This window comes from Protopterus annectens, chromosome 4.part0 (assembly GCF_019279795.1).
Source record: "Protopterus annectens isolate FY-2018-M chromosome 4.part0, PAN1.0, whole genome shotgun sequence".
NCBI classification, from domain to species: Eukaryota; Metazoa; Chordata; order Ceratodontiformes; family Protopteridae; genus Protopterus; species Protopterus annectens.
This window is the reverse complement of record NC_056733.1, coordinates 878,157,168-878,229,256: the sequence shown is the minus strand read 5'-3', so window position 1 is coordinate 878,229,256 and position 72,089 is coordinate 878,157,168.

Below are 72,089 nucleotides of genomic sequence, written 5' to 3'. Positions count from 1 at the left end.
TTTAAATATCAATGCATACATAGGTCAGTGGGTAAAACATTGCTTCACAGTAGGGCATAATGAGTCAGAGAGGAGTTTACCAGTGCTGACCTTTGTACAGGGTCAATGTCATTTTGGACTATCTGCTTGAGATATAAAAATAGGAAGTAGCTTAAGGAAAATCAGATGTACTGATGGATGCAAACTGAGTAATATAATTCAATAACATTGCTCCAAACTTTCCAAGATGGTCTACAGCAAATATATATAAGGTTAGTAAGTGTATTAGCATGAGACTTGACAAAAGGAACAAGAATTATTATTGCAAAGTAAATGGTGAAATCATAAAAAGACAGCATTATTAAGGATTTAAGGACAATAGCCCATAAAACTTTGGCCTGGGTATATCTAACAAAGTCAGAAAAGCCTTTTTTCCTGCCCATGTCATTCTTAAGGTCTATCTCGTCACTGCGTTGAGGTCATACCTGTCCACCGTTATGATTTAGGTGCAACGTGATTTTCACCCTCCTATTTATTCTTGCTCATCCTAGATTTGCTGATTTTCTTTATGAAGTTAGATATTTTTAAAGGTTCATAAATGCTAAACTAAGTAAGTAATCTATATTAATACAGAGAAGCACCATCATTAATTATGAGATCTGCTTTCTGGCTATCTTCTCTTCTTAGAAAAAGTTAATATTCATCTTTATGACCCTCGTGTTATTTATTTAAAGGTCAGTATAATGCTTTTTAATGCCCAGAGACTGAGAGGTATGAGTAAGATCGTTGTGTCATTTTATGCCTGATCTGACCCATCATTGAATATAATCCTACATACCATTCAGGTTCTTTGCGCAGGAATTCTGGGCAAACCCAAAAATAATGGTGGAACAATGGTCAAAATCAGGGACAGATTTTAAATATTGTTTTTATACATTTAGTTGCTAGAGTAAAATGTTTTGCATTAGCATGCATTTTCTGAAGTATATGAATTCTGAAATTCAGATGTCTGTAATTATTTAGTGAATGAATGAATTCTGAAATTCAAATGTCTGTAATTATTTACTGAATGAAGTCCTCAACAATTTGCCAGAAAACCACAAATTTTATGAAGAACAGATAAAAATATGAGGCAAAAATCTGGATGTCCTGTGAAATGGACATTTGGGGGCATGAAACCCTGCACTGTGTCCTTCAAATAAATCACTTGAGGCAACTTAGAAAGGTGGAATGATTCCTTACTTTAAAAAAGAAAATCATGGGGTTGGAATATATTTATTTTTGGTTGACAAGATTGGCTCACTTTCCCCCTTCCTGTACCCAATTGTCCCATTTGTTATTCCATCAGGGCAAGACCCACCCCCCAGGTCACTTGCTTCATTGTGGAGGTGAGAGTGTGGTGTTAGGGGAGTGGATCAGTCTACAGATCCTGCAAAATGTCCTGTCCTCACCCTCTCAGAAGCCTACAGACTCTTAAGTTCCTGACCAGCTGGCATAAGGGTTAAGGCTGCCCATACACAACGTACAAGGTTTCATCCTGACCTCCTGCCAGTGCCTGTTTGGAGTCTGCATGTTCTCCCTTTGTCTCTGTATGGTTCCTTCTATCTCCAAAAAACATGCTGAATGTTTTCATCTCAAAACTCACCCATGAATGGAACTGTGGGCAGCAGCACATACTCTATGTGGTGCCCTATAGGGGGAAGAGTTGTACAGACCAACAACTTTAGGCATCTACTGTGGTGTGCAGTATCCTCAAGATAAGAGAACATGGGTCACAGACTGTGTGCTATGGCAGGGCTAGCCACTTGACGGTGTAAAACATATCTCTAGGTGATTCCATCATGCTGACTAATGTCGCCAAATGGCCATGAATATTTGTCAGTGATAAGTGGGTTGATGACCCAGCCTACTCATCTTGTCAAACAAGGACTAAGAATTGCTACACTCAGTGTGGGTTCACTGACAGGACAAAGCTTGGAAGTGGATGACATGATGATATGGAGAAGGCTGGACATCCTATGTATCCAGGAGACAAGATGGAAGGACTGTGCAGTGAAGCCCCTTGGCTTGGGATCCAGAATCTACTACTCAAGAGAAGGAAGGCTAGAAATGGACGGAGAATTGTAGTGAAGGAGAGGCTTCAGAAGACAGTGAGGGATGTTATCAGAATTGGTGACAGACTCATAGCAATCAGCCTGCTGTGAAATGACGGGGCAGTATTCACAATCTCAGGTTATGCCCCACAGCAGGGCTGTGACAGTGAACAGAAGAGTGCATTCAGACAGCAGGAACTGGTGTTGAGAATGGGTCACCTGAATGCACATATCAGGACAGAAACAGGATATGAGGACTGCCTTGGGCCACATGGGTGGGGTAACAGGAATAAGGAAGAAGCCATTCTAAACTTTTGTCTGGCAAATGACTTGATAGTAGTCAACACATGGTTCACAAGGAGAGACAGTGACAAGGTCAAATGCAAGAGTGGCCATCATGCAACTCAAATAGACTTTCTCCTAGCAAAAAAAGGGCACTGGGGTAGAATCAGTGATTAGAAAGTCATCCCCAGTGAAACAATCAAGCCGCAGCATAAATTGTCATCATCATCATCAGCAGCAGCACCCCCTTTTTCCCATTTTTTTTTTTTTACACGGGGTCGGGTAATGTGTTAACTGTCTCTAACTCTCTCTATTCAGTGCCACACTTCTGCCTTCTTCAACACTCATGCCTGACTGTTGCAGATCTTCTTTCACACAACCCATCCACCTCTTTGCTGGACGTCCTTGCTTCCTCTTACCTTCTTCCTGTCTGTCCCAAATCTTCCTCACCAGATTGTCTTCCGCTTTTCTACACATGTGCCCAAACCACCATAACCTGTTCTCTTTGATCTTTTCTGTAATTGGAGCTACTTTGGCTTCTGCTCTTATGTCCTCATTTCTTCATCTGTCCCACAGTGTGCATCCTACCATCTTTCTCAGACACTTCATTTCCATCACCTCTAGCTTTTTCAACTGTTCTGTTTTTACTGTCCAGGTTTCTGTATCATGCAGTAGTACTGGTCGCACCACTGTCTTGTACACCTTAAGTTTCAGCTTTCTTTGGCATTCTTCTGTCATAGACTACACCTGATACTCTATGCCAGTTGGCTGCAGCCCCTCTGACACTAGCTTTGACCTCTTCATTCAGACTACCCTTCTCCTCAACTACCACTTCCAGATACTTAAAGCTGTTTATCTGTTCCACTATCCTCACTTCTATCTCTGTTCTCATCTTCTTCTGATTTCCCCAATTTGCTGCCATTACCACTGTCTTATCTTTGCTTAGTTTCATCCCATGTGCTTTCAGATTTTCATTCCATTCTCCTATCCTTTACTGAAGCTCTAGCTCAGAGTCTGCCTGTACTGCCATATCGTCTGCATACAGCAGCTTTGTTAATCCACCCCCTCCAACCTGTTTGCTAATGTAGTCCATCACCAGTATGAACAGCAGTGGGCTCAGAGCTGAACCCTGATGTACACCCACTCCCACTGGGAACCCCTCTGTGAGACAGAACACTGTTTGTACTTGAGTCACTGGGTCCTTGTACACAGCCTGCACTAATTCTACCAATGTTTCTGGGACTTCAAACCACCACAGTACTGCCCAAATCAGCTTTCTTGGGACCTTGTCATGTGCTTTCTCCAAGTCTAGGAATATCCAGTTGGACTCTCTCCTCATGTCTAGCTTCTTCTCAACTATCTGTCTCACTGCAAACATTGCGTCAGTTGTGCTGCATCCTGATCTGAATACAAACTGCTCATCTCCCATCTTACATTCTACTACTCTGTGTATCCGTTTATCAATCACCCTCTCCAGAACTTTCATGCAGTGTGGTAGGAGTTTGATCCCTCTGTACTGCCCACAGTTGTGGATGTCCCCTTTGTTCTTGTACACTGGCATGAGTATGCTTATTCTCCAGTCATCTGGGATACTCCTTTCTCTCCACACTGCTATTAGTACCCTCAGGAGCCATTTCTCCCCTATCTCATCCAGCATCTTTATCATATCTGCTGTTACCTTATCTGATCCTGCTGCTTTCCCTGCCTTCATCTTCCTTAGTGCTGTTCTTACTTCTTCTAGGGTGGGCTCCTCTTCTTCTCTCATCATAGGCTGTTTCTGGGGCAGTACAGCTTCTGGGGGGTTTTCTTCATTCAGAAACTGCTGGAAATACTTTTTCCATCTGTCTTTGATGTCCCCCTGGACTGGTGAGCAGGTTGTTGCTGGCATCCCTTATGAAGGGTGTCTGACTATCTTCTTTATCTTTCTGTCTTTGCCTTGCAACCTGATATAGTTTATTTGTGCCCCTTACTGAGTCACTTTCCAGAGATTGGTACAGTGCCTCCAATGCCCTATTCTTTGCTATCACAACTTTTTTCTTAGCTTCTTTGTTATCCAACCAGTAGTCCTTCCTAGCCTGGTCAGTCTTTTCTATCTCCCACTTCTTCCTGCACTCCTTTTTTCTTTTGATGACCTCCTGGACTTCTGCATTCCAACACCAGCTTTCCTTATGTACCTTATTTCCATACCTGGCTTGGCCACATATCTTTTCTGCAGTCCTAACACATCCTTTTTGTAGGCGCTGCCATTCTTCTTCAACTCCACCTATTTCCTCCTCTTCTTTAGGTGCTAGCACCCTGATTAATTCCTTGAACTGTTGGACTTTCTCTCCAGTCAACTTCCAGGTCTTCAGCCTCGTCACTGTTGACCTTAGAGCCTTCTCTGACCACTGCTTGCAGCTGATTGCGGCAACTAGGGGTTTAAGCTGTGGGCCGACTGTTTCACTGGGGATGACTTTGCAATCATGGATTCTATCCCAGTACCTTTTCCTTACTAGGAGGAAGTCTACCTGAGTTGCATGTTGGCCACTATTGTATGTGATCTTGTGACTGTCTCTCTTTTTGAACCATGTGTTGGCTACTATCAAGCCGTTTGCCAGACAGAAGTCTAGAATGGCTTCTCCTTCTTTATTCCTGTAACACCACCCATGTGGACCCAGGCAGTAATCATATCCTGTTCTGTCTGCCCCAGTATGTGCATTCAAGTCACCCATTATCAACACCAATTCAAGTTGTCCTGCTTTATCTAGTAGGTCCTGCAACTGCTGTCTGAATGCACTCTTTTCCTCACTATGACAACCCTGCTGTGGGTCATAGTCTGAGATTATCATTACACTGGAGCCTGACTGCCATGAGTCTGACATTAATTCTGATGATATCCCTTACTGCCTTCTGAAGCTTCTCTCTCACCACAATTCCTACACCATTTCTAGCCTGCCCTCCACCTGAGTTGTAGACTCTGGATCCCAAGCCAAGTGGCTTTGCTGCACTGCCCTTCCATCTTGTCTCTTGGATACATAGGATGTCCAGCCTCCTCTGTATCATCATGTCATCCACTTCCAAGCTGCGTCCTGTCAGTGAACCTGCATTAGGCATAGCAATTCTCAGTTCACGTTTGGCAGGTTGGTTGGTTTTATGTCCGGCTTTCACTCAACTGAGCTATCCCAGGTAACCCAGGCTGGGCAACTAGACACCGGCCAGCCAGTAGCTTATTGACCCAGGGCTGCTGGGCTTTATGGCAGGCACACACTGGCCAATAGGTGCACATATACCCCTCCCACAGTCAGCAAGAGTCCCTGGTGTTGGTCAGAGTAGGCCAGGTTCTCAACCTACTTATCACCGGTAACTACCCATGCCCAATTTTGGCGACATTAGTCAACATGACCAAATCACCTAGAGCCGTATTTTACACCGTTGAGTGGCTAGCCCTGCCATGGTGCACAGTCTGCGATCCATGCTCTTCTCTCTTGAGGATACTGCTCACCACATTATATGCCCAATCAGATGGTCTGTGCAACTCTTCCCCCTATAGGGCACCATGTAGAGTCCGTGCTGCTGCCCACAGCTCCATTCATTGGTGAGTTTCAGATGGAAACACTCAGCATGTTTTTCCGATATGGGAGAAGCCCCACAGAGATACAGGGAGAACATGCAAACTCCAAACAGGCATTGGTCGGAGGTCAGGATCGAACCTTGTACCTTCTGCATAGGAGGCGAAGACCTTAACCACTAAGCCATCTGGTTGCCAAAATCAGTTGCAAGCAGTGGTCAGAAAAGGCTCTAAGGTCAACAGAGACCGATCTGAAGACCTGTAAGTTGACTAGAGAGAATGTGCAACAGTTCAAGGAATTACTCAGGGCTCTAGCACCCCAAGAAAAGGAGGAAATAGGTGGAAACGAAGAAGAATGGCAGCACCTCCAAACTGCATGACTAAGGACTACAGAAGAGATATGTGGCTGAGCTATGTATAGAAATAAGGTGCATAAGGAAAGCTGGTAATGGAATGCAGAAATCCAGGATGTCATCAAAAGAAAGAAAGAGTGCAGGAAAAAGTGGGAGATAGAAAAGATGGACCAGGCTAGGAAGGAACACTGTTTGGCTAACAAACAGGCTAAGAAAGGAGCTCAAATAGCAAAGAACAAGGCATCACATGCATGCTGCCAGCTTCTGGAAAGTGACTCAGTAGGTGGCAGAAATACACTATATCAGGTTGCAAGACAAACAGAGAAAGATATAAAGAAGGTAGACAGACACCCTTCATAAGGGATGCCAGCAACAACCTGCTCACCAGCTCACAGGACAGCAAAGTCAGATGGAAGGAGTACTTCCAGTATCTTCTGAATGAAGAAAACCCCACAGAAGCTGTACTGCCCCAGACACCTCCTACAATGAGAGAAGAAGAGGAGCCCACCCTAGAAGTAAGAATAGCACTAAGGAAGATGAAGTCAGGGAAAGCAGCAGGCTCAGATGAGGTCACAGCAGATATGATAAAGATGCTGGGTGAGATAGGGTAAAATGGCTCCTGAGGGTAATCATAACAGTGTAGAGAGAAAGGTGTATCCCAGATGACTGGAGAATAAGCATACTCATGCCAGTGTACAAGAACAAAGGAGACATCCACAGCTGTGGGCAGTACAGAGGCATCAAACTCCTGTCACATTGTATGAAAGTTCTGGTGAGACTGATTGATAAACAGATATGCAGAGCAGAAGAAGGTAAGATGGGAGATGAGCAGTTCTCATTCAGATGAGGATGCAGCACAACCGATCCAATGTTTGCAGTGAGACAGATAGCTGAAAAGAAGCTAGAGATGAGGAAAGAGTCCAACTGTGCATTCCTAGAGCTGGAGAAAGCATATGACAAGGTCCCAAGAAAGCTGATTTGGGCAGTCCTGCAGTGGTTCAAAGTCCCAGAAACATTGATAGAATTAGTGCAGGCTATTTACAAGGATCCAGTGACTTCAATACAAACAGTGTTGTGTGTCAGAGAGCGGTTCCCAGTGGGAATGAATATGCATCAGGGTTCAACTCTGAGCCCACTGTTGCTCATATGGGTGATGGATTGCATTAGCAAATAGATCGGAGGGGACAGTTCAACAAAGCTGCTGTATGCAGACGATGTGGCATTACATGCAGACTCTGAGCAAGACCATCTGCAAAGGATAGGGGAATGGAATGCAAAACTAAAGGTACATGGGATGAAACTAAATACAAATAAGACAGTTGTAATGGCAACAAATTGGGAAAATCAGAAAAAGATGAAACTTGAGATAGAAGGGAAGAGGGTGGAACAGGTTAACAGCTTCAAGTATCTGGTATGGGTGGTTGAGGAGAAGGGAAGTGTGAATGATGTGGTCAAACCTAGAATTAGAGGGGCTGCAGCTACCTAGCATAGAGTGACAGGAGTAGTGTATGACAGAAGAATACCAAAGAAGCTAGCTGAAAAGTAAGATGTTCAAAACAGTGGTGTGACCAGTACTACTGTATGGTACAGAAACCTGGCAGTAAAGCCAGAGCAGATGAGGAAGCTAGAGGTGATGGAAATGACGTACCTGAGAAAGGTGGTAGGAAGAGCACTGTGGGCCCAGGCAAAGAAATGATGACATAAGAGCAGAGCCAAAGTAGCTCTAATTGTGCAAAAGATCAAAGAGAACAGGTTACTTCTGGCACATATGAAGAGAAGCAGAAGACAATCTGGTGAAGAAGATTTGGGCGAGACAGGCAGAAGGCAAGAAGAAATGAGGGGGTTCATCAAAAGGTGGATGGATTTTGTGAGAGAATATCTGCAACAGTCAGGAATGAGTATTGAAGAAGGCAGGAGTATGTCACTGAATTGAAAGAGATGGCGACAGTTAACATGACCCCAAGACCCCATGTAGAAAATGGGAAAAGGGGTTGATGATGATGTTCACTTCTACACATGCACATCCACCCAAGCACGTACCACACAGCTTGCAGTGAGGGCATGATAGGCTCTTCACGACCTGCGTATCGTTCATGCATCGAGTCAAGCTGCCTCCCCCAGGATGCATGTACCACATGATTTAACTCTACATGCCCAGAAATAATTTTCCAGTTATTAAAGATTATATTTAAAGTCCCTTTCAAATCATGGGCATAAGTAATAAATAGTGCCCTATCAATATCAATAATACTGCATATTTTCTTTGATTCCTTTTCATTAGTGCTGTTTAGTATAGCGTGGAACTTAACTGTATCTAAAACTATGAATTTCCCCTCTAATTCCACTAATGGAATCAGATAACCTTTATTTATAAAAAATTCCTTGACCACATTACACTTATCAAGGAAAATATCTTCCTCTGATGATAATCTAGAATTTTGATAAATTGCCTCTTTACTATATTCTTTTTAATATGTCTAGAATGAGCGCTTGCATAGTGTAAATATTGATTCACAAAAGTTTTTTTACAATAAATTTTAGATTTGAGACCTCCTTCTTGTTTGTATACCTTAATGTCAAATTAATTAATACTGGACTCTTCATATGTCCAGAGAATATCAAAAAATCATGGAATATTCTAAATCCCTCAAAAAAATCTATAAACTCATCTTTATCCCCTCACTAAAAACATAAATTATCTATGAATCTAGTATAAAACACAACATTGTTCCAAAAAAACTTGTGTGTACATGTGAGTGTTCTCCCAGTTACCAAACTCCAACACCAAATTAGCTTAATTGGGAGCCATAGAGGCTCATGTGGTTGGCTCTAAGTCAAGACTAGTGTATAAAAGGGCTACCTCTTTGAAATATTTGTTAAAAAGTAATACGTGTAGGGGGGGCAATGGGATTAAGAGAGCTGGTACTGTTCAGTGTGAGGTGTGTAAATTTCGTAGATAAATTATTGCTGATACATTTTTTCATGTTGCTAATAATGATAGAATGTTTGGTATTAAGGGAAGATATACATGTCTGTCCATGAGTTTGGTATATTTAGCATCTTGCATTTCATGTGAGACTTATGTTGGAAAGATGCTCTGTAATCTCACTGACAGAATATATGAGCATTTGTATGCAATTACAAAATTAGATCACAAAATGCTTTAGCAAGACATGCTGTTGAATGTAAAGATTTTAAGAGATTTTGCCTTTTAGTTATTGAGAGACCTGAGAAAGATTTAAGAGTTTGGGATTTTAATAACTTATTAGAAATTTGAGATTTATATTGGCAATATGTTGTAGGAGCAATGTTTATGCCAGGACATAATGATATTGCAGCTTTAAACTGTATTATAAGAAAAAGAGCTTCTCACATTTCTTAATTGGTGGAATTAAGTCATGTGATGTTTCATTCTGCATAAATTGAAGTGGTAACCAAATCACTGGCTGTGTTCCTTTTATTTTTATGTCTGTTATTTTGGCTTTTGTTTGACTCTGTTATGTACTAGCTGACAGTTTTTGGTTGAAAACACCTCTTTCCTGGAGAGGTTATACAGAGAGTAAAAACCTCCTAACCATCACCAGCCACCACAGAATAACTGGTTTTGTTTTTCTCTTGAAGACCAGATAACTAGATGCCAGCAGTGTGTGTGTGTGTGTGTGTGTGTGTGGGGGGGGGGGGGTGCACTGTTGTGGGTGGGTATATCTTGGTTTAGAGTTTCGTAATGCTGCCCCATAATGAAATCCTCCTAAATTTGGGTTCTCCTTATTTATGTAGGACATCTCACAATGAACTTGGGATGATGTTATATATGCTATGAAAATATGATCCAGTATTCAGTGTTCATTGGATGAGAGTATTTGTCCTTACATGACATCTACCATTCCAACAGGTCTCCAGATTATTTTAGTGTCATGGGTTGGGTGGTATTTCTTTTGGAGGTGGATTTAAGATGACTCACATAGAGAATGAGTTATTGAGGCAGAAATACAGGTTAGAACAGAAATCATACTCATTGTTCTGTACCCAGTAAGAGACAAGGAAAAAAAGATATATATCAACTGAGCACTCCATGAAATTGTCCAGCTATGATTTTGTCTTGCCTACCTAAATGTCTGGAAAGCTGTCCCACCCCCTCAATATGTAAGGCAGTTGTTTGACTTTCTTGCAGAAAAGGTTATTTTGTTTAAGCAGGCACTTCCCAGAGTAGCCTTCACTGATCATGGTAGTGATACAGATAAGGAATTTTTAACTTTTATTGGACTGCTTTTGATTGTCTAGGAAGCTAGATAAGTTATCATGGTATAATCTAGGATGACAGTTTCATCCTGCAGAACTGACATTCAAATCTTCAGTGTTTGTACAGGAATAGTTTTGTCCCAGTGTGTTGAAGTCTATTTTTTTAAATATAATTTTTATTACATTTCTCTTCTATTTAAATGCAAGAAAAGAATGACACAGGAAATATACATACAAGCTACTTGGAATATCAAGTTTCAGTCGTCCAAATACGATATATATAACATAAATCATCAATGTTAGGGTAACAATTACACAAAATTGTCTAATAATCAATCTGCTCAATGAGCTGTAAAACCGACATTTACATAAAGATAGTATACAACATATTGAAAATGTGACATTAAAACATTGCAACCAGATATTTTAGTCTACCTAAATAAACATTATGTCTTGTACTAACTATGTACAATATATACATTGATGTCACCTTAATGTTCATCTTATATGTGTTTGCCATGACCTGTATACTGTTATTGTGGGTATACACTTTTCTATACTAATTGTCTTTAGTTTCCCTTAATTATGTAAAGTAATATTGATGTTGAAGTCCCTTGTTCATAAATCAATTTTGTCCTAGGATTTCTAAAAGCATTTTTCAATGTTTCTGAAAGTAAGACAGTTTTTGTTGGCTTCTTGTAATTCATTTGCTGGCTAATAAGTACTTTATAGCCATTCTTTTAAATTCTTCCCATGTGATTTGACTTCTATCTAACCACTTTTGGGCTATATATGAGTTGATCATTGTGCACATTGTGACTATGATGTGTTTATTTTCGCAGGAGAAATTATTAGGGAATATATGTAAAATTGCCATTTCCCATGACAGGGTAGATTTGGTGTATCCCTTTTTTCTAACTTGGTTCTTAATGAATACCACAGCTTGTAAACATTTTTACAGCTCCAAAAAATATGAAGAGTGTCAGCAACACTGTTTTGGCATATGGTACAATGAGGGGAGTGGGAGGGATTAATTTTACTAAGAAAAAGTGGTGTGTGATACGCATTGTTATTGATCATAATTTGGGTATACATTTGTTTTTTAAGGGGAGTTCATTTCAAAGTAAGTTCAATAGCAGCAGATTTTTGTTCATCAGTTATCTTTATTTTTCTCTTCCCAAAATTTGGAATATGGACTTGCATCTTGATATCTAATTTTTGTTATTAATCTATATATATTTGATAACATTTTAGATCTCGACAGTAGCAGGTTAATAATTTGTTGATATAGGTGCATGTCTTGGTTGTCTATTTTGACATTCATATTAATTGTGTTGATCACGCATATTAATCGGTTGATTATGGTATTATAGCTTTTATTTACTTCAAGTTTTTGTCTAATATTGTCAACTGAGAAACTTTTGATCTGGTATAGGTCCCATACAGTGATATTTTTAGTTTTTGGATACTGATTCAGGTTTAATATAGTACTGTTTAATTTAATATTAGGATTAAGGTGTACTGGCTGCCCCAGTACCAAAGTATAGGAGGCTACCAGCTGTTGAAATATTACTGTGTTTTTTATTATTATGGGATGAACCTTAAAATGCTTTAAAGTCTTAGAATTTAGAAAGGGTACTGCTTTAGGGTTTAAATTGCATGAGCTTTGATGATTGTAATATATTTTAATCCATAGTGGATACCATGCTTTGTTGGATGGTTCAACAATTGCTATTTGTATAATTCAACTAGAGTTTAATATGTTGTAGTATGTTTGAAATTCAGGTAGGCCTAGGCCCCCTTTTTGTTTGGGTAATGTTAATTTAGTGTATTTTATTCTTATACTTTTGGATGCAAAATAAACTTTCCTAGTAATGTTTCAGGTTTGGAGAAGAAGTTTTTTGGTATATTTTGGTTAATAACACTAAAATGAAACAATAATCTTGGAAGAATATTCATTTTAACTATGGCCGCCTTAGCTAGTGGAGATAGATTGAGGTTTAACCATTCCTTAGTGTCTTCAGTGATGTTAGACCAGGTTTTAAGCAAGTTGTTTTTAGTCATATCAGCTTGGGGGTGAGTGAACATAATACCCAGACATTTGAGATTATATCTGATTTTAATTTCAGTTTCAGGGAAATAGAATTCATTATGTCCTAGCGTATTCAGAGGGAATATTACTGATTTATTAGGGTTAATTGCATAATTAGATATTTTTGAGAATTTTTCAACGGAGTTTAGTATTTTATTCAAATCAATATTAGGGAATTCAAAATAAATGTTAAGATTGTCAGCAAAAGCTGTATACTTTATTGGGACTTTGGAAATATTCATAATATGGTGGCAAGTTCTTTGTGATATTTTAAACAGCAGAGGTTCTATGTATATATTGAACAGGTAAGGTGATAGTGGGCATCCTTGCCTTGTACCGTTCACTATTTGAAAAGGATTTGATTGCTTTTTATCTACAGATAGAGTTGTTGTGGCATTTTTGTATAGAGCCCTAACCATGTTTATATAGTCCTCAGGAATACTAAATTTCTTGTGTAAATTTAATAAACAATCAAAATTTACTCTATCAAAAGCTTTGGTTGCATCTACTGACAGTTCTTAGCTAGGGCATTTATCATTCACTTTTAAACTAATGATTGAATCAATAGTAAGTGTGTTGTCATATATTTGTCTGTTGTTCATAAAGCCTAGTTGCGCAGAAGATATAATGTGAGCCAGTGTATTGAAATCTAGTGCACCAGATTTAGAGAACTCCATATATATTATATAAATATTTACATACACACACACACACACACACACACACACACACACACACACACACACACACACACACACACACACGTGTGCACACACACACACACACACACGCACACACACACACACACACACACGTACATGTATAAATATCAAGCATATGTATGTTTTAACATTTTAAATACATAAATGCATTGCAAAAACATACTTTGTAGATCCTATATTATATTATTAGTAAATTTTCAGATAATTTGTACCCCTTCATTTGTGTAAACTAAATATGCTGACTTCAAGTTTACACTAACTTTGGGTAAAGGGAATGTTTGGTTTTCATGGATTTAGTTCAGTGAGCAGTCAGAGTGCAGACCCACTTCTTCCTGAAAAAAATTATTTAATTTTGTTACCTGCAATGAATGAATGAATTTCAAACTGCTATTTGCTAGTTCTGTATGTTGTAAGCTGACTACACCATATAGGAGTGTATGTTTCATGGTTTGATCCTATTTTTGCTGGTTTCTCATAGTTCAATGCTGTATAGTATTGTAAACTGCTAAATAATATCTAAAATGGTTGGTAATTACTTAAGCAAGAATTCATTAATGTCTTATACTGGTTTCACTTACATCTTCAGCTCTGCAACATTTTCTTGTAGAAGTCATAGCTTACAAGATTAGTTTTTAATTGGTGTCTAATAGTAAAATGCAATCTAGCTAACTAGGTGCCATGTGTTTACCATTTAAAATTCCTTTCTCTTTTTTTTAAAACCTGCCATTCACACAAAAACATATAAATGCTGCTTGCATGACAGGCAGCTTTTCTACCATGCTAGTTCTTGGCACTTTATATAAAAGCTGCCATTCTGTTAAAAATATTTAGAACATTAAGTGCTTGCATTGTAAAGTACTGTTTATACTGCAGAGAAGGAGGTTTAACTAGAAACTAAAATTGTCTTCATGTTAAACAGGGTAGCAACGCCATATTAAATGTTACTTTTCTTCTATGTACTAAACACTTTATCAATAATAATAACAGCGTATTGGCTGTAAGAATTTGCAGTATACAATGGGCCAGCAGGGAGTGAAACACAAGGAAAAAAGTGATCCCGGGATCTTTAAAAACAAAAAAAAAAACGGGAGAACACTTAATGAAAAACAAGTGTCCCCAAAGATTCCTGAAAAGGACATGAGGATGGACACAAAATAAAATGTTCAGATTTACTGCAACACAAGCAGAGTTATGCATTCATGTAATGTGGAAGCACAAACAGAGTATAATAACAAAAATATTTATCTAATTTATTAGCTCAAAGATGAACTTTTCAATTCACTAACTCATTGCCAGTAACTCAAGTGAAGTTATACTCAGTATCTGCAAGAAGATTAGAAAAAAAATATTTACACATCCTAATTTGGGGACTCTGCCTCGATATCTCTGGTCTATAAATATTTATTTATTTATTTATTTGTATTTGTTTACTGAGAAATTCCGACTGGACACAGGTCCTTTTTCAGTGGAGGCCCGGGGAGAAAAGCTATGCAGAGTGAAGTGATAAATGGTGTATATAAGAATCAGTACTGTATATATTATAGGTGATCATGTCATGGAGAAAAAAAAGAATACAGGTGTACATTTGGTACCAGTAGGTAGCAGCTCTTGTTACACATCAAGAGACGGAGCAGAAACATAGCAAAACAATTGTATAACAGTAATACAGTTCAACAATTATTAAACAATATTAATATACAATAATAATACACAAGAATTGATAAATCCTGGAACGGATTACCTAGCAGAGTAATCTTTGGTTCAGTTTTATAAAGCTATAGGGGAGGCTCTATGTACACCAGGTTAAAGAGAGGAGGGTAGAAGGGGGAGGGGGTCAAGTCGGGTTTGGACAAGGACAAAGCCAGTGAGAATTTAGGTGTGATTTAAGTGCAGTCTTGAAAAGACTGCCGGATGGAAGGGTAGTTACGGAAGTGGGAAGGTTGTTCCAGAGTTTGGATATGGCGCAGAAAAATAGTGATTCACCAGCTGAGTTTTTGGCTTTGGCAACCTGGAGTAGATTTTTGTTGCAGGAGCGTAGTGGTCTGGAAGAGTGGTAGGGTTGGAGAATTGTGTGAAGAGATGGGATTCTAAGAGGGTGGTTTACTAGTTTATGAGCAAAGATGAGTTGAGTTAGGTGAAGGAGTTGTGGGAGCTCGAGCCGGTCAAGGTGTCTATGAGAGACACAGTGGTGGCTGCGGTAGGAGGCACCAGTGGCAAACTTTCTGTTTTATTGTAGCAGGTTTCAAGTTTATTTAGGTCAGACTGTCTAAGATTTGTAAGTATGGGTGATGCGTAGAGTAGGGTGGAAATTAGTTGGGATCTGGCGATGGAGATTCTTGCTGGTTTGGTGAGGTATTGGCAATTTCTATATAAGGCACCCAGTTTTTTTGTGAATCTTTTTTATAGTTAGTGTTATGTGGGTGTCAAATTTGAGATAATTGTCTATTTGTACACCAAGTAGCTTTGTGTGGACAGTTGGTGAAATGCTGGTATTGTCACTGGCTTGTAGAGTGAAGTGGGGGGTGTTTGGGGTAGATTTGGAGGGTTGGAAGATGAGGAGTTTGGTCTTGCTTGTATTGAGGAGAAGCTGGGCATTGTATAGCCAGCTTTCAACTGAGGAGAATGATTCTTGGGTGATCTGCTGGAGTTCTGTTAGAGTTGGGGCTGAGCAGATGAGGGTGGAATCATCTGCATACTGTATGAAGGAGGCATGTTTGGTGGCAATGTGTAGGTTGTTGGTGAAGAGGGGGAAAAGAAGGGGGCCATGGATGGAGCCTTGGGGAACCCCGAGAGTAACAGGGTGGTGAGGGTATAGATTGTTTTCCAAGACAACGGACTGCTGGCGGCCTTGTAGATAGCTATGGAACCAATTTGTGGCTGGTGTGGAGAAGGAGAGGTTGGAGAGAGCAGAGAGAAGTAGATTGTGTGACACAATGTCAAAGGCATTAGATAGATCCAGAAATACAGCAGAGGAGAGGAGGCATTGTTTTTGTGATGGAGGATAGTGTTAGTGAAGGGGAGGAGTGCAGTTGTTGCACTGTGGTGTGGTCTGAAACCATGCTGAGTACTGGAGAGGAGGTTATTGTTGAGGAGGAAGTTGGAGACCTGTGAGTTGATGCATTTTCGAGTATTTTTGAGAGGTTGGAGAGGATGGCCATGGGGCGGTAGTTGGAGAGGTCAGTGGAGGGGCCACCTTTGTAGAGGGGAATGATGTGGGATATTTTCCATAGCATGGGTACATAGGATTCAGATATGGGGCAGTTGATTAGCATGGAAATAGTATAAGCTATGACATCAGCTGCTATCTTTAGGTATTCAGTGGGCAGGTTGTCAGAAGCTAGTTTTGTGGGTTTTAGTTTTGTCAGGAGTCTTTTTATGTAGGAGGTGGGTACCATGGAGAAAGAGAAGACAGGGAGGGATGGATTTGGATTGGGTGTGGGGGGAGTTGGTGTAGGGAAGTGTTTTTTGGTTAGGGATGGTATGGATTCTGTGAAGTGATTGTTGAATGAATCGGCAATACTACTGGTGGAGACAGGGGTGGTTGGCTGGGGGTGCTTACCTTTCCTAAATGGAGAGTAGCATTAATTGTGGACCAGAATTTCTTGGGGTTGCTTTGGGAAGCATTTAGGGATGTCTGATCGAAAAGAGCTTTGTCTGCTTTTACTTGCTTTTTGACCTTGTTACATAGTTCAAGGAAGAGTTGCCTATCTGAGGGTTCCGTAGTTATGCACCAGTGTTCCCATGTTTTATCCCTAGCTTTCACTAGACCTCGGGTGGTGTTATATAGGCAGGAGGAGCTCTTACTTCTGATTCTGGTGTTTCTGAGGGGGGTATGGGAATTAAGGATGTTGAGGAAGGTGCTGTTAAAGAAACGGACTGCCTTGTCTAGGTTGACGTACCTTTGAGGTGACCAGTTTATTTTCTGGAGGGAAGAGGTGAAGTGGTTGGGGTTAAAGTTAGCTTATATACTCCCTCTAAGGTTGCACACACTGGGGAAAAGGTATACTTACAAATAAGAGTCTGTATATTCCAGTTTCTTGTACTTAAACATGACCATTCATCTGCAAACAGAGCCAGTTATAATCAAATTGGACCCTAGGCAGAGTAATGCACTGGGGTCCCCCAGCCATACCAATAGTCCATTACTTAACTGCCTCTCCAATTACCATAAATACATTGTTCAAACATTTCAATGTGCATACTATTTTCCTTTTTACCTTTACAATGATCACAGAGATTTGGATTTAATTTAAAACATTTACTTTAACTTTTGCAGCACAAACACTGATAGCCATTTGCTAAATAAAGCAAAACAGTCCCACACTGAAAACATATTCAGCATGAGAAACAATAAACTTCTCTTCCCTTGAAACTCACATTTATTAAAAATGCACCTGGCTACCAATTAAACTTCAAGAGACATGCTGATTTTAATACCCATATAGCACACAGTGGAACTCTAATCAGTAGTTATATGAAGGGTGCAGGAATTCAAAAGCAAAAGTGTAACACTGCTGAGGACAATCAACTGAATGCAAATTTCCCTTTCAGAGCCAGCTCAGGAGACACTGACTGGTGAAGTGACTTGGTCAGACTCATACTGTAGACAAATGAAGGCCAAGGGAATCAAACCCTGCAATACAGGAGGCAGCTCATTAACAGCTTGCAGCCTTAGTATGTGCTATGTGCCAGACAAACTTACAGCCCAACACAGAACATTTCACACTGGCAAGCCTGCAAAAAATAAGCTAAATTAAAAATGTATTCCTAGCTAAAATATGAGCACTAAACTTGTAAATTTCATGCTGTCTATTTTACTCACAGCCAAATAATTGATAAACTGTCAGCAAAAGAAGCAACCCAAGGGTCCTACTGAAACAACATGGCTCATATCATGACACTTCTGCTTGCTGCAATTCATTCCTTCCTTTTTTATAGTGTAACTACTCTGGGACATAGGAACCAAGTATTCATACACACACATACGCACACACACACACACACACACACACACACACACACACACACACACACGCACGCTCCTCAACTATTACCACCTTGCATGACTGTGTACACTCCTAGAGTTTGCTTGAAATCAGATGAATGAGAAAATATATAAATAACGACCTAAGAGTATACATATTCAGCTTGCCACTATGAGAAACATACAGTCCAACTGTTGTATACCCCCCATATCCTCTCAGCTTTTTAACTCAAGAATGAAAGACACAAAATCAGGAACAGATTTTAAATATTTCACTTATATACTTAAAAGTAGCTATATTAACAAGATTTACATTAGAAAGTATTTACTGAAGGACAGTAAGTCTGAAACTCATATGCCTGCCATTATTTAGTGACACAAGCCACAAAATATTGTCACAAAGCACAGATGTTACAAGGCACCTCTCAACTTCTTTGTTCAAGACTTCTAGAGAAGGCCAAAAATAATGATAGGGCAATTTTTACATTTTATCTTATTAATCTGTTAACCAGGTAAACCCACTGGACAAAGTGTCCCACTTCAGGGGTGACGCAGGAACACAGTCTGATTAAGAGTATTGGTCAAAATCCCAGAGTAAGCAAAGAAGATGGAAAGAAGGAAAGATTCAAGCCCCATACTTTTTTACAGGAAGCAGATTGTCAACAGCTCAGAGTCTCAGTACTGGAACACACTTAATTTACTTAGAAAGTTAACAGAACAACAGATGTTGCATGGACGTGTATTTTCTGAACCAGTATTATGCACTTCCAATGACTGCCATTTCTTACTGACTGTAATCTTCACTAATTTACATCAAAATGAAGTAGTTACTAAAGGTCTGTTAGTTAGTGCAAAGGATATTGAAGTCAATGGTACAGGGTTTGGTTTTCTCTACCTCCAGATCAAGTCACTTAACCAGGCAGAGCACCAGAAGACAAGTAGGTTTATAAAAATGACATAAGATATGAAGTAAAAGTTATGTATTTCACATTTTGTCTCTCTCTTTCTCTCTCTCTCACTCTCACTCTTTCAGACGCACACACACACACACACACACACACACACACACACACACACACACACACACACACATGTGCACGAGGTACAACTAAAAACATACAACTTATAGCATGATAAAACTGCTGCCAGAGGTCCTGAAACAGTCAAACTGCACCGCATTTGTGGCTAGAAAAGCTGGGTTAAACTGCAGCTACTTATATGCTCTTACTGGAGGGAATCTACTGTAGTGCTTTGAAATCTCCATTTCATATTTCCTGGGATACCCCTCCAACAGGCACACCAGCAGTGCTATGGTGTGTTTCCCAATAAAAAGTGCCACAGCTGCTATATTAACAAAGCAGCTATCCTGCAATCATTAGTAAACAAACAAAGAATCAAATGGGCAGACTAGAGTTTTGGTTACTAGTGATTTGTGAAGGGTTCTAACACACACACACACACACACACACACACACACACACACACACACACACACACACACACACACAGAAGTTTTGGTTACTAGTGATTTTTGACAGGTTTTAACAGACACACATACACACAAACACACACACACACACACACACACACACACACACACACACACACACACACACACACACACACGCACACACACGCACACACATGCGCACACACAAAAAACAGTTTGTTCTAACATCAGTCTTGAGAAATGACCCTTGAAATGATAGAATTTTCAGCCAAAGAATCAATTCTCTCCTGAATTCATGTCCCGAATGTCAAGAGACTGATTTATTGATTACCAGTAAACAGCAGGCTTTAAGTGAAGATTACAATCATAGTAGTTATTTTTACAAAACAAGCAAAAAATGGGATAAGATGGTTCACAGGTTATGCACAGACACTGCAGAATACAAATAATCCACACAACATGCTTTGTTAAGCAAAGATAACCACTAGAGTAGTCTAGAATAGCAAAGCTGACTTTTACCCACAAAAGGCAAAGAAGTCAGGAAGGTCAGCAAGAAAATCTAGTGTAATGTCTAATGTTGTAGCTTTCTCTGCCAATGTAAATCTTAATGATAGATGCCTCAGACTATACATTTGGAGCATACCTGCAGTCAATGTGTGTACATGTACCATCAGGAATCAGAAAAAAACAAGAAACAAATGAAATGTAGCAGCTCTCACCCTAGAATTATTCAAGCACAAGCTGAGCAAGGAATTATTGAGATTTTTATTTATATTTATTGTTTTTATCAGCAAGAAAATGTAATATAAATAGTAAACAACCAGGAAAGAGTAAAACAGAATTAAAAGGAAAACCAAGTAGAAATTTTGGCAATATATTATAATAGCAGTTTAAAGCTGAGTTGGCAGAGATGGAGATAATTACAGTACTCTATTTTCAAAGTTTAGACCCAGTTATTGAGAATATCTTGCTTGCAAATCTACTTCATAGAAAGAAACACTTGAGGAGTTGTCCAAGGAGTGAGAAAAATACAGAGATAAAGGAAAATGTAGCACATTTTAATGAGCTGACTTTTTCTTCTTCTTCTTTCGGCTTTTCCCGGTTAGGGGTCGCCACAGCGTATTATCTGTCTGCTCATGATTGGCAGTGGAGTTTTTACAGTGTCGAGTTGCCAGCCTGGCACCTAACCATCCACAGAAGGCACACACACATGCACATACTCACACCTAGGGCCAATTTAGAGTGTCCAATCCACCTACTGCATGTCTTTGGGATGTGGGAGGAAACCAGAGCACCCGGAGAAAACCCATGCAACCACAGGGAGGACATGCAGACTCCACACAGAAGGCACCCCAACCGAGAATCGAACTAGGGAACCTCTTGCTGGGAGGTGGCAACGCTAACTGCTGCACCACTGTGGCCAACTTTTTTTTTTTTTTTTAATGACAAAAGGAAAATAATTGCAGAAACAAAGTTTCAAAATAAAATGGGAAGTAAAATAACAGCAGGCAGTTTGTTTTAGATAAAGAAATAACATGATTATGTCTAACATGCTATAAGAAGATAAAATGATGTAACTTATTTTTCAAAACACAAACCTTTTGTCAGTTGAGAAGCCTGAGGCACATACAAAGAGCATATTTCCTGCAAGAAAGAGAATGGTCTCGCCCACAAAAGTCCTAATCTTACAGTTAAGAATTTTTTAACTAAGTGAATTTTAGTTGAGAAGAAAATTTGAAAAAAAAATCAAGATGCACAGAGAAGGATAATGTGGGGTTAAGCAAGAGAGTAAGGACTGTAAATGCAGGTACAGTATTAAACCATATCATATTTGGAGACAATGACCCTAATCATTATTTAAATTATTATAAACGTGTCTATATTACAAGACTGAAGATACATTCTTTTGAATGCGTCTTAGTCAAACTTAAAAAGCTGAAAATGCAAAATATCAAAGCGGCTGTTAAGCAAATTCTTTCCCTGGGAAAGTATTCACTTGGCCGCTTTGGTACTTTGTCATTTTCAGCACTTTAGTGCGGTCTTGGAGTTTGTATATTTAAGTAGGGGGGTATAGGGAGCGAAACCCCCCACTTAATGTAATGTTTGAAATTGATTTTTATTTTTTTTTTTGTTGGAACAGCAATTCTGACACTTTGACATTGTAAGCTTTCACTTACATAGGGTCAATTAATCACCAGTCACTTTTTTAAGCATTCAGTGATTTAATATGGACCCTTATAAACCAAGATGTGATGTAAAAGAAAAAATAATCGTCATTGTTTGGGAGAAATTAGTGTGCAGACGTTTGTGATACAGACATTTCAATAGCACATTGAGCCTTTAGGTAAGAATTTATTACTTCTTATATGAGTTTCACTTACAAATTCTACTCTGTAACATTTTCTTGTAGAAAATCGCATGTTTTTGTTAGCCAAATGTATACATTTTTTGCTTTGTGTACTGAAAGTTTTGGATAGAATAGCTCTAAAAAATACAAATATTCATGGGTACCTCAACCAAAAAATGTGTGATTTAATACAAATTTTAATCTTAAATTGACAGATAGAATTGGCAGCACTGATTGACGCTAGCTAGTATTCAAAAGAATGAACACGTAAAGAGGTATATAACTGCTGTGGTTACCCCAATGATCCCTATGTGAGTCATGTCAATACAGCCATTAGTGGGTAATCAATATGACCATCAGTGGGTAATCAGTATGGCTGTCAGTGGGTAATCATTGGTAGTAATCACACTGATAACCACTGTGGTTAACCGCAATGATTCCTATGTGAATAATACCAATATGGCTGTGAGTGGGTAAGCATATGTAGCATTAACACTGATAACCGCTGTGGTTACCTGTAGTGATCCCTATGTGAGTAATGTCAATACGGCCATCAGTGGGTAATCAATATGGCCATCAGTGGGTAATCATCGGTACTATTCGCATTGCTGAAAAATCCAAAAAGTCATGGAAGTGTAAAGTCTGTTACATTAACATGTGTTGTTGACGATTGCATCTTCAGGGTAAAGAACAAATGTATGTGTGGGATGGCCTAATATTGGAGTATTAAGAAAATGAGAAAATAAACAGAGTCCTAGAAAAGCACCTTGAGGAATGCTTGATTGTAATGGAGAGGTGAAGGATATATGTGAATTATTCAGATACAGTGAAAAAAATAAATGTTAAACCAACTTATTCACTTAGAGGAATGACCATATTTAGAGAGCTCAAATAAAATCCATAAATAAAAGATCACTAAAATCTTTGGAAGAACAAAATCACCTGTAGGTTAACTAGTACTCATGTTACATTGGCTATGATGCATTTAATCAATTTACCATTCAGTGAGCTGTGATCTGATTACCCATTCAATTAAATGAGCTTTAGAAGACAGCTTTTTTATATGGGAGCAACCTCCCCGCATACCCTAACAGGAATTTTGCCCACCCATCTTCTTGTTAGCTAACATAACTAACACTAACCTACAACCTTGATCTAAGCTATAAAAGTTGTCCAGTAGAGTGTATTTAATTAAACAGCCACATCAGATTGTAGCTATCTGCACAGTGAGTTTATTTAGCAAATAAATGCCTGTTACAATATGAAGACTGAATTATGATGGTACTGCCTCTATGAAGAAATCCACATTATCCATCACAGATAATGCCATATTTATTAAAGTGGCCCATTAAGTGAGAAGGCGCAGCAGATTCAAGAAGTTTAAAGAAGTCTAAAAGAATTGATATGGGATAATGTTTCTTACATAGAAACAATTTCCAGATTTAGGAGCAGGTGATGTAGTTGCTACTTACAAAGATAAAGTGCAAGATAAGAAGGAAAAATTAAATACTAAAAGAATCGTGGTTATCCTTGTATTCCAGTCCTCGAGCCTGTGTACCAGTATTTTTTGATTCTGATATAAAAGTTTACAAGTGTTTGTTAATGTGAGAAATAATATCAAAAGAAGATTTTATTGAGAACATTTTTGAAATATGTTTTATGCGTGGACAATGAAAGGAATCAGTACAGATAGCATAACATATACTGTAATACACTAAAACTTAAAATGTAATACTTTAACAAGCATTAGGGAAAACTGGGAACTCTTGCCTATCCCTTGTGCAGGGAAACATTGAATCTATCCTTCATTCAGAACAATCTGTTGCTTGAAGCAGCTTTCCTGCCAGGTTAGCAGAATACCAGCAGGCTCTCTGAGCAGGGATCTGTATTTAACATATAACATCTTAACAGATTAGTACTACATAGATCACACAAGCCTAGTGAAACTCATTTGTTGACTTGCTTACTTCAAATAACTGTGCTAACCCACTACATGTCTACACCCAAACAGTAAGGCAGAAGGAATGAAAGGCACCCCCTGTGAACAACCAACTGATGTGCACCTTTTTCTCCTTTAGCACTAACATAGAAATTAGTACTCAAATCAAAATAGAATTGGTGCTCCAAACAAGAATGGCATTAAAATTGTCAAGATGGCTGTAATGATGTGATGTATTGCCAGCTATGCCAGGAGAAGTAGGGCAGTGGATGTGTAACATATGCCAGCACATCTAGCTGGAATTTTGTAAAGAATTAGATGTCATTCATATATCAAACTGATTTGTACAGATGCTTGTGTTGAAAAATGTATTTGTAAAGTTGCTTGCGTTAAAAATGTATCAACAGTGTGCCCTTCGGGACAGAGGAAAAAATGTACATGTATTATTGTAACTGTTGAAATGCATATATTGTAACAGAGGATACTGGAAGAGACGAGGTTGATCTCAATCAACCTGACTTTGGAAAATAGTAAGAAATTAAATTACTTAATTTAGGCCATAAAGATAGTATCTTATAGTTCTCAATACAGCCAGAGACAAAATGTCTGTACTAGGAAGCTTCCTGCATTGTCATTGGGGTGAACTAATTGCTACTTTGGAAAGGTGGAGGTTTGAAATTGTTTTATGACCTCCAGGAGCTGCAGCAGGTCTTAGCAAGGCAGAGTGTGTGTGTGTGTGTGTGTGTGTGTGTGTGTGTGTGTGTGTGTGTGTGTGTGTGTGTGTGCTTGCATGTGTATTATTGACACCTGTGTGCTAAATCCTGACAGCTTCTAGCCAAGGGGGGATTGCATGGGAAACAGAAGTCAGATGACCAGATGTAAGTGATGTCATTCTGTAATTCATCACTAAAATAATATTTTAATACTAGCTGAGATGGAAGTCTCAGAGCATTCTGTTTTCGTAACCTGACAAACAAGGATCCCTCACCTACTTCACCTGGACTTCCTCTAGTAAGTGACCAGGGAATAATAATTCTTCAGATCATTATGAGCTGCTCATTATGGGTGGCACAGTGGTGCAGAACTTAACTTTGTTGCCTTACAGCAAGAGGTTGTCTGGTTTGATTCTTGGCTGGGGTGCCTTATGTGCAGAGTCTGTATGTCCTCCCTGCATTTGCATGGGTTTCCTCTGGGTACTCTGGTTTCCTTCCACATTCCAAAGACATGCATCGGGAGCATTTTTCCTTGGGCCTCCTCTGAAAATAAGCTCTGTTCTAGTTGGACTTTCCCAGTCAATAAATGTTAAATAAATAAAATAAAATAAATAAATCAGTTAGGAAAATATGGGGCGATTAGTTAAATATGTTTTTTCTGTAACTGTGTGAACCTGTCCACCTGTGGTATTTTTAATATTTTCTGTGATGAAACTCTTGTGTTTATTGTAAATACGTATTTAGTATTTTCATGTTATTTTATTATTTATTATTAAATATATATATTTAAACTTCTAATTGTGGCTGGTCATTTAGAAAATATTTTAAAGTTTTGAGAGGACATATATCTATTTAGTGACACTGTAGACATTTGTAACAGAGGATACTGGAAGAGCCTTACTGTGCTGGTCAAACTACCATTTATATTAATATTAATTTCACTTGGTATAACTGGGGACCCTTGCAAGAACCTTAGAGCAGCTGGCTTTGGGGTGTCTGGTGGCAGTTTAACTACCTTATAGCCTGGGCAGAAGGAGCCATAGCTAGTAAATCTGTGTCAGCCTTTCCCAGATGTGTGTGTGTGTGTGTGTGTGTGTGTGTGTGTGTGTGTGTGTGTGTGTGTGTGTGTGTGTGTGTGTGTGTGTGTGTGAAAGTCAACTCTCAAAGTGTGTGTGTGTCAGCTACTTGGAGTAGGTACACAAGGCATTGGTTTCACAGAGAGGATGCTAGAGGACTTGGCTTGGTCACTCAGCTGAAGACTCAACCTTACAGCTATGCCATGTGCCAGTGGGGAGTCTTATTGTGGAGGGAGATAGATAGAGAAACCTAGACCCTGGACTGAGTGTGTTCCCTGTGTGCTCTTAAGGGAAATTGTGATTGATGCAGACAGCTGCATCTGGAAATACTGGGTGTATCACTATTTGTTCCAAGTCAATGTCCCTTTCCAGTGCCAGTGGTGAAAACTGAAGCTCTTTGATTACTGGCCCAGAGTGGGGATATCACATATTGGTGGTCAGTGGTGTGGATATTAACTGAACTTCTGTAGCTTGTAGGCAGTTGTCATTGAAGGTGTGTGTACTCTCAGCAGCCACAAGGTAAACATTCAGAGTTTCATTTTTCACAGTGTTGTTTATTTGTTTTTTTGTTAGTTTAGTTTAGTCAGGGAAAAAGAATAAATGAGCCACTCCACCACACCTATTCAGGTCAAAGAAAGTCAACTTTAATATTCCAATAGCAAGCTGAACAAAACAGTAAGCACTTTCACGGTTTCTGGTACCGCTTCATCAGACTGAATAAAAAACATACTGAAAACTATTTAAAAACATTCCTTAAAATCACAATCATTCAGTTAAGTCAATTAGGAACACATAACATCAATCTAAAACCTATTAAAACACAATAATGCAGTTAATGTTTAAGGGCTCTGCCCTTTAAAAAGGGCTTCAAAGATACTGTTTCATTAATCCCTGGGTAATTATAAGAATTTAATTTTAAAATCCACCTTTGTTCAGCAGTTTCTGTTCTGTTAGTCATGTCACCTCCTCTAATTCCCTCTTGTAACATTTCCAATACCAAAAATTTAAAATAATGTGCACTGCCGGCTAATTCCACATTTGGCCATGATGAAAAGTTTAAATATATTTAATAAGAAATAATAAAACACGTCAATGTTCTTTAAAGAATATTTTAAACTTTGAGAGGACTTATATCTCTTTGGTGACACAGCGGCCACTCCGGGAATGATTACTACGTTAGTCAAATCCCATTGGTATTAATATTAATTTCACTCAGTATAATTGGGTACCCTTGCAAGAGCCTTACAGTAGCTGGCTTTGGGGTGTCTGGTGGCAGTGTAACTACCTTATAGTCTGGGAAGAAGGGGGCATAGCCAATAAATTTGTGTGTGTGTGTGTGTGTGTGTGTGTGTGTGTGTGTGTGTGTGTGTGTGCGTGCGTGCGTGCGTGCGTGTGTGTGTGTGTGTGTGTGTGTGTGTGTGTGAACTATTTGGAGCAGGGACATGAAGCACTGGTTTCACAGAGAGGGTGCTGGAAGACTTGCCTTGGACACTCAGCTGAGGACTCAACCCTACAACTGTGCCAGTGGGGAGTCTTACTGGGGAGGGGATAGATAGAGAAACCCAGATCCCAGACTCTGTGTGTGCCCTGTGTGCTCTTAAGGGAAATTGTGCTTGATGCAGCGAGATGCATCTGGAAATACTGGGTGTATCCCTTTTTGTTCCAAGTGAACATCCCTCTCCAGTGCCAGTTGTGAGGATTCAGGCTACTTGATTACCAGCCCAGAGTGGGGATGTCACAATGGAAAAAATGGTTTTACTGTTTTTGTGGAGGTGGTAACCTGATATATTTTTTATTTTTTTCTAATTCACTTAATTTGTTCATATTCCTAAGTACATCACAACATTTAATGAGTTAAGTGCGGTGATGTACTTGTAATCCTTTCATTCCTTATTTATTTGAGTCATTTTTAATAAAAAAAAGCAGCTTTCTAAACTTTTTTTATTAAACCACAGCCCAAATAAATTTAGTGTATTCCTCAGTGACGTCAGCTAAGGCATAATGTGAGGTGCGACCATAGACTTTAATGGACGCATCTTTGTGCACGCGATGTGATGTGTCCTTTAAAGTCTGTAGAAGCACTGCATATTTTCCCTAAGTTAACATCACTGAGGTTAGAGTTTACTGCTTAGCCTCAGTGACAAAAATTATGGGGAAAGCAGCATCTCTCAAAACTGTTTATCAAAAAGGAGCAGCCAAAATGATCTCCATGGACCAAAAATGCTGTTTGGCACATTGTGCACCACATACTCTGGTGGCAAGTTATATTCATGTTTATGAACAAATCAGTTCAACACATTACTAAGGCAAAGTGCCACTTCTCAAGTTACAGACCATAAAACCTACATGCTCAGATAATATTTTCTTTTATTCCACATAATTTATCCTATTTACATTAAATCTTTTGAATTATGAAGGAAACTAAAAAGCCATCTGCAAAAAATTGTACATAGTTAACTGGAAGTGAATCCTTGTCTCGGCGCAAACTATTTTAATGTATTTATTTGTTACCCTAGATGACTTACCTAATCTATTATAGACTCTTTTTTTCCAGCCATGATTTTGGTAGTAAGTTTTAAAAACAAATGCATGTTTAGAGTGTCCGATCTGCCCAGACTGCATCTACAACTACTACCAATTCCTAGAATTTTAGACTACTTATCTTCCAGTATCAGTACACCTTATCATGTTTCTGATCAGCATAACTTTACTGATAAGTTGCAGTCATCAAATGCCACGCTTGCTGTATATCACTGATAATCACAAGTTCTAATCTCTTAGCATTTCTGCTTCATCTTAAAGTTGCTGACTTCTGGAGATGTGCAAACACAGAGAAGAAATGGTTGGCATGACACAGTAGCAAATCTTTCCCTTTACTTATGTTTGTGTGATCTAAGACTTATACAATGTGGCAGGTGGTGAGGTTGTGCAGAAGTGTTTGTCCCCTGCAAAAATGCTTGTATGCCTTTTTATTGTACTGTACCTGGTGATCTTTATAGTTCCAGATTAGGAGATTTTGGTGCAGGTAGTGAAATATTGACAGTAAGTTCACCAGTGATTTCAATATATGCAGTCAGTCAATAGTTGGGTTGTGATTTTAAGGGATGTGGATTCATGAAATATGATAGGGTGTTGTGTAACGTGGTCTCCATTTTTCAATCAGGATTAGCTATTCACCTCTTAAAGGACAACAACAGGATTCTGTTATTAAATGCTCAACTTCTCTGCCCTTTTTCTCCCTATTTATTGTTTCTGCTATGAATAAACAACAACACAGCATTTAAAATATTTTGAATTGACTGTTTCTCTCCACTAGAACAGTACCTTACTGTAGTGTGGTAATTTCCCTTTCAAAAAACTTTTATCCCATCCTGGAAAGCTTTCTGCAGTCTCTAATTCATTGATGTCATCAAGGCCAATGAATACAGGAAATTGTTTGTCCAATTCCCTCCTCAAACTGATATCACCATGACTATCCTAAACACCTACCCATGATGTGATGTCACAGCTCCCTGGTCTTTCCCCTACCCATACAGAAAGTAAAGGCTAGAACAAGGAAACAGTACATGAGTCAAGTCTCCTGTTGTCAGCTGTCAATCACAGCAGGTAACAGCTCAAATTAACCTTAGCACTTTGACAGCTAGGGAAGTTAGGTGTAAAGGGGGATGGGAGATGAGTCAAAATAGTACAATTTAGGCTTCACAAAAGACTGCAGTTTAGCCATTCTAAAAAGAAGCAGCAGTAAAAAGCACTTTGAAAGTGTGTTCTGTGGCATTTGCACTGTTTGTGTTTTAAGAAGTCATTGAACGGCATGAAATGTTACTTAAAACTGAAAGACAGCAGTGTATGAATGTAAAATCAATGTAGTGACAGGAACTTTAGGAAGAAAGAGGCCTGAGTGAAGTAATTTTTTTACAGACAAGCACTGCATTGTGGGATACCTACAGGCAGACTAAATAATCAGAATTACTCCAAGATGCCAGACCCCATGTGGTCAGACTCAGAAATTACCTATAAAATATTTAAAAACCTGTAAATAGTTCCAGAGTGGTGTTAAAATGTAGGAAACACCAAACCATGATGAAATAAACATGTTTTTGAGTCTGTGGGTGCAGTTCTCCTTTAAATTTAATGTTATCTGTACTTAGCTTGTCACAAATGCAATAGCATACTTAATCTCTATCACAAATGAGTGACATGTCTTCAAGACATATTAAGGTAGGAAAAAATGTCACTGCAGTACCCCTACAAAATATGGCTTGTCAGTCATTTAAAGTGACATTTGTGCTAATGCACTGTTCTCTACTATATCTCAACTGCTGAAGAAATGCATTAATAAACATTTTTTGCTATACGTAGGGGATAAAATATGCTCTCTCTTCCTCTCAGCACATTTTCTGCCCAGGACATAGAACTGATGTGGCAGCAGTCCTCTCATGGTATACATTAGAAGCGGGCTTAGTCTAGAGGGCCAGATTAGGGCACTCCTCTTAGATCTTTTGGAAGTCTTTGACATGGCTTTTAATGCATTTGTTTTACAAAAATACAAGACATAAAATGTAGCATTCATAACCATTCACTACACTGGTTCTCTACTTGCCTGAGTCCAATAATGTGAAAGGGAAAGTGCAATATTGAAATCCTGTACCATTATTTTAGGAGACCCTTAGACATTACTCCTGGGTTTGGTATTCTTTTCAGTCTTTGCAAAAGTATGGCTTCCATCCACTCACCAGCTAAACTAATATACCACATAGATGATTCAATGCTTTATTACTCATCCAAGAATATTTTGTATTTAACCAAACAGTTTCAGGCATGCTTTTGTTAAAGCTTGAAAAAGATACGGCCTTCACCTCAACACAGCAGAAGCTAAGGCAAGGTTATTGACTAGTACATGTTTCATTATATATTTAATCATTTGTTATGTATTTACATTTGTTAACTAGACTGAGCTTAAATCAAGGTGGTCCATCTACATGTTCAGCCTCAAGAAAGACAAAAAAAAAAAACAACATAACTTATACATTAGTTATATATTCGGAAGTAGATGTTATCTTACTTTGAATGAGAAAGAACCATAACAATTTGCACAGCAACTCGAAGTTCCAGGTTCTACTGGTAGGTAAGACATCAATCAAAACTGTGCCCATGGCTAAGCTGTTTGGTTTACAGCTTGAGAATGTGACTAAATTTAATCTGTACATGAAAACAATTTCACCCAGCACTAACCAAAGCGTAGCCTGCACTACAAGGCCAAAAGATTCATAGCAGTCTCACATGTGCAGCCCTATGCCAGGGTCTTTCCTTCTTCTATATCTCCTCTATGCTTTGAGCATACTAATTTTCTGTCTAGTTAAACTACTGAATTAATAGCAGGCATTCAAAAGTTACTTTGTTTTCATCTGGCTGTTTAGCACGAAGCTATCATTGCATTTCAAGTCAGGCGTATTAAGCTATCTGAGTTCAGCACTCTTTTGGAAACCATCATCTTAATAATAATCTCTATATTATATTATATTACATTCTCCTGTTTTAATAAAGAATTGCTTTTTACGTGGTGGTGGCTTCCAGTTTATACTACATTATATTATATTATATTATATTTATTATTTTATTTTATTGGCATTTGTTTACCAGGAAAGTCCACCTGGCCAGGATAGCCCATTTTCAGCCCAGGGAGAAAAGCTCCAAGAGAGTAAGAGGTACAAATTACATAAAGTTCCACGAAAATCACAATAAATGAGTACAAATTATTTGGTTACTACTTAAACCAAGTAACAATATACCGCGTAATAATACTATTGAGAACATACAGAGAATAATATACAAAAATGCAAGGATTACATTGGAATTAAAACGTGATTTGTGCTGAGACATGAAAGGGAAGGACTGAGGATGGAGTAAAGAGAATTGCAGGGAAGGAGCTAGTCGTAAACAGAGCAAGCACTCGGAGACAAAGGAATGTGATACTGTGTTCACTGGGAGGAATATGTAGCACTGAGAATGTAGGAAGGGGGGAGAAACGAGAGGGGGAGAGAGGGAAGTAAGGAAGGGGAAGTGGGGGAGGAGGGTTTAGCTAGATAGAGAAGTAGAGAGAAGAGAAGGGAGGTAAGGAAAGGATGTAGAGAAAGGGGAGAAGAGAAGATGTTAAGTTCCAGGGTTCTGTGGGAAGAGTTCAGTGATGTCAGTTTGTGTGACACAGCAATTACATAACCACTTGGAGAGAAGGTGGTTATGTAAAGCACTTTTAAAGTAGACTATATAACATTATAGCACTAATCTGCAACTTGGGTGTGGGTAATGCAGGATTTACCCATGGTTGGCATAGTTTGATAATGACAGTGAAGCCTGAGTAGTTAACTCATTATAGCTGAGTGCGCCTCTAGGCTTTTCTGCAGTTACCTGCTACTGTGCCTCTAGGTGTCAGATATTGCTGGTTCATAATTGCATTAATAATTCCAAAACCATGCTACAGAATATTTTATCTTGATGCATCCATGATTGCAAACACAAATGTATTGATATTTGACCTCTGTCAGTGAGTATTTGTTAGAACTGTAAGGTGATAACTTCACTTTTTAAAGGCTCAAGCCACATCCATCGGGAGTTATAGGTACACACTCAAAAGGCCTGCAGTGGAGGGGATGAGTTGGGTAAATCCTGCATTACCCATACTCATGAGTGGATTATTGGTATTATGCAATGACATTATTTAAGGGGAAAAGCTCTTACTTTTTAAAATAATGTCATTGCATTGAAAGGAATTTAGCTTTCTTCTGCCACCTTTTGATTGTGGCATCCAAGATATACACTGCACATGCTCTAAAGCTGTAAATACTACACAGTACATTAAGCTGAACTCCCCACATCAAGACCAATCATAACCTACAACTAGCCCTGATTTTGCCTTCTATGTTGTTGATTTTCTGTTAAATCACTGAGGATTACAGTAATTTAATAATGCCAGACATTGCAGTTTCATACTTCTTATTTTTTTAGAAAATGCATATCCATGCAGAAATTGTTGCTCTATTAACTAAGTAACTTAGGATACTAGTGCTGGAAAGGATTTTTTAAGAGTTTGACGGAAGGAAATAGAAACTTCTCCCCATCTGTATAATGTATAACATTTTCTCCAGTTTAAACAGAAAAAGTCAGGCCAGCTGTAACTATTCATTTATAGTCACAGTTGCTTAGACTTTAATTTATTTCATCTGCTTTGCTGAGATAAGAGCTGGGCAACTGTAGTTATTTGCTTTAACAGTTACAAGTGCCTGAAATCTGATTTGCTTTCTCCACTTTGCGGAGATGAGGATATTACAACTTCTGCAGTCCAGAGTGAAATTTCTGTTCTCTGCCTTAGAGATGTTGATCGGACTTCTTCCCTTTGGGAACAGTCAATTTACAACCTACACACTGACTGGTCTGTCCAATCAGCATGCACATTTTTAAATACTAAATGGCACTTTTTGTATAATACACTGCCTTAAAAATTCTCTTCCCTCATAGGTGTGATGAAATAATATTTACTGTTTCACTCACAAATGCATACTTGGTTCCTCAAGAATACAAGGAATCAACCTTCCCATCTCCTGCATCTAAACTCTGAATCAATCTTCCTCTCTGCTGAAGGCCAGAGGTGTCTTACAGAACCCCCTTCAGAAGAGCTCTCATGTACTGCTTGCACATAAAATGTGACTGCAGATATTGTACAGGTATCACCTATACTACTGCAAAAGTCAGAAGCCAGTCAAGTTCACAGTTGATTTACTTCTCTAACTCAATAAGAGACCAAACAGCTCATGCTACAAACAGATAAAGCTTGGAAAGAATGGCATAAGAATAAAACTCGTCTACCAAAATTTTAGAAACCTCACAAACTGTACCAAGATTTTTCTTAAATCTGACAAGAAATCATACTACAGTAATTTCCAAAAAAAAAAAAAAAACAACTCCGAGGTTTTTTGGTCCTCTCTAAATAAACGATTACATCTCGGCCAGACCACTACACCCTGTCCTTCGACTTCAGATAACTAAGAATCCATTGCCACTTAGTTCAACATGCATTTTATCCAGTCAGTTCAATCACTAATCAATGACCACTTCACTTCACTCCTTCAACGTCCAAATGTTCTTGAAAGCAACACACTGACTTTTAGTTTTCAGCCCATCCTAATATCAACCATAAAAAAATTACTAGCCAAACTAAAAGGAATAACCTCAGCTGCTTATAACCTTCCCAATGAGTTCCTCAAATAGGTGCAGAAGTGCTAGCCTTCCCTATCTGCATTCTAATCAACCAGTCAATAACTGAAAACTATGTCCCATCCATCTGGAAAAATTCATTATTATATCCCTTTACAAAGGAGGTACTTCAACAGAGTTAGCAAACTATGGACCTATTTCTGTTCTACCACACTTTGTAAATCCTTGAGAAATGTATTCACTCTCAGTTTATGAAACCTATAACCAATCACAACCTCCTCTCCAACACCTGGCACGGTTACAGGCCCAACCACAATACTACTACTGCCCTCTATAACTTCACTAACATAGTAAACCAATACAGAAATGAGGGCCACCTTGCTTCTTCACTTTACCTTGACCTTTCCAAAGCATTGATATGTGTAGCACCAACAGTTCCTCTCTGAACTTGCAGAGCTAGGTCTCACTTACCCCATTCTCTCCTGGTTTCACAGTTATTTATAGAATCATCAGCAGGCAACTATGGCAACAAAACATTTCCGTATTTCAGCCAATCTCTGTTGGTGTTCCCCAAGGATCAATACTTGGCCCTCTTCTATTTAATATTTTCATAAGTAAACTTCATGCTACTGCAACAGTTGCCACTCTCATACAAAATGACAACAATTCATCCCTAATCTGCTCTGCCCCATCCATAACAAAATTACAGGAAATCTCTCAAAAATCTCTGCTGAAAATGGGTTTTACTCAGGAAAACTTTTCCCAGTCAAATAAATAACTAAACAAATAAATCATGGCATATTTTGCTGACTGAATTAGTAAATCTTAGTCTTAAAATGGTAAATCTGACTCAGAGACAAGAATGCCTTTGGTGCAGAAGGCTGTGGGTTCAATTTCCACACAATGTAGATTGATTGCTGACACTGCGGGGCAGCAGTAAGGGGGGGTAGCTACTCTCCTGAGTGTGTTGTCCTGTGGATGACATGTTAAACTATGGTCTCATTTGACTGAGTTGGTGGTAGCTGAGGTGGATGCAAAAGATCCCATGGCACTCATCAAAAAGAGTAGGGGTCCTTTATTATATACAAAAATAACTCTAATTTACAAAATACTTACATATTTAAAAATGTACAAATATATAGATATTTAAATCTGTTCACCCAATCACACTAAATTTTCATCCCTATTAGACCTCCACTCCTTTTTCTATAATCACCATTTTTTTACTTAGTATTTTACCATTAAACATAATTTAATTTATTCTTTCATTCCATATAAATCAATTAAAAATAACTTTTTGCCTATTATTTTAGCATATCCTTTACTTCTAGTCTTGTAATATTCATATTTAATCATATTCATGTTTATTTTATCTACTTCTTTTATATCTTCAAAAAATCTTCTAAACATAGTTTCACCATAACCTTTTTACCCTTTTACATTTCAAAAACACGTTTCAAAGTTTCTTCTTTTTGACAATGTAAACGTTTTACTTTCACATTTTTTTGACTACTTTCTTTTTTCTTTAAATGCTTCTTGTACATATTGCACTACACTATTCATAATCTTTTCCTGAGTTCTTTCTATTTCTCCTTTTATATTTTTATTTATCTCATTACACTACCATATTCCTTTACAAATGTGCTTAAGTAACTCGATACTTATATTTTTACTTGCAAAAAACATCTTTGCTTATATAATAATTCTTATTTTTTATTGATTTCTTTAATATAATTCTTTTTCTTTGTCAGAGTACTTTCTACTATTATGTTTTAAATATTCCAGTATTCTTTTTATATTTTTCTTTCTCTATTTTTCTCACACTATATTGCCAATGTAAAAAACATTTTTATATTTTGCTTAAATATCATCTACCATTTAGACCGATTTTTATAAAATGTTCTCATAATAATACGATCTTTCCATAACTGTCTTACTAATCTCTTTCCTTCTTCATTCCATGCTTTCTCATTTATCCTTTTTATTCCTTTGCCTATTTTTATATAATCCTTGTTTTCCTTTATCTCTAGCCATATTGCAAGATGATCAGAAAATCTTGTTTCAACTACCTCCCCTTCTCCTATAACTAAACCTTCTGATACTATAAAATAATGTATTTCAGTTCTATATATATCCTTTTTGTAAGTCCATGAATTTTTGTCCCAAAGTTTTAACTTACCACATCTTATAGCTTCTGCTAATTTGCTTATTCTGACAAATAACCAGATATATGCTCATATGTGCTTGTTTCCTCTTATGGAATCTATGGGCCAGATTCATGAACGCCTACACTAAGTGTACACTATGTGTACATGATCTGTACTCACGAACATCCTTACCACATTTTTTGTACTGTATATTCACTCAGAAAGATTATACTAAGTGTAGACCTAGTGTGCATGTTGTGGTAATCTTTATGAATCCCCCTCAATATTTAAGGCTGCAAGTAAATCAGCAGAAAAACAAAAATTAGGAGGAATAAGGTGGGAGTTATGCTTGTGTTGTCTAGTCACTCAGAATGATGTACACTTAGGGTAGGCAACCATGAATCCAGCCCATCTTTCTGTAGTCACTGATTGTGGGGCTTTTAAATAATTTTGTGGAGTCTCTGAATTCTTTTGAATCAAAACTGATTACAACATTCATGGCACCAATAAATTGTGTAACAACTGTGCATTTAGGTATCCATTGCATTAAGCAGGCAAAATATAAAAAAATGTAACAAAATTCTTGTAATTTCTGGCTGCCACATTTTTAGAGCACCTACTATAGTTTTCAGTGATTCTAATTTCCTCACAATTTTGAAAAAAGAAAGAAAAAAGACTCCGTGAACCGATGGTGCAAACACAGAATTTATTCCAATAAAGGTGAAGCGCTTTTCGGCTACCAAAACAAATGGGTAGACTTCATCAGACAAGGTGCATTACAACTATAAAACTTTAAATACCTTCTAAATACTGACATCACAAACAACCAGCCTATCAAATCCTGATAAAAAAGCCACTAAAAACACACAGGAAACCTCCCACAATGAAATTAACCCATTCTTCACCTAACAAATAATGTATGTATAATATGTGTATCTAACAGTATATACATTAAACAAACAATATATAAAAATAAAAAAATCTGAAAAAGTTTACATTTTAAAACTTTATGTTTAAAACTCCAGGGGCACTAATACCCTCAATGCAACAGGTTTCTTAACTTTAAAATACATGTTAATGATACAATCTCATTCAAACCTGGGGGGGCTGTAAGAATTTAACCTTAACTGCCAAATCAATTCACACTTCTCCAGTAGTAGTTGTTGGGGTCTCCTTTCAAATCGAAGGCTACTTGGTCAATCGCTCTAAACAAAAAGTTGTGAGTGAAATTCTCACTACAATGCTTTGCCAAAGCATTAACAGTGTTCCCCCTCCTGATGTTGTAAGTGTGCTTGTATATCCTTTCCTTAAGTCTTCTGTCAGTCTTGCCTACATAAAACGCAGGGCAACACTGGCAGGAGGCCAAGTAGACAACTGACTTGGAATCACAGCTGAAACTACCCCTGGTCTTAAAGTCTTTCCCTCCAATACTAAAGATGGCACCAGTTGAGATGTATTTACAATAATTACATGTTTCACACTTACAAGTACCATCTATTCTGTGTGTATATTTCTTCTCCTTTTCTATAATATTTTTTAAATTCCTCCCTCTTCTGAAAATCAACATCGGATAACTACCTAACTTTTCAACCAGTTCCTTTTCTGTGGACAAAAGATTCCAATTCCTGTTTAATATATTCTTCAACTCCCCGGCTTCCAAACTATACATTGTGATGAAACTTCTAATTGTTTCCTTACCCTGGTTGTGACCATTAACCAAATTGTTAACTTCAATTTCAGTTGATACAACTCCATTTTAGGTTGGCTGAAACATTAGTCAACCTAAAACTTTACACACGTAAACTTAATTTGGCATTACTACTGGAAGGCAGTGGTCAACCAACTGAACGTTTAAGAGCATTGAGTACTTTCAACCCACCCTTGTACAATACTTTGTCTTTATTTGAACATATGTGTGAGTTCGATTTTAGGAACTTACACAAGAGCTGTAGGGGGTGGAATGTTGGAAATTTGACCACCAAAGAAGTGAAATCCTTGAATGTATTGAAGGCATTGCCTCTTCGTATTATTAAACCGGATAAGGGAGGTGGAATGGTAATTTTTATATATTGTTTGTTTGATGTATTTACTGTTAGATACACACATATATGTATATATATATATATATATATATATATATATATATATATATATATATATACATTCATTATTTGTTAGTTGAAGAATGGGTTAATTTCATTGTGGGAGGTTTCCTGTGTGTTTTTTAGCTGCATTTTTTTATCAGGATTTGATAGGCTGGTTGTGATGTCAGTATTTAGAAGGTATTTAAAGCTTTATTGTTGTAATGCACCTTGTCTGATGAAGTCATCCCATTTGTTTTGGTAGACGAAAAGTGCTTCACCTTTATTGGAATAAATTCTGTGTTTGCACCATCGGTTCACAGAGCCTTTTTTCTTTCTTTTTTGAAGTTGGTATTTCTCGTTTGGATGTTTGGTTAGTTCCTCACAATTTTGGTTGCAAACCTCTTACTGCAAGTCTTATTCAAAAACTGAGATTTTGAAACTGATAGATGTAAATAAGCTTATTCAGCTTGCCCAGTTCAATACCCATGGGAGAAACATACTAGATTTAATTTTATCAGGTAGCCTGGGTTTACAGCTAACTTTCATCCTCTTTTCCCATCTTGGGCAGCTGTCATTAGTTATTTGAAAATCTAATCTTGTTAGGGATAACTACAATATTATGGATGTCCTTACACTGAAGGATACAATCACTTCTAATTACTGGTTAAGGTTGATGCCTGTGGGTGCCTTGCAGGAATAATATTTTGGGAAAACATATGTAGTACCACATAACATGGTTGCACTGTGAGTAAGCATTTAAGATCAAACATTGCTGTTCTGGAGAAAATATAGGGCTTTCAGGAAGCATTGCAGCTTGGCTAGTTTCAATAAAATATGTGTGTGTGTGTGTGTGTGTGTGTGTGTGTGTGTGTGTGTGTGTGTGTGTGTGTGTGTGTGTATATATATATATATATATATATATATATATATATATATATATATATATATATATATATGGGTTTACTTTTAAAGGTCAAAGTTCCAAAACCTCAAATTTCTTATGATCGACACCATAAGATCGAAGTTTTGGAACTTCAAACTCTTTAAATGGAGATTGTCGTACAGCATTGAATGGGAAATTTACCTTTTCCTCACTGTAGTGTGATCCTGGAGTTGGTATATTTAATTAGCAGGGGGTATGGGGGTGCATTGGGGCTTGCCCCCTGCAAGAATGTAAAAAAAAAAATTTTATTTTTTTCAAAGTTTCAGAGTTCCAAATTTTCAATCTTATGGTCTCAACTATAAGAAATTTGAAATTTTGGAACTTCAAGCTTTAAACATACACACACACACACACACACACACACACACACACACACACATATATATATGTGTGTGTGTGTGTGTGTGTGTGTGTGTGTATATGTATGTGTGTGTATATATATATATATATATATATATATATATATATATATATATATATATATATATATATATATATATATATATATATATATATATATATATATATATATATATATATATATATATATGGGTCCATATGACTACATCGACAAGTCATAACATCGACATTCAGTACACCGACACGAAATCACCGACAGATTAAATACCGAAATCCCACTTCACCGACATTCACAAGTTCGACAACAAAGCAGTCAGGTAGGTGAAGTGTGCGTTAGTGTCGGAGCTTGGGCTAGGGGTGGGTAAGTGAGTTAGGGTTAGGGTGCAGGTAGGTGAAGTGTGCGTTAGTGTCGGAGCTTGGGCTAGGGGTGGGTAAGTGAGTTAGGGTTAGGGTGCAGGTAGGTGAAGTGTGCGATAGTGTCGGAGCTTGGGCTAGGGGTGGGTAAGTGAGTTAGGGTTAGGGTGCAGGTAGGTGAAGTGTGCGTTAGTGTCGGAGCTTGGGCTAGGGGTGGGTAAGTGAGTTAGGGTTAGGGTGCAGGTAGGTGAAGTGTGCGTTAGTGTCGGAGCTTGGGCTAGGGGTGGGTAAGTGAGTTAGGGTTAGGGTGCAGGTAGGTGAAGTGTGCGATAGTGTCGGACCTTAGGGTTAGGGTTTGGGTCAGGGCTAGTGTGTATGCTATGTAGTGTAGTGTGTTGAAGTAGACCCGGTTTAGTACGTGTAGGAGTTTTGTGCAGTGGTTAGGGGCATTTACTTAGTGACTGCTTCGTTGTCGAACTTGTGAATGTCGGTGAAGTGGGATTTCAGTTATTTAATCTGTCGGTGATTTTGTGTCGGAGTACTGAATGTCGATGTTATGACTTGTCGATGTAGTGATATGGACCCATATATATATATGTATGTATGTACTTGGTTGTTACAGAGAGCTACTAGCCTTAGATTTTTAAGGAAATACATATATGACAGTTATGAAAACAATGATCAGGCAAAGGTTGGCCATTTACAAGCTGACTGTAACTTAATCAGTTATACTAAATGAATGGCAGGACATTATAATACATATGTTTCATCCTCTGTTAATATAATTCTCTACTCTGTTCCCAATACTGAATCCATGGATATAAATGCAGCTAACTGTCCACTTATTTCAGAGGAATTTGTAATGAAGTATCTCACAAAAGTGAAGTCTTGCAGCATGGGTCCTGATAACTTTTCAGCACCTTTCATGTGCAAGATCCAGGTTATCTAGTTATGACATTAATTACTATTTTTAATGGCCTAAGAGTAGACGCGCTTCCCTCATCGTGGGGAGGGATAATGAACACTGTACTTTTACACAAAGGTGTCAAAGCCGATGTGGTCAAAAATTGCCATCTCATTAGTTTAACTTCCATATTTAGTAGATGTTTCAAAAGGTGCCGTCTGTCTTAAAAAAAAATCACATGAACCTGAACTTTAATGTGTTTCAACATGGTTGTATTAAGGGTAGATCAGCCTTAACCAGCATGACATCTTTCTATTAACTGTTTTTCTCTGCTGTTGAGCAAGGTCTAGAAGTCTCAGTGGTCCTTCTCGACTTAGCCAAGGTCATTGACGGTGTCCCCATTGAATAGTTCTACAAAGCTTACTCAGCATAGATTCAAACATATATAGCAAAATATTTCAACAACTGTCTATCTGACCACATACAGATGGCTGTCAGCTAAAAGAAAACTACATATTGTACTCCTAACCCGTCTAGTGTACTGCAAGGTTCTTCGCTTTGTCAAAAAGTATTTAATATAGCATTTTTCTTTTTGCCACTTTGTAGTGATCACTGGATTTAAATTATGCTGAATATTTGAAAAATTGTCTCACTTATTGCCAAAGAGGATTATAGTGGAGTAGTGAATCTGTACATGATTAAAACAACAGTATGGCTCAAGAATAATAATTTAATGTTAGCAATATAAGTGGAAGGCATTGCATTTAGGAGCCCATAGTCCTTTTTTCAAATAAAAATAAACAGCAAAAAAACTATAGATAATCAAAGGGCTGGGAATTGTTATTAATAGTAAATTATCAACCTCAAAGGCAATACACAACTGTGTGCAGAGCTCATTATCAATGAAGCCACCTATAATGAGGCAGAAGATATAGCAAACCTCCTGGCTGATAAATTCAGCTCCAACTTTACTCCTCTCTCCCCCTCAACCTTCCCTCAGGAAATATCATCAAATATAACTCCCCTACTATCACTAGGAAACAGATCCTTACTCTCTAAGTCCAAGAACACTGCATCAATGGGCCTAGACAATATCCCAGGATGCCTTCTAAATGGCATGAAACATGACCTATCAGGGCCTCTGGAATTACTATTTAACTGTAGCCTCCAAACAGGCTTAGTGCCTCATGAATGGAGAAAGGCAACAGTTATCCCTCTGCACAAAGGTGGAAACTATAGACCCGTAAGTCTCACTAGTCTTATATGTAAAGCCATGTAAAGAATTATCATGTAGATGATTAAGAGAGGTATAGTAAACCTCCAGACACTGGACCCAATGCAAGGGCATATTATGTTTAATCAACCTGGTGGACTTCTTTGAGAAGGTCACCAAAGCAATGGATGAGGGCAAAATCATTCACACTGCTTACCTTGACCTGGCCACACATTTGACACAATACCCCACTCGGGCATTGTTGAAAAACTCAAGAGGTTAGGTACAAACCCGTATGTCACCCAGTGGATAGCCAACTGGCTCACAGACAGGACGCAGGAAGTTAGAATTGGCAAGTCCACCTCTACAAAAAGACCAGTCACAAGTGGAGTCCCTCAGGGATCAGTCCTTGGACCGCTCCTTTTTGGCATTTATTTTTCACAAGTCAAGGCCACTGTCAGTGGTCTCTGGCTGATTAAATTTGCAGATGATTACAAATTAGGAGCTGTCATTGAATCTCACACTGACACAAATGTTCTCCAGGATGGGCTGGCACAGACAAACAACTGGTGTCAGAGTCATGGACTAAAACTAAATGCCAAGAAATGCATAATACTATCCTTTGGGAAATCATCCATCCCTCATAACTATGATATTGACAACACACCCGTTAGAGTTGACCCAGTAGTCAGGGACTTAGGGACACACATAGTTAGTAATCTAGCCTTTAATCATCACGTGTCTTCAGTGGTGAAGAAATCATTCTATGTTTGCACAACTTATAAACAAAGGTATGGCATCTAAGTCCAAGGAAGTCATTGTTCCACTGTATTCGGCATTCATCAGACATATCATTGAGTACAATGCCCCCTTTGCTATGTACCTAACCAGGCATATCCAACAACTGTTATGTCCACAAGAGGTTCCTCACTAAAAGAATACAAGGCATAAGTAATATGTCTTATGCAAACTGCCTCAAGGTCCTGTCCCTGTATTCTGTCTCCTACAGGCTTTTGACGGGATATCTATGCCTGGCATACAGTGCGTTGTCAGACCCCACTCTGATGGACCTCCTGTATATCCACAAAACAAACAGTACCAGAATTACCCAGTCTAAAGACTTAAACCTTGCCTGTGATATAAATAGGACCTGCTGGAGAGATAAGTATGTATCCCAGAGACCACCCCATCTATGAAACAAGCTCTCTATCCATATGAAGGAGAGTTCCTCCCTAATCCAATTCAAGTACAGCTTGGACAATTTGATGGGAAACCGGAAATGTATCCCTTGTTTGGCACCTATGTATCTGATGCAAACAGGTAACATGTAAATAGTTCATCTCCCAGGCCCATGCTTACAGTTATCAAGGGTATCAGAACTCATCAGAGATTTGGAATGAATGGCTAGGCTTAAAAAGGCCCTTGTGGTCATTAGCCTAGTAAACACTTTTGAACCTATGAACCTAATCATTTAGGACAAAAGTTAATAAGGCTAGATCTAAGGCATATAACAACATGAGCTTATTTTTTTTAAGACTATGGCTTCAATGTCACCTTCAACATTAGTAGGAATGTATGTTTACTACATTATATCTCATCATGGAACATAATTCACTGCTCTGTTCTTATTGTTTGAGTTGCTACTACATGAGTATACAAGGAAATACACCAAAAGACTTGTAGTATGCAAAGACATGAGTTATCCATGTCAACTACACTGTCTTGGATTATTTTCAGTAGCATGCAGATATGTTAGGGGAAGATTGTATTTGGGCTTGAAATCTATTCTTCTGTGCTTTTTAATGTAATTTCTAGGTCTGGAAATACTCAACAATGGGCACAATCTTAGGGATAATGATTGTCTCTTAAACTTAGCAGCTGTTAAAACATTTCGGATATAGTAGGTTTATATCTTGATCCACTGCATCCTGTTGGAATAAACTCCATTCCTCAATAGGATTGTCATTATTTTAACAGTTTTTTAAAAGACATGATTTGTGGATAGGAACCGAAGCATTTTCTTTGCATGTTATGGTGTCTTTGTCCCATATTGGCCATTTGGCCAGAGCACAGGCAATTCCAAAAATATTAAACTTTTTGTACCTTCAGTATTATGAACTTTGTAGAAAAATTTCACTCATTCCATGTAAGTTGCATGTTCTTCTGCAGTATAGTCAAAGGACCATGCAGAATCAGTATTTTTGTTGACTTTTCTTTCACTTGATGTATGCCCAGAAGTCACTTCATACAAACTATTTGCTGATTTATCCTCGTTTTAAGAAGTCACAATATTTTACCACTAAAGTGACCCTATATTTTTATTTGAAATTCAGTAAATACTGCTCCTTTCTAAATAGCACTGTATACCATTATTCTCATATTTGACCATTTAATAAGTTTTTTTTTATTTGAAAATAATACCTTGGAAACAATGTTGCACACTGTTGTCTAAAAATTGAACTGTCTGACCTTTAACATTAGCTGTTTGTTCCCCCAGTCATATAGCATAAGCCATTATATAATGTAACATAAATGCCTGTGGCAGTCTTTTTTTGTAATACGCAATCACAGCATCGTTTCTGCTGACGTTTTGCTCTTGTAAGCACCTTATCTGTTATCTTGCTCATTTCTGTTTTAGTTTCATCTGCTGTACAGCAATTTATTTTTCACACTTAGGGACACAGGTGGACAGTGGTCTCACCTTCGATAACCACATCGCCACAACAGTCAGGAAATCCTTCTATGTGGCACACCTCATCATTAAGGGTTTTCATCCAGAAAAAAGGAGGTCATTGTCCCACTGTACTCATCCCTCATTAGACCCATTATAGAATACAACACCCCGTTTGGTATGTACCTCTCAAGACATCTGCAACAACTGGAAAAGTCACAGAAATACCTCACTGAAATAATCACAGGCCTAAAGCAGATGCCCTATGTTGACCGTCTAAAAAAAACTTCAACTATACTTTGTCGCATATCTACTCAGAGGTTATCTCAGCTTAACATAAAAGGCCATATCAAACCCAGAGCTGTTGGACATGCTGCACTTAAAGAAATCCCAATCTCTCAGAGACACATGCTCCAGGGATCTAAACCTTGTCATCACAATGAACAAAACATGCTGGAGGGATAGTTTCCTGACCCAGAGACTGCCCATAGACTCTGGAATAGACTGCCCATACATGTCAAGCAGAGCACCTCTTTGGTCCTCTTCAAAAGGAACTTTGATGATTGGATGGGAGATAGGAAATTCACTCCGGGGATCATGTCAGTTGCCCTGCTAGACAGGGGTCCAGGGAAGTAAATACTGTGGGAAGAAATAGTCAGGGAATTGTTATGGCTAGGATTGTATAGGACCTAGGGCAGATAAATAAATGCTTTCTTCTTCAGCTGCAGCAAGGTGCTGAAAACCCTGGGTCACTTAACTTCTCAGTTAGGCAGTTTCTTACTGGTATTAAATTTAGTCACCTGTAACTACATAACAGAAATGATATGAGTTTGCAAAGACTCAGTAGGTTTATGGCTCTTTGGTTTAATTGCTCCAAGACTTTTAATACCATGACAGGAATGGACCCTATTCCTAAATCATGATTAAAGTTCATGAAATTAGTACTGTTTCAGTCTTTGACGTTAGCAAAAAGTGCTCTTTGCAGGACCCACAATGTGCCCAGGACTGACTCCTTCTGCAATTCATATGGAGTTACATGTATTGGTAGCATATCTAAATATGACTGTAAATTATTTCTTGAGAGCACTTGGGACTGTCTGGGTATCCTTCTTCCACATTGCCCTTGTTTCTGCCTACAAATTTCTATATTTCATGATTTTGTGTCTCTCTGTATGTAAGACACTGTAATCACTGGGTGTAGCAATTTCAGTGAACAATGCTATTTTTGCCTTCTTTTCATGGACTATTATACCCACACCTCTCAACCTGGAAACATCAAAAATCTGGACAAGGCCCATGAAAAATAGGTACAAATCTGTACACTGATTAGCATAACATTTACATACATAATTACGTAGCCCCACCCACTCCAGTGGAATTGTGGGATACCAGCTTTCAAACGCAAACTGAAGAACAGACAACCAAAATATGGCACTAGAGTTCCCCTGCAGCCATTCCAATGTCCCATTATCTGGCTATTTCGCCCCATTTACCATAAACACTAATGAGCATACTGCTTTACTTCTACAGTGATTATTTGGATTTTACATTTACATTTTAAACCACAAATTGCACAATGCACAAACACTAATAGACATCTGCTAAACAAAGCAATACTGTCTCACAATGAAAATAGACTTAGGATTAAAACTTCTCTGTCCTTGTAACTCACATTCATTGAAACAGCATTGAAACCCACACCACATCCAAAAAAAAAATGCATCTGGCTAGTGGTGGATAAATATTACAATAGGCCCCTTGCACACAAAACAAGAAACATACATATGTTCTTTAATACACCTTCATGACTTTATTAAATTATATTCCTTGTATAATACAGCACACGTGTCAGACTTAGAGCGCATTTTAAATGTATTGTTTGAACATTTTTCCAGTAGGCAATGAAACAAAATGCATCAACCAATAATGACAAAACTGCCCAATTCAGAACATTTCCATCAAAAAAGTCTACTTACACACACAAAGCCAATAATGGGGGAATACAGAATTCAGTTCTCACTTCTAAGAGCTTTGTGAAAATAGTACACCATCTTACAAGAAATGCCAAGTTAAAAATTCCATGTAGAGGAAGATCGAGGGAAGCCAGGGTTTTCCTCCAGTACTGTGACAGTGACTCATACAGTTTTCATGTCTAGAAAGGGAACTAAGACAACCACAAGGCAAAGACAGAAAAGAAAAAACAAAGTGACCATAAATGCTCAAGTATCTCTGTCTTTTCATAACTTTATATTATACTACATTAAATACTGCGGTGGTAGTGCTGCGGTAGCGTTGTCGCCTAACAGTAAGACATTGTCCTGTATGATTCTCAGCTAGAGTGTCTTCTGTGTGGAGACATGCGTGAATGGGCGTACCATCATTGAAGTTTGTGCATCAGGGCCGGCAACTAGGCACATAAAAATATACTGCCAATCATTAGCAGACCAGAGTTCCGCTGTGGCAACCCCTAACCGGGAAAAGCCGAAATACACAACAAAAAATATTATACTACATTAAATACATCTACAGTGTATGTGCAGAAAAAAAGTCCTCACCCAATGCAGAGTCTTTTCTATTGTATCATCAGTGCATCATGGGCAGTGCGTATAGTTGCATTGTTTTCATAAATAAGCAGAAAGAATGGGGAAGGAAGAGAAAGAAAGAAAGAAAGAAAGGACAGAAAGAAAGACAAGCCAAAGAAGAAGTGCCACACCCCCAAGCATCCAGTGCAGTGTTAGTGATGTAATGGGGTTAAGACATCATAGGCAGCATCTAACTAAATCAGAGGATTCTACAGTGGGGGCAGCCTGCAACAAGGAAAGAAAAAAATATGACTGCAATATTTGGGGATGTTACTTCTTTAGGCAAAAGGCACCCCCCCAAAAACAAAAATGCTAAATGACATTATCAGTGCAAAAAATCACCCAGCATTGATTGGCATCTTCAAAGATGTTGAGAAAGCAGATGTTCAGTACTAAAAACTGTCCAGAGTTCTGTGACAGCAATACAACTTTGCAAACTGAAGCACTATGAAGTCTGGTTTGATTATCTCAGCAACACAGAATTTTGTTTACTGAACAATACATATTATATATTCATTCATTCTCCAGTATCTGCTGTCTTATTCTAAGTTGAGAGGGAGCCAGAACTTATCCCAGCAAGTAAGTGAATAAGGCAGAGAGGAAATGTGGATGAAATGGCAGTCCATCACGGGAAGCACACAGATGCTCACTTCTAGCATGTAACTGCTGTTTATCATCCATTTTGTCCTTAGCCCCTCACCACCCATTCACTCGTAAAATTACTATATCCTCTATAGATGAGGTCACAATTAATACTGATTTCTCACTGCACATGAGATGTTAAAGGCATGATGCAATATTAATACTGTTCTAATATAGTAAATTATTAATAAAAAACTTATATAAGAAACCAGTAAGAAAAGCAGGGGGACTGTACATGAAACAAATGTTTTACTACAAGGTAAGACAGACTTTAAAGACTGCAGCAGTGAACTGAGGATGAGTGAGTGGTTATAATAGAGAGAGGAAGGGTATGAGGTCTATTGAGAACTGATGTATTATCTACATAGGAGTGAAGTTGTTCATTCTCTACAAGGACACAGCCGGGATACGTAAAGCCTGAATTAAGGTTACAGTAGTGCAGTTGCATGCAGTGAGCTTCAAACCTAAACTCAGTAACTACAGAGCAGTAGTTCTTTTATCCATTCCAGGAACAATGTCGTAAAAAGGAACTATTGAGCAACCTGTATACAAATGGAAATGTCGGCAGTTTGTATTCCATCCTAAGACAAGGGCAACAAAGCTTTAAACCCATGTACACAAATTCAAACACAATGCATTTTCACTTTTTTCCACTGTCATCTTCACTATTTTTTTTTCTTCTCATCATCTCCTTACTGAATATCATGTATTACAGGATGTGCAGCCACTGCTGTTCAGAGCAAGAGTGATACTGTTCTGATACTGGGCTAAAATGATGCCTTCAGAGATCATGCATCCTGTAAAATAATAGCCATTCTCATAACAGAATGCATTAAAGTCTCCAGTGAATAGTACTCTAAAATCTATTCATCTACCATCAGTGAACACTTACACAAATGGAATATTCATACAAGCTGGAATCTACCCAACAGACATTAATGGGCCGATTGGAAAATGTTCGGAAGCAGTGCGGCAAATTCTCATAATTGTGAATGCAATTGTATTGAAATGCAAAATATCCAATCCTTTTTGACCCATAGTAGCGCTTGTTTAGGTGGTAGAGCAGTCAGAAATGTTGCATTTGGTGTTTTGTATGACATTCCGACCATTTGCCACTGAGAAATTCCACATTTAAACTCGGTGTTATACCCGATCGAGGAAAGTTAGGTCACTCAAATGAATATATTCTGAAAACAACCCTAACTTGTCTGTAGCATATTCCCAAACTGCAGTATTATCTCAAACATATGATGCAACAATACTATACCTGGTTTTCTTCCGTCTAGTTTTTGAACTGTTGGTAATGGCTGAGCCCATGTGATATAAACTTCATCATTTTCTACAATGCTTTGTGGTTTATTTCTCCAATGTTTTTCAGCTACTTCAATACTATAATGTTTGCACAATCCCCAGTGCCTTTGCCACATTATTATGCCTTTCAATAGACAGGCCCTCTGATATTAGTGTATCATACCCAGCAACAAGATGTGTGACTGTTTCAAGTCCTGTTTTACAAAACCTCCATTTGTCTTTCTCCTACATGTTCAATGAACTTTGTCAACCAACATGTATGTAGGCCACAATCCTGAGCCACCAAAATTAACCTTTCAACTTTTGATTTACACTCAGCTCTCCTTTAACCATTCCTATATCAGATTCCAATGAACATGAGATTGTTTCATGAATTTTCTATACTTGCAACTATATTTATGCCTTCTCATCTGATTGCTGTCCTTATATTAAAAAGTTTGTTTTTTTTTTGGCTCATTCATTTGCTGCATGTTTTTTATCTACCTCTGGTTTGATTTCTATTCCCACTTGATATAGATATGCTTCTGCTAATCTAAGCAAGGAAGTCATCCTAGACTTGTTCTCATATTTTAAAACTTTCACTATTTGTATCTGGTGAGGTCAGCAGATATGTATTCAGTCCTATAACTGCAGACCTATACATTTAAGCAATTTTGAGGTGTCCCATATCTCATTCAGAGTGAGGAATATATAATCTTGGTATACACTGATTTTTGTATATCATTTGATAAGTGTGAAGCATTTTTCTTGTTTTTTTGTCCACCACTGATTTTTGTATATCATTTGATAAGTGTGAAGCATTTTTCTTGTTTTTCTGTCCAACTGATCCAATACATTCTGAGGTCATTCAATCACCCCAAAACTTTAAGTTACAACAGAAAGAGCAAATTGGTTTATAGCGTGGACTTTGTTCCTAGATATCAGAGCTGTTTGCAGAATTAATTTTAGTCTTTTAAAATATTGCTTACTGAATTTTGTTTGCATTTGTTCATGTTTTATTGTTGATCCGTTATCAATTCCCAAATATTTATACACTTCCTCTTGCTCAAGTCCCTTTATATCACATTCCTGTCCCAGACAGATATTTTCTTGGTGCCACAGCTTTCCTGCTTTAAATGTTGCTTTTGCACATTTATCAAGTCCAAATGACAATCTTATATCCATCTGAGAATGTTTTGATGACTTACAGTTGTACTTTCATCTCCTTATCTAATGAACTATGCAGTATTAAATCATCCACAAGGAGAAGATGAGAAGTCTTTACACTTTGGTGTTTTCTGGGACACATATTGTAAACATGACCCAATCTGTTAAGAAGACAGTTTAATGGATTAGGGGCAGGTCAAAAGAGCAGCGGTGACAAAGAATCACCCTGGAATATCCTCCTATGAATTTTTATTTCTGGGATTATAATCTGTCTTTTATCATGGCTTAACTGCAGTGTGGTTTGCCACTGTTTCATGGTTCAATGTTATGGCTACAAAGTGAGTTAGAGAATACAGCTGTAAATCATAATACACAGTAAAAGAGCTATGTCTCCTAAGAAACTCAAAAGGTTGATGTCTCCATTGGGTGGAAAAGAAAGATGGTCTACAAACGCCTTTCTGTTTGTGTTTTATTCCTGGTCCAAAAATTTTAAAACATGATGGATAAGATAATATATGAGCTACGGAGGGTAACTGCCTTGCAGTGTCATGAGATTTCATTCATGCCCATCATATTGTCCACTTAGGAGGCTGAATAGCATATAGACACAGAAGGGAAGAAACATGAAAGTCATACTTTTTTATACGTGGCATCATAGGGATCATTTTGTATGGAAATAAATACTCAGGGCAGAAGAAATGTATTTATGACCAAATTCTGTCCTTTAACAAATATTCCAAGTCACAACTGGTGTGTTATTGACTTCTATTTACATCAGCATGACTGTGACAGTGGTGGGCCCATGTGCATATGTTTCAAAACAGATACTGTTAGGTGTACTTGGGTCATTATTGTGTTAACAGGACTAATGAAAACTAAGATACCCTGTGATTTTTAGCACAAATTAGATGTACATATGTCATTTTGGGCATCGCAGTTGTGCAGCGGTTAGCATTGTTGCCTCATAGCAAGAGGCTCCCTGGTTCAATTCTTGGCTGGGGTGCCTTCTGTGCAGAGTTTTCATGTTCTCTCTCCATTCGCATGGGTTTTCTCCATGTGCTCCAAATTCCTCCCACATTCCAAAGACATGCATCTGGAGCCTTTCTACCTAAGCCTCCACTAAAAATGGGCTCTTTACCAGTAAACAAAATTTAAATAAATAAATAAATGTCAATAAATGCTTATTTTTAGAAAACAGCTTGAGTGCCATAATGCACTACCAGACAGATAGTTTGAGAAATAAAGTAGCACAAACTGTATTGGAAATTTCTTCAGCTAAGCCAAATGGATAAAACTAGGAGGTAAAACAGATTTCTTTTTTAGAAAGTAGCATTATATTGAAAGGAAGAACATAACAAATTGTGAGTATTTAGTGAATGTGTTGTAAAATGCATTAAATAGTGATATTTCAAAGCCCTGGGACTATATTCTCTAATGAGTAGATGCTTCAAAAATGTGTTTTTTAGATTTGTATCGCACAGGGTTGTTGAGATACAGAAGGATAAAAAATACATGAAACTATGGCACTGACATGCCATTTTTTTTAGTTATCTTAAAATGTTTAGAAAGGATTCAAATGAAAATTATGGTCTACTGGTGTATAATGTCTACCATTTCTGGAAACTTCTTATTTCTGAGCTAATTCTATGAAAATTCTAGTTTTCCTAAATTTGTTCTGGCTATTCTCCCATTAGTGTCTCCAGTAAAATTAAAGAAAAAGGCTCTAATAAATTATCAATCCTTTGGAAATGCAACTAAAATTGTGTTAACAGTTACTTAAGTCACGTGAGAATGTATATCATGTCTCTGGAGATGGAGCAGAGCTTGAGATTTTCACTATTTAATGGAAATTAGTGGAAGAGACCATAACTCTAATATTGTGTGACAGTGACCACTGCACAGTGAGAAATCTTATTTTTATTTATTTTATTTTATTTATCATTTGTTGACTGGGAAAGTCCAACTAGGTTCCACAGAGCCTGTTTTCAGCGGAGGCCCGGGGAGAAATGCTCCAGATGCATGTCTTTGGAATATAGTATATCATTACCCACAAATGGCCACTAAGACATTTGTCCTTCTCCTTTCAGATTGCACTCTTTCATGCAGTTTTTCTGATGTACATAGCAATAGCTCTAAGCCTTCATGAGATGTGAGCATAATTGTTTCATTGCATATATTTTTAATAGGCAAATCAGAAACTGAATACATCAAGAGGTTTTCTGTACAACTCTGCTATATCAATACCTCTCAGCTATATAGAAATTTTGCAGAATGTCCAGATTTTTGCCTCATATTTTTGGTCTGTTCTTCATAAAATATATGGATTTCTGGCAAATTTCTGGCCAATCACCAGTGACTGAAGTTACTATATAATGACATTCATTTGAATTTCAGACTTTATATCCATCAGAAAATACCTAATAATGCAAAGCAACTTTCTAGGTTTGTAAAAGCAATATTTAAAAAATGCCCCTGATGTTTGGCTTTTGTTTTGCCATGTATTTTAGCAGTGTCCATATTTCTTCTATTTAAAGGTTCAGAGTTATGCCTATATCTGTGGCCTTATAGGTGCAAACATTGGACATTTTCCTTTTAATAAAAAAATGGCTGAAATGTCAAGGTAAAAGTCACAGCTGTCGTGAACACTACAAGTACTGTTACAATTTAGTGTTGCAGCTTACTGTGCAAAATGAATCAAGTCTTGCTTGCTTGCTAAATTTTGTATTACTTTTGAAGAACTCTGTGTATTGCACACATTTTTCTAATGGCATTTCCTCAGCCCTTGTTAAACATCCCCCAAAGAATAATACTAATTTTTGCTTTTTTTCTTTATTTTCTGTTTAAATAACTAGAAGGGTGTTTTCTGGCACACTTGTTTCTCTAAACTAGTATCTCATGCATCTGGTTGATACGAAATGCTGCAAAGTCCTTGACCTACTATGCATTGCAAATTGCACCGGTATCATGCAAACTGAAACAAAAGCCACAGAAACTGTTGCAGTGAAAAATGCTGGCCTTAGAACTGAGACCACATAGTAACCCACATATAAATGTGACAACATGACATTATATGATAGCAAGTCTGTAATACATCTGAAACCAAAAGACTGGTGAACATGCACGGAAAACAGTCGATTTCTTCAGTGTCAGGATGTTCCAAAAACAGGCACAAATATAATCCAAAACGTAAAACTTTTATTCCAAGGCACGAAACAGACAGATAAGCGCTTTCACATACACAATGTATGCTTCTTCAGATCTAATTTCCTGTGCTTTAGCCACACCATTAAATACTCTAAGTTAATTGAACCAATTAAAATAGTTATAATAAGTGAATCTAATAAATCAATTAACTGAGAAAACTGATGAAATCAATTAGACTATAAGTTTTCAAAAGTAGGTAGTCAAATTGGAATGATGGTTTCACTCAATACTGGTTAAAGCTGTAGCGCTGAAAATAACTAAAACATTTACTAGCAATCTTACTGTGGATAAATAACATAGCATATATAAAATGCTTAAGATAAAAATGTATTAAAAATGCACATATCAACCAATAATGCTAACATATTCATATAGTTCATTATTACAATGTCAATACATAAATAGGTGGACGAATAAATAAATAAATAAATAAATCCATATTCAAATGTTTGTGAATAAATAAATAAATAGGTATATAGATCCACATTATTGGTAAATTCATACTACATGTGTAATTATTAATGATGAAATATGTATCTTTATGTATTCATAGATTAATGATAGAAATTGAAATAATCATGTCAATGAATCTAAATATAATGTATTTGATGGAATCTAATGGAAGTTAGTAAAATAAAATGAAGTGCATGGTATAAATATATATGTATATATATATATATATATGTATATGTATGACAATATAATGATATTAATTTTAATTTATTATATGTAGATAAGAATGTATAGATGAATATATAATTAAATAAATATAAAATGGTTTTGAATAAAGTAAAAAATATATGTATATATATATATATATATATAATGTAATATAAATGAACTGTGTATCTTGTTTGAGTGACCGAGGTCATCTCCTGTTTCTAAGTACTGGTTTGATAGATACATACTGGTTGATACCTGGGTATTGGTGTGCTCTAAGTTTAAAAATCCACTGTAGTTCTCTAGTTTCTAATAAATTCATAAAATCTCTTTCTCTACTGTTGCCACTTACTCGTTCTACAACTCGAAATTTAAAGTAGTGGCCATTACATTCTGTGATGTGTTTTGCTAGGGCGTTCTGCTCATTATTACGCCTTATATCATAGATGTGGTTATATACCCTATTTTTTAATTTCCTCTTTGTTAGTCCTACATAGAATGCTGGACACATGCCACAAGTGGCTAGGTATATAAGGTTTTCTGTTTCGCACGTTGCCTCAAAATGAGGAACAAATATGTAGTTTAACTTTGGGTGTGTAAAATCCTGTTCATTAGTAATATGTATACACATATTGCAATGTCCACATGGGTAAGTTCCTAGTCTTGCATTCAGTTTCTTATCAATATTGGGATTTGGTCTAGATTTTGAACATAATAGTTGTTTTAAGTTTTTACTATTCCTATAGGTAAACTTAGGATGTGTACCTACTATTCTAGCAGTTTTTCTATCTATGGTTAAAATTTTCCAGTTACTCTGGATAATATTTTTTATGAGTTGACTATCATTAGTATAAGTCATGATGTATCTAACTATTATAGAGTCTTTATCAATAATCTCTTTACCTGCAGTTTTAACTTTATATTTCTTAATATTTTTATTCATGTTCTTATTAGACATTTCAAGAGAAACTGGTGCAAAGACTTCTTCTCTAATCGATTCTACCATCTTACTGTTGTAACCTCTTTCCTGGAACAATTTTACCATTTTTTCTACTTCTTTAAGTTTCGCTTCCTGTTCTCTACGTAATCTATTTAGTCTCATAAACTGGCTTTTAATAATAGCTGGAAACACATGCCGTGGATGCATGCTATCGAAATCTAATAGAGTATTTTTCCAGCAGGTTTTTCTGTAAAGACTCGAGACTAAAATACCTTCTTTAATACTTAAATTCACATCTAAAAAGCTAACTGTATCATTAGAAGCTTCCATAGTGAAGGTCAAAAAATTAGTAGTGTTACCAAGGTAGTGTAGAAACATTTTAAATTCTTCCTGAGTGCCTCTCCAAACAATAAGTATATCATCCACAAATCTTTTATACAGTGTTACTTTTTCAAATAGTGGATGATTAAATAAAAATGTTTGTTCCCATTGAAAGACTACAAGGTTCGCGTATGTATTGGCGCATGGGGTGCCCATAGCGACACCCCATTTTTGATGGTAGATTGTTTGCCCATATAGAAAGACATTGTTTGATAGAACAATGTCAAGTAGTTGACAAATAAGTATCTGTTTATTTTTATTAAAGTTCCCTCTGGATGAGATAAGTTCTCTTATGGCCTGAATGCCATACTCATTTGGAATGCAGGTAAATAAGTTACATACATCTAGGGTAATCAACAAATGCGTATCCTTGGATAATGGTTCCTTCAACTGCTCTATATGTTCCAGAAGTGTATACGTGTCTTTAAGTATGGTAGGAATATCATTTACTAATGGTCTCAATGTTTTTTCCAAAAAGTTGGATATATTTTCAGTAGCCCATAGTTCTTCTGACACTATAGGTCTCATGGGTGGAGGTTCTATACATTTGTGGACTTTAGGTAAGCCTTTGATTATAGGTATTCTGGGATGTTCTCTATTAAAATAATCATATAAACCCTTGTCTATCTGTTGGCACATTAACATGTCGTAAAGATTGTCAGCTATCTCCCTGCAAATCTTGTCTAATGTCTCTTTAGATATTTCTAAGTAAGTCTGTTTATCACTTAGCATCATGAGCATAAGCTGATCATATTCTTCTGTGTTGAATATCACTATCCCACCTCCCTTATCTGCTGGCTTAAAATTGAGGGTGGGATTACTACATAACGACCTAAGTGAAGAGTATTCCTTATTACTCAAATTGAAATAACAACATTTTTTATATCCATCAAAGAAATATTCATAAATATTCTGTTCGCAAATTTTCAAGAAACATTCGACATGATTAGGCAGGGTAGGTGAAAAAACACTTTTCTTTTTAAAATTAATAGAGTCATTGGCACCAACTTCAGCTGAAAGTTTGTTATCAAATTGTAACTTCAGTGCTACAGATCTTACGAACATTCTTAAGTCCAGGAGTGTATCATGTAAATGGCTTCCCTGCGAGGGGATGAATGTTAGTCCTTTGTTTAATACTCTGATTTCTTCAAGTGATAACACTAACCTGGAACGATTGAAAAACAAACAGTTTAATTCTTCTGGCGTCTCTGCTGTTGTGGAGGCTCCCCTGAATGTTTCCGCTTCTTCCCTTGCCAGCTGTGTGCACGATCTCTCTGCGGTGCTTGCTTCCGAATGGGGTAGGGTAAAAAATGCGTGATGGTTCGTTGAGTGCTAATTTTCAGAATGGCCCCCATCCTATGAACATTCTTATTAGCTTCTTGATTCGGAAGAGGTGTAGAGGGAGAAAGACAATCAGCCATGGAAGGTAGCTCTTCAGGGGGCATGACAAAGGCTCCTTCTGAGATAACACTGACCGCGTCAGTCTCAATCTGGCCAGTAGTGGAAGTTAGCGGAATATTCAGTTGATCTTGATGTGGAGCACTAGCATGGGTTTCTTCATTGTTGGTAGTATAGTTCTGATGGAAGCCTCTGGGCCAAACAAACACATTAACAGCTGAAAAATCTCTAAAGTCTCTGTACAGCTTGCGCTGTTTAACTTGCTGGAGTTTCTGGCTGTAAGCAAACACTTGCAGATACATGTGGTCTAATTTACTTCTGCAAGACTCATGTTCAAATGAGTCACGTATTTCTTTGTTTAATCTTTCTATCTTAGTCAATAACTCCAATTCAAGGGGGAGAAAATAGTCATTGATTAGCTGCATGTATTTGTAGCTAAGTTCGAGATTTAGTTCTTGCCATTTTCTTAGCAGCTCAGGGTGCATGTCTCCATAGGTAGGCATGCACAGTACGCGCATGCCTCTAGGAACGATTTTAAAATGCATGCAAGTTTCTAAATGTTTGCATTGCCAAGTGTAAAGCTGAAGTCTATATAGGTCATTCTCTAACTCTTTAATTAAAGAATGAAAACGTTCTATATTATCAATAGGATTTTCTATGTCAATTGTAGTAGAAGATTTCGGTTCCAGAGCCAATAAAGGGTTATTCACATTTTTAGTAATGAGATACCATTTATCGTCGCTTACCCTCGTCTCCGGTCTATAGTCCAGTTCAGTAGCAGTGTTAGCCATTCCGTGGAGTAGTAAAGGTGAACAAAAAGAAAGCAAATATTTAGTATAAATCACCTGCTACTCAAAAGAGTTCACCAGTTACAGCAAAATAAATCTGAAACCAAAAGACTGGTGAACATGCACAGAAAACAGTCGATTTCTTCAGTGTCAGGATGTTCCAATAACAGGCACAAATATAATCCAAAATGTAAAACTTTTATTCCAAGGCACGAAACAGACAGATAAGCGCTTTCACATACACAATGTATGCTTCTTCAGATCTAGTTTCCTGTGCTTTAGCCACACCATTAAATACTCTAAGTTAATTGAACCAATTAAAATAGTTATAATAAGTGAATCTAATAAATCAATTAACTGAGAAAACTGATGGAATCAATTAGACTATAAGTTTTCAAAAGTAGGTAGTCAAATTGGAATGATGGTTTCACTCAATACTGGTTAAAGCTGTAGCGCTTGTAACCCACATATAAACGTGACAACATGACATTATATGATAGCAAGTCTGTAATACAGCTATAGCTGTGTTTGAACTCATTAATCCTGAACAGTAATTACACCACCTGGTAGACACTTGACATGATTTACAATGTATCATAGTGCAAAAAACACCAAATTTGGTTAAAATAGGGTGAACATTTTCAGAGAAATTTAGACTAATAAATGGTGTTCCTCAAAAATAATTATGAAAAATTATGAAAGCATAAGCCAAAGAAACAATCAAATTATTTGAGGAGGATGTCTGGTAGAGGTTGGGTAATGCCTCTTCAAAACTGTATGAAAAAGTATTTGCTAGTTTAGGAGTTGTAGATATATTACTGAATAAAGGCAAACACAAATATTCATTTTGTATGGCAATAGCTACATTCAACTAAATAAAGAAATGCTCATCATGGTTTGAATAATGACTCTTGATCTAATGGATAAAAGTGCTAGCTCAATTATCTTGTGCCAGAACTATTTTATTACTTAAGGTATTAATGACTGCAGAAGAAATGCTGTATCCATTTCTGTACAAATCATCTGTACACCAGCGATCCATTACCTGTGTCCCATTTTAACACTGTATGGCAGAATCAAATGTAAGTCATGAAGACAGAATTGTGCTTTATAATTTATATGGCCATTCTGGTGTAAAAATGTGGTTTCCCAATGCTGCTAGTTGCACATTTGATGTTTAGGATGGATGCCTAAAGTTACCAATCTAAGATGATTTGTCATCACATGGCTTTACATACTACTCATGCATAAGTCTTTCATGAAGAGGATTATGGATGCGTGTCTCAGGACAAACAACTTAAGTATTCAAGACATGGATGTCAAGAAATTCCCCTTGAGAATGGAGTGAAACAAGCCTTCTGTCCTGCCAGCAATGATTCTGTTTGCACAGTCCTCACAGAACCTGTAAGGGATGCAATACCATACTGTGGACTATCAGAATTCTGCCATGCTTAACAGGAAGTTCTAGTACTGAGTAAAAGGTTTAAGATTAGCTGCTTCTCCTACACGCATGACATGGCAACTAACTGCTTAGCTTATAGCATGCACTGTTCCTGAGTACTGCAGTGCTCTATTACTTAAAGTGTTCTGTCACAGTTTTACTGCTACCTGCTTAGCCTATAGCATATACTGTTCCTGAGTACTGCAGTGCTCTATTACTTAAAGTGTTCTTTTGCAGTTTTACTGCTATCTGCTTAGCCTATAGCATACACTGTTCCTGAGTACTGCAGTGCTCTATTACATAAAGTCTTCTGTTGTAGTTTTACTGCTACGTGCTTAGCCTATAGCATACGCTGTTCCTGAGTACTGCGGTGCTCTATTACTTAAAGTGTTCTGTCACAGTTTTACTGCTACCTGCTTAGCCTATAGCATATACTGTTCCTGAGTACTGCAGTGCTCTATTACTTAAAGTGTTCTGTCACAGTTTTACTGCTACCTGCTTAGCTTATAGCATACACTGTTCCTGAGTACTGCAGTGCTCTATTATTTAAAGTGTTCTGTTGCAGTTTTACTGCTACCTGCTTAGCCTGTAGCATACACTGGTCCTGAGTACTGCAGTGCTCTATTACTTAAAGTGTTCTGTCACAGTTTTACTGTAACTGCTTAGCCTATAGCATACACTGTTCTGGAGTACCACAGTGCTTTTTTACTTAAAGTGTTCTGTCACAGTTTTACTGCTACCTTATGCACCACATCATGTGGTGCCTGTGTCTCTAGTACTGCCCTGCATTTTCTTGATATTTGTGCTTGTTTTATGGTGCAATATTTAAAATGAAATCCTTCATAAAATTGCAATTCTCCCTACGTGACATCGCCAAAAAGTTCAATGAACTTTACCCCTGGTGATGTCATTGTAGGGAATACTTGAGTGTGCATCCATAAATTTAAATGGATGCACCACATCACATGTACAGATCCCCATCCATTAAAGGCTATGGATGCACTCCATGGTACTCCTCAACTGATGTCTATGAGAAATACAGTAGAATGATGTAGATGTATTCTTAATAAAGGTTACAAAGCTTTTTATTAAGAAACTGCTCACATAACTGCTCATATAATTTTTGCAAGACGGGATGGAAAATACATCACTGCACTTAAGTTACAAAATGCAATAATATATATTCCTTCTGCAATGGAACACTTTAAGCCTGTTATCATGCTAGTGTCCATAGTCAGGCATTCATTATGTTACATAACAATCAAGGAAGGGGTGGGATACAGCATACATGCATGCTAATAAAGATTGGCTGCAGGGTTTGAGCTAGTAATGTCACCCCTGAAACAGCTCTTTGTCACTGAGCCTGCTCAGAATGACACTCATACAAATGCCCATAAATGGTTTGTAATAGCATGGAGTATCATGTGCTATGCCAATATCAGTTCTGCCATGGAAATGATAGGATACATTAGTTTATTCAGTGCAACAACTTCTGTGCTACTAACCTTGACATTTAACTCTTCAGGATAGGAAGGCAGCTACCTTACTGAAGTGATGCAATTTATTAAGAACAAATTCAGAGCTCTGAATCTCAAAAAATATGCAAAATGTGCTTCCAAAAGAAAATGGTCATACAGTGTTCCAGTGTATCACAGACTTCACCACCTGTGCCACCTCTATTTCTCTTAAAGAATAATGCACAAGTTTTTCCCATTTTAGTGAGGGACAGCTTCTGTTTCACGCACACATATTTCTTTTGCAGAGCTTTCTCCCAAACAATTACACACAATACCTTGTGTGATGTCCCACCTTTACTAGCAACTGAACCAGAATCTAGTACATATGTGTCATAATACACACACATAGAGCTTTGCTAAGATGTGTTATAGCATAAAGCTAAAAAAAAAATAAAACTTCTACCCTTCCAGGGTAGCAGTTAGTTTACCCCTAAGGACAACACAGTATTTATTTTATTTATTTATTTACATTTGTTAACCGGGTGGTGTCTGACTGGGCCAGTAGCATAATGCAGAAATATTTGATCACTGAAGTACTTAAAAAACTCTATCAGAGAGCATACCAAAATATTTCAACTCACTGGAGAAATAGCTTGAGCTGTTTAAAGGTGATGAAGAGATCTGTGAAGTACTAGGAGAGAGGAATTATCCAGGATAACTACAGGGGCAGAACAGTTGTTTTTGAGATATTCTATTGTTTTTGTTTAAAAAGAAGAATAACTGGGAATGTTTTTTATGTGTTGAGGGAGTGCATTCTGGGTCTTAGCTATTTTATTTGAATACAGGGAGTCACCATGGTAGTTATGAGACTGGGTTATTTTTAGAAGTAGCCTGTTGGAAGACCTAAGGGACCTGCTGTTGACATATGGTTGGACCAGGGTCAAACATACAGGGCAGTTACTGGGCTTATGGATGATTCTGTGAGTGAAGGTAAGTTGGTTTAATGTTAACAGGTTGGGAAGTTCTAGCCAGATACATTGTTGAAGGACAGAACAATGATGAGCTTTATGGGGATGATTGGTGGCAAACTTTGCTGTTTTGTTAATAGCAGGATTCTAGGTAATTAAGGTTGGCCTTGCACAAGTTCGTGAAAATGTGTGAACAGTAGAGAAGGGTAGATATAAGCTGAGATCTAGCTGTGGCTAGTCTGGCTTGATGTGTTAGGTAAGGTCTGGCCCTGTAGAGAGATCCGAGTTTAGCATGGACATTTTGATTGTTAGGGAAATATGTATATCAAATTTTAGCCTGTCGTCTATTGCAACACCTAGGAGTTTGGTCTGATTTGTAGGCTCAATTTTGGTTCCATGGTGAATTGAATAAAGAAAGGTAGAGATCAGGGCTTGGAAGTTTTGTTAGTGAAAATCATTAGCTTAGCCTTATTCGGGTTACAAATGAGTTGGTGGTTAGAGAGGTAAGTTTCAATTTCCTGAAAATATTTTTGTGTCTTATCTTGCAGTTCTTGGGGGAAAGGGGCAGAGCAGATAAGAGATGTATCATCTGTGTATTGTATGATTGTAGCAAGTTGGGTTGCTGAATTTAGGTTGTTGGTAAATATGATAAAAAGGAGGGGGCCAAGTATGGATCCTAGTGGTACTCCAGTGGATACTGGCAGTAGTGGTGACAGATTGTTCTCCTATTTGGTAACCTGTTGATACTTTGATAGGTAGCTGTGAAACCATGTTAGGGATGATGAACTGAGATTGTAAGTAGCAAGTTTGTTAAGTAGTAGTTGGTGGGAAATGGTGTCAAATGATTTTGACATATCCAGGAAAATTGCTGAGAATAGTTGTCCATTGCTTTTAAGGTGATGAATAATGTTTGTAAAGGATATTAAGGCTGTGTTAGTACTATGTTTAGGTCTAAAACCATGTTGGGTGTAGGATAGTAGGTTGTTAGTGGTAAGGTGATTATGGAGTTGCTGGTGAATACATTTCTCTATGGGTAGGAGGATGGCAATGGGATGGTAGTTAGAGATATCTCTAGAAGGACCACCCTTGTGGAAAGGAATGATGTGAGAGATTTTCCAGAGGTGAGGTACATACTGTTCAGAGACAGAATGATGATTAGAATTAAGATCGGATAGGTGATGGATGGAACAGCTATTTTTAGGAATTCTTTTGGAAGTAGGCTTCCTAGTCCTGGTTTTCACAAACGTTTTGCCTCTGGCTGCAATCAAAACTGTGAGATACAATATTTATGGCTTAAACCAGGTAATTTAATTTTAGACTATTTTTCAAAGTTAACTGGACTGAGATTAACCTCTTCTCTTCCAGTATCCTCTGTTACAATATATTAATTTCAACAGTTACACTACAATCTGACATACAGGTATATATTTGTTTCTGTCTAGCAGGACCCACTATTGGCATATTTTTAACAGAAGCAGCTTTACAAATACATTTTCAACACAAGCACCTGTACAAATCAGTTTGATATACAAATGACATAATTCATTCCAAAACACAACTGTACTGCTGCTCCAAGCTATTCTTATAATGCAGCATTGCAAACTGTTGCCTGCTATGGCATCTCTCTAAACTGTGATGCATCATGTTTATAGGAGACATCTTTGTTCCATAGTGTAAATGCCGGAGTTGCAGTTTTGTAAATCACACCTATCCAGAGGAAAAACTGACATCAATTTTACTAAATATAATATTATAGGAATGCACTACATAGGTCTATATCTCCTGCAGAACATGATAGTTTCCTTATTGAATGCCAGGATGTAAACATTTATGAAAATCATTGCTTATGATGGGATTAAAAAACTACCAAGTTTACTGGGTCAACATCAAATAAATAAATCAAAATATTAATTAGCTATATTAGTCAAAACAATCTTCAACAAACTGTATAAATGCCAACTAGAGACAGTAGTACCTTAGATATCATATGGACAAATGTAGGATATTTATTTGCTTTCCATATATGGTTGCACTGTGTAGTTAACACAAATATTGATACCATTATCTTTAACCCAGGGGTAAAAACAAACTCTTTCATAATTAGTTCCATTTCATGAAATAGAGATATGTGGTTGTTGTCAAACCTGCCTTTGGCAGATATTTGCTGTCTGAGGATCTGTGTTTTTGATAGCCGAACATAGACCCCTTTTCTGCCATACTGTTTCTTCTGAGTAACTTTCCCCTAATCTATTTGTTCACTACACCTGCACACATCCAATTCTCAATATCTTTTTCCATGGTTTATAATTAGTCTCTTCCACCTTCATCGACAGTACTCACTGTCACAGACAATCTTTATTTCACTGGTCTACCTTTGTAAGCCAATATCACTGAACACATTATTCTGCCTTATTTGTCCCTTAGCTTACTTGTATGTCATGAAACTAATTTTTATAGCTACAATTATTTCTCTATAAATTAACCTGTAACATCCTTTATTTGTTTCTCTTACCTTATTATTATGTCAGAAAACTCAGCTCTTATAACTATAACTTTTTCTTACATTTTAACTTAAACCTCCTATAAACTGCAATCATGGTACTCAGAGCATTGTTTCTCAGTCCATTCATGTGGTTAACAACATCATTTTTCAATACTGCATATGTGTAATACACTGCTTACTCTAAATGACCTTATTTTGCACCTCCCATATGTGTACATATATATATATATATATATATATATATATATATATATATATATATATATATATAGGTTCATTACATAATCTCAAAATTTTGAAATCTCGAATTTCAAAATCTTGAGACCATATAGCTGAAACCCTTAATACCGAAAGACCAGAAGTGCAAATTTCAAAATCCCAAAGTTCAGAGATGTTGAAGTAGCGCTTCTGGTGTTGCGGTTAGTGAATGGATAGGTGGAAGGGCAGGTAATTATCTTGTTTGAGTGTGTTGGTTAGGGGCTTTAGTATGTGTGTAAGTATGTGTTGTGACTGTGATGTGTGTGTGTGAGGGGAATGTAGGTGTGTGGTGGTGTTTTTGTGTGTTTGTCTGTGTAGTGTGACCTTGTAGTTAGAATATTTAAGTAAGGGGGGTGTGAGGGGCGCATCCCCCCACATGGTAGGTGCAGGGGGGCTTGCCCCCCTGCTTTATGTAGTGCAGGTTTGTGTGTTTGTGTTTTGGGTGAAGGTGTGTGTATGTGTATGTGTGTGGTGTATGTTTAGTGTAGTGTTCGGGATTTTAAATTTTGCACTTCTGGTCTTCTGGTCTTCTCGTCTTTCGGGTATCTGGTCTCGGGATTCCAGTCTTCGGTATTGTGAGTATTCGGGATTTAGTAGTGATTCTATATAAATATATATATATATATATATATATATATATATATATATATATATATATATATATATATATATATATATATATATATATATGTGTGTGTGTGTGTGTGTGTGTGTGTGTGTGAGTGTGTGTGTATGTTTAGTCACATATGCAGTCTCAGTAGCTCAAAAGGTACCACAAGGTTTGGTGCAAAAGAATGTTGACTTTATTCTCACAGCATGTAGTTGGAGGACATTTTCCAATACTTATGCTATAGTTCAGCATAAGGAGGTAGGGGGCTGCAAGGTAGGGAGTTGCCCTTCTGAGCTTGCTGTTCTTTGGATGAGATGTTAAATCAAGGCACTACCTGCCTGAGTTGGGGTAGTTCATAGGATCATATGAGGTTACTAGGCTAATTGCCCTGGGACCTCTACAAGCCTAGTCAAGAGTTTATCCCCAAAAAAGAAACCTCAATCAGCACCTGTTGCCCCTGTCAGTGACTGACACAGGTGGAAACCCTGGGACAAATCTGTGGTTTCCCATCCACTCATTAAGGTTGCGCTTGAAGAGGGTCAATGACAAACTTTGTTTGAAGTGTATGAGGAGTCTATTTCAGAGACGAGGCAGCCTCTGGGAGACAAACCTGTTTCTCCAACAGGTTTGGTTAATGTAACATATTAGATTTAAGCCTTTTTCCGATTGGTAATGCGCGAGGAGTTAGACTTACAGATATGGAGCATCTCTATTAGAGCATGGTCTGAGATTGCCTTGTAGGCGAGACACATATCACCTCTGAGCAATCTGTACAATACTAAGTGGCGTGATAGTGATTTGAGCCTGTCCACATAGGACAGGTGTTGGAGGCCATGGAGTTCAGGTGGATGTAAAGGATCCTATAGCACTTATCAAAAAAGTAGGGGCTGCTTTATATATAAATATCTTAATACATCACATCTCTTCCATTTTATTTACATTTCTACAATGTTTACAATCATCATCATCATCATCAAACCCCTTTTTCCCATTTCCTACATGGAGTCAGGGTATCATGTTAGCTGTCACCATTTCTCTTGATTCAATGTCACACTCCTGCCTTCTTCGACACTCATGCCTGACTGTCTCCGATCTTCTCTCACACAGTCCATCTACCGCTTTCCTGGATGTCCTCATTTCCTCTTACCTTCTTCTTGTCTGCCTGAAATCTTTTTCACCAGATTGCCATCTGCTTTTCTGCACATCTGAACCACTGTACCTGTTCTCTTTGACCTGTTCTGCAATTGGAGCTAATTTGGCTTCTGCTCTTATGTCCTCATTTCTTCGTCTTTCCCACAATGTGCATCCTACTACCCTTCTCAGGCACCTCATTTCCATCACCCCTAATTTCCTCATCTGATCTGCCTTTACTGCCCTGGTTTCTGTATCATACAGTAGTACTGGTCACACCACTGTCTTGTACACCTTACTTTTCAGCTTCTTTGGCATTCTTTTGTCATACATACTCCTGACACTCTATGCCAGTTGGCTTCAGCCCCCTGATTCTAGCTTTGACTGCTTCATTCAGAATTCTCTTCTCCTCAACCAGCCCTCCCAGATACTTGAAGCCATTAACCTATTCTGTTATCTTCCTTTCTATCTCAATTCTCAGCGACTTCTGATTTCCCCACTTTTCTGTCAATACTACTGCCTTATCTGTGTTTAGTTTCATCCCATGTGTCCTCAGTTTTGCATTCTGTTCCCCTGTTTTTTGCTGAAGCTCTTATCCAGAGTCATCCTGTAAGGTCACATTACCTGTATACAGCAACTTTGTTGATTTCTCCCCTCCAACCTGTTTGTTAATGTAGTTCATCACTAGTATGAACAGCAGTGGGCATAGAGCTGAACCATGGTGCACACCCACTCCAACTGGGAACCCTTCTGTGAGACCGAGCACTATTCGTACTTGAGTCAGTGGGTCTTTGTACATAGCCTGCACTAATTCTACTGTTTCTGGGACTTCAAACCACTGCAGTACTGCCCAAATCAGCTTTCTTAGGCCCTTATATGCTTTCTCCAAGTCTAGGAAAGTCCAACTGCACTCTTTCCTCATCTCTAGCTTTTCTTCAATTATCTTACATTTTTTTCAAATATCTTATTTATTTTTTTAAATAATATTTGTTAAATAGTTATTTTGGCCTGCTCATGGTGAGGAAGCTCTCCCCAACCCCTTTTCAGTGTGCACGCCCGCAACATACTTGTTCTGCCTTTATCATTGCAGCTTGCCCCCCCCCCCCCCCAGCAACTGCAACATTGCCAAATAAAACCACTGCTACGGTCTGGTTTCTTCCTACAGTTATTTCAAGCCATGAATAACACTTTTTTAATAAGGATACCCACCTGAAAAGTCTGCATAGCACACTTGGTCTGCCTTTATCATAACCGCTTGGGTCCCCCCCCCCCCCACACACACACAGAAACTGCAACATTGCCAAATAAAACCACTGGTACTGTTCGGTTTCTTCCTACAGTTATTTCAAGCCAATAATTATACTTTTCAATAAGGATACCCACCAGAAAAGTCTGCATAGCACACTTGGTCTGCCTTTATTATTGCAGTTTGCGTCCCCCCCCCCCCCAGCAACTGTAAGATTGCCAAATAAAACCACTGCTATGGACTGTTTTTTGCCTGCAGTTATTTCAAATCAAGAATAACACTTTTTTTAATAAGGATACCAACCAGAAAAGTCTGCATAGCACACTTGGTCACCCTTTATCATTGCAGTTCTGGCCCCCACCCCTGCCAGCAACTGCAACATTGCCAAATAAAACCACTGCTATGGCCCAGTTTCTGCCTACAGTTATTTCAAGCCAAGCATAACACTTTTTTAATAAGTATACCTAGCAGAACAGTCTGCATAGCGCATTTGGTCTGCCTTTATCTTTGCAGTTTGGATCCAACCCCCCCCCCGCAGCAAATGCAACACTGCCAAAAAAAACCAATGCTACGGGCTGGTTTCTTCCTACAGTTACTTCAAGCCAAGAATAACACTTTTTAATAAGGATTCCCACCACAAAAATCAGCATATCACACTTGGCTTGCCTTTTTCATGGTAGCTCAGCCCCCCCCAGCCACTGCAACATTGCCAAATAAAATCACTGCTATGGTCTGGTTTCTTCCTACAGTTATTTCAAGCCAAGAAAATACCTTTTTAATAAGGATACCCACCAGAAAAGTCTGCATAGGTGACTGGATGTTTACAATTCTTATTATTAGCAAATTGTGTCCTTTAGTAGTTATTTTTTAAAGATTGTGACTGGATGTTTACAATTCTTTTTAATAATAAATTTGATACTTTTACTAGTTATTTTTTAAACATTGTTTCAGTAGTGTGCACACCTGAAAGGGATCTCCCCCACCCCAGGAAACTATAGCTTTATCTATCCTGTCCCAAATAAATCTGCCTCCCCATTGGAATTCCTGTAAAGTAAGGCTATTACCATTTACTTGGTGTATTTTGTCCACAAATAGATTTGCCTTCATTTGTTGATATACTTACACACCAAGGCCATAAAAGTAGTGTTTCTGCAACTATCTAGTTACACTTCTACCTTTCTGTCACTACCTCTTTCTTACATTCTCCTGCTTTCACTTACATTAGAGCTAAAAGGTTTCTACTTCTCATACTGATTGTTTTTCTTTGCACTCATCTCTGAGGGGGACCAGCCCGCTCTGTTCACCCTTGCTGCACTCAGGCTCACTCCACTCCCTTACCCTATCCCCATTCCAATCCCACCCATGGATCACCTAGACTTATACAAATACTAACCACTCCCCCTAACCTCTCCCAATCAGCGATCACCCTCCACCCACCAGTCACACCTCAGTTAACCAATACACTATTTTTAACACTCCTCCCCCCCCTCACACAACTTACTGCAACTGTCCTTAATCACTCTACTTCCAGCCCACTACACCAACACCCCTCTGTCCATACATCTTCTTTATCATACCATCAAGTTAACCTAATATTTCAAAACAAAGTATATGCACCATGCTCTTTCTCCTGCCCAAACTCTATACTCTACTGCTATCTGCATAATATCTAACATCCTGCACTCACCTACAAATACATGTCCACAGCCCCACACTGTATTACACTAATATCATCCACTCCTCACTCTCCTACCTTGCCATCTCCTCCCAACTCTACAATCACACACCTATTGCATATTTCCACTTCAAACATGCAGTTGTCAGCAATACCACTAACCACTTCAGCAAACACCTTCACATACTCTGCAAACTGTCACACAAACATGCATGCATATTATCACAGATTATCCATAGTGGTGATATGCACCCCAATCCCAGGCCACATACTGCACAACGCACCATCATCCCTACCATTCCACTCCTTCCTCACATTAAAACTTCAGACCTTATCATTCTTAACATGAACCTTAGAAGCCTAGTTAACAAAATCACAGAATTTCATGCAGTCGTTGCACAGTACTCACCAGACATTCTTATAGCAAGAGAAACTTGGCTAAAATCCCATATAGCAAAATAGAAAAAAATTGCCCTCCAGGAATTAATGGAGCTGTAACAAAGCACAAAATGACTATAGAAAAAAAACTATTACAGCACAGGGACATGGCTGAATAAAAAGTGAATATGAAGCTTTATTCCACCAACACAAAATGCTGCTTCTTCAGATCATATAAGACCCCATATAAGAAACCTAGACATACTCTCAAAAGGTTATTGCACACACAGATTAGACAGGATCAGGAAGAAGGGAGGTGGGGTTGCAATCTTTGACAAAGATAACCTAAGCATAGACTACCTACCCATCAAATACCCTTATGATAACAACTTTGAAGTCCTAGTAACACTGCTCAGAATCAACCCAAAGAAAATTATAACCATAATTGCCACTTGCATACTTCTCAACAATACTGCCATTGCAACTGAAGAACTCAAAGCCTGGACAGCCTCAACCTACATCCATGAAATCATTATCACAGGCAACGTCAACTTTTAGTGGAACATTTGCACTTGTGATAACCCCTCCAACATCATAAATCTACATGGTTTCTACCAAGCTATCCAATTTCCCACTCAAGTAGATAAACATAGCAAAAAGGAATCTATCTTAGACTAGTCATTTATTAAAAGTACCACCCCACAACTATCTCTCCAGATGCCTTCCATATAATTTAAGTGACCATAGACCTACCTATTTAATCCATCATCAACTCAACCCACCCAGAACCATAGTTTACAAAGTTATACAAAATACTAAAAACTTCAATGAAGCATTCTTAGACATGCTCAATAAATGTAACTGGGCACCACTCCATCATCTCCAACTTGACCAGGCTGTAACCTACTTCAATAACACATGTCTAGCTATTCTAAATAGCTTAAAACCAACTCATACATATTGTGTTAAAAGTAAGAGATTTCCCTGGATATCAGAAGAGCCCATTAGATTTCAAAAATTAAGGGACAAAACCCGGTTTCAGTACCAGAAAACAAAAGACAATAAAATTCTGTTAGCATACCAGCAGCTCCGCAATCAAACAAGCAAAAAAAAAAAAAAAAAAACTAGACAAAAAACATATTATACATCTATGCAATTATGAAAACAATCCCAAAAAGTTCTGGCAGGCAATTAACTTGCTCCTCCACCCAGGTAAAGCCGCAACCCCAGAACCAACAACCAATAACCAAAGCATTAGTATTGCCTCACAAATCAACACCTACTTTATAAACACTGTTCTCTCCTTAGTTACAGGGAACAATTCCACCCCACCATCTCTTCCACCTAATGTGGAAACTAGCAGCAACTCTTTTGATGTCAAACCTGTCCCAACTAACATCATAAGAACAATGCTGAAAAACTGAAACCTTCATCCTTAGCAGCTGACCAATTCCCCAATGAGTACCTCAAACTTTCAACTGATGGCATAGCTCTGTCTATCTCCATTCTGGTAAATAGGTCTATAGCAGAACAGTATGTCCCCAAATTATGGAAAATTTCTGATATCACCCCTTTACATGAAGTAGGAACATCAACAGAATTAAACAATTACAGACCTATTGCCATCTTCCCCAGTGTCAAAATTCTGGAAAAATGTATTCACGCTCAATTACTATAATACCTGCCATCTCACAACCTTATCTCTCTCTCCCAACATGGTTTCAGACCAAAACACAGCAACAATTAAGAAAGTTTATGTTAAATTTGGCTCACTGTACAGACGCAAGCCATTCCTCACTGACAATGTCAGACTAGCCATATCCAGAACTTTCCTCCTCTCTATGCTCCTTTATGAGTTCCCCCTCTTTACCAACTTAAAAAAATCAGACAACCAAATTGGAAACTTGCTACAACAAAACAGCCCTCTTCCCAGCCAACCTTCCTCACCAAACCCACCATTGTATTGCTCTACATAAATTAAATTGGCTCAAGCTACCTAATCTTCTCCATCTCTACCAACTTAAATTCACACACAGTATCATCTTCCATCCTGAGAGTTGCCCATCCCTCAGGGAACTTGTTGTTCCCTACTCATGCCCTCAAAGTCTAAGAGCTGCAGACAGAGAGTTGCTCACAGTAAACAAAGCTAACAACACTCACGGGGAAGCTGTAATCTCAAATCAAATAGCCAAATTATGGAACTCTGTACCCCACACCTTCCAAAACACACCTGAATCTACCAATTTCAAGCTACTGTTTGAACATCTATTCAAAAATTGGCATTGCTCATGCGCCAAACCGGACTAACAAGATATCTATAACCCTCTCACCATACTGTCCACTCCTTACCTCATTTTCTCCCTCTCCTAAGTGTTACTACTGCTCATAAAATATTATATATTAAGGAAATCTCATTTGTTCATAACTATTATTTAATATGTACTCAGTACTAATTGTATTATTATCACGTTGATCTTTATTGAAATGCTTGTGTGATTTTTTTTTAACTTGTATCTACTAGAAAACAGTATTGAATACTTCTTTGTGTAGACTAACTGGATGATGTGTACTCTGCATCTTACTATATGTATACTATTGTACTAGCTAATTATGGTATTTTGCTTATATTTCTGTAGAGCTTTACTCCCCGGGCCTCTGCTGAAAATGGGC